At 53.1% G+C, this 67,873-nt stretch overlaps 5 protein-coding genes and 1 long non-coding RNA gene across 7 annotated transcripts in view; 1 reads left to right on the top strand and 5 right to left on the bottom strand.

Annotated features, from left to right (window-relative positions):
• Nucleotides 1-8,238: 8,238 nt before the first annotated feature.
• On the bottom strand, nt 8,239-14,086 carry KRT9 (keratin 9). Its single transcript, XM_045491007.1, has 8 exons — nt 13,496-14,086; nt 12,315-12,397; nt 12,040-12,196; nt 11,604-11,765; nt 10,756-10,881; nt 10,407-10,630; nt 9,463-10,028; nt 8,239-8,369 (listed from the first exon to the last, which is right to left on the bottom strand). Exons 1-8 carry the CDS (start codon nt 14,084-14,086, stop codon nt 8,350-8,352), a joined length of 1,929 nt encoding a protein of 642 aa, XP_045346963.1. The 3' UTR covers nt 8,239-8,349.
• Nucleotides 14,087-24,733: 10,647 nt separating this feature from the next.
• On the bottom strand, nt 24,734-29,446 carry KRT14 (keratin 14). Its single transcript, XM_045488854.1, has 8 exons — nt 28,829-29,446; nt 27,540-27,622; nt 26,823-26,979; nt 26,495-26,656; nt 26,267-26,392; nt 25,955-26,175; nt 25,815-25,861; nt 24,734-25,016 (listed from the first exon to the last, which is right to left on the bottom strand). The coding sequence occupies exons 1-8, from the start codon at nt 29,357-29,359 to the stop codon at nt 24,919-24,921; spliced, it is 1,425 nt and encodes a 474-aa protein (XP_045344810.1). The 5' UTR covers nt 29,360-29,446; the 3' UTR covers nt 24,734-24,918.
• Nucleotides 27,538-48,894, top strand: LOC123603705. The gene is made up of 3 exons (XR_006714975.1): nt 27,538-27,646; nt 32,142-32,150; nt 48,883-48,894. It is a non-coding gene; the product is annotated as an uncharacterized LOC123603705 (long non-coding RNA).
• Nucleotides 48,895-49,579: 685 nt separating this feature from the next.
• KRT16 (keratin 16) lies at nt 49,580-52,786 on the bottom strand. Its single transcript, XM_045488853.1, has 8 exons — nt 51,947-52,786; nt 51,384-51,466; nt 51,088-51,244; nt 50,833-50,994; nt 50,615-50,740; nt 50,088-50,308; nt 49,945-49,991; nt 49,580-49,833 (listed from the first exon to the last, which is right to left on the bottom strand). The coding sequence occupies exons 1-8, from the start codon at nt 52,490-52,492 to the stop codon at nt 49,733-49,735; spliced, it is 1,443 nt and encodes a 480-aa protein (XP_045344809.1). The 5' UTR covers nt 52,493-52,786; the 3' UTR covers nt 49,580-49,732.
• A 7,251-nt stretch (nt 52,787-60,037) lies between these two features.
• KRT17 (keratin 17) lies at nt 60,038-65,047 on the bottom strand. The gene is made up of 8 exons (XM_045488857.1): nt 64,548-65,047; nt 63,380-63,462; nt 62,849-63,005; nt 62,093-62,254; nt 61,547-61,672; nt 61,234-61,454; nt 61,099-61,124; nt 60,038-60,265 (listed from the first exon to the last, which is right to left on the bottom strand). Exons 1-8 carry the CDS (start codon nt 64,977-64,979, stop codon nt 60,171-60,173), a joined length of 1,302 nt encoding a protein of 433 aa, XP_045344813.1. The 5' UTR covers nt 64,980-65,047; the 3' UTR covers nt 60,038-60,170.
• Nucleotides 65,048-66,861: 1,814 nt separating this feature from the next.
• LOC123603703 (keratin, type I cytoskeletal 42) overlaps nt 66,862-67,873 on the bottom strand; it is a 6,872-nt gene continuing 5,860 nt past the window's right edge. For both annotated transcript variants that reach the window (XM_045488855.1, XM_045488856.1), the window contains 2 exons: nt 67,293-67,342; nt 66,862-67,170 (listed from right to left, as the gene is read on the bottom strand). In XM_045488855.1, the coding sequence (XP_045344811.1) occupies nt 67,073-67,170; nt 67,293-67,342 (148 nt within the window). In that variant the 3' untranslated portion in view covers nt 66,862-67,072. The remainder of the gene's footprint in view (nt 67,171-67,292; nt 67,343-67,873) is intronic.

Raw genomic sequence — 67,873 nt, forward strand, 5'->3', positions numbered from 1 at the left:
AAACACCACAGACTGGGCGGCTTACACAACAGAAATTTATTTTCTCACGGTTCTGGAGGTTGGATCTCCAAAATGAAGGTGTCGCGGGTTTGGTGTCTTCCGAGGCCTCTCTCCTTGACTTGCAGGTGGAGACGTTGACTTTCAGATTCTGTGTCTCCCTCTCTCTCTCTCTGCCCCTTCCCTGCTTGCATTCTGTCTCTCTCGCTCTCAAAAATAAATAAACATGAAAGATGTGGCTCAGACGGTGCTGCACCCCTGCCAGAAACCCGAGTGTTAGTCATGTTCATCAACACTAGCTGCTGTAACGACCTCAAAAATCTCGCCGACCTGACGGAGTGAATGTTTGTCACTTGCTCACAAAAGGAACAACCTGGTTGGACAGTTCTCCTGAAAGCTCCCCTCCAGACGATGAGCTCAGGCACCAGCCTCCTTCTATCCTTTGCCATCTGCCATCTTGGAGTCCTTTCCTTTCAACTGTGCCTCCAGTGGCTCCCCATTTCACTGAGCCTAAAAGCCAAGTTCTTTGGAGTGCCCCCCAAAGCCCTACGTGATGTAGCCACGCCTTACCTCTCCGACCGAATCTTCCACGACTTATTTCCTCACGTGCTCTGCTCCGACGACATTGGCCTCCTTTCTCGTCTTTTCTTTTTTTTTTTAGAGGGAGAGCACGTGAGTAGGGAGAAGGACAGAGAGAGAAAGAGAGAGAGAGAGAGAGAGAGAGAGAGAGAGAGGGAGGGAGAATCTCAAGCAGGCTCCACACCCAGCACACAGCCCAACACGGGGTTTGATCCCATGACCACGAGATCATGACCTGAGGCGAAAGTAAGAATCAGATGCTCAACCGACTGAGCCATCCAGGTGCCCCCTCCTTACTCATCTTTAAACATACCATAGGGGCGCCTGGGTGGCGCAGTCGGTTAAGCGTCCGACTTCAGCCAGGTCACGATCTCGCGGTCCGTGAGTTCGAGCCCCGCGTCGGGCTCTGGGCTGATGGCTCAGAGCCTGGAGCCTGTTTCCGACTCTGTGTCTCCCTCTCTCCCTGCCCCTCCCCCGTTCATGCTCTGTCTCTCTCTGTCCCAAAAATAAATAAACGTTGAAAAAAAAATAAAAAAAAAATAAACATACCATAATCAGGGGCACCTGGGTGGTTCAGTCAGTTAAGGGTCCAGCTTTGGCTCAGGTCATGATCTTGTGGTTTGTGGGTTCAAGCCCTGCATTGGGCTCTGCGCTGACAGCTCAGAGCCTGGAGCCTGCTTCGGATTCTGTGTCTCTCTCTCTCTCTCTCTCTCCCCGCTCTTCCCCTGCTTATGCTCCCTCTCTTTCTCTCAAAAATAAGTAAATAAACTTATAAATAAACTTATAAATAAATAAATAAAACCTAATCATATGCCAAATATGTTCCCTTCCCACCCTAGGGCCTTCGCACCCTCATGCACTGTGCCCAGATTGATCTCCTGCCACACACCTGCCTGTCTATCTCCCTTGCTCTGTCAGGTCATTGCTTATATTTCACCCTGTTGACTAACCTGACCTTGGCTACCCTGTTTACCCTTGCCATCCTTCCCTCCCTACCACGCATTCCAACACCCCCCTCACCATTCCCTGCTTCTCTTTGCACTTTCCACCTCAAAATATATCATAATAATTTATTGATGTGTTACATTTATTGTGTTCCCCTCCCCCTACCTATAATGTAAGCTCCAGGTAGGCAAGAATGTTTGCCTCATTGGTTCATTGAACAGTGCCTGGCAGAGAAGGAACTTAATTACATTTTAACCCATAAAGATTGTTGAAGGAGTAACATGAGATTCAAAATAGTTATCTGACCTGGATGGGTCTGAAGGCAGTGAAAATCCAACTATTATTAAAATATGGGGCTTTGGAAGCCCAAGGCATGTAGTGATGAGATAGGGGTTGTCTAGTTTTCTTCTAACTGTACCGGAGAGCTTAGAAAAGTACCTTAGGGTAGTTTTCTCAAATTCCCAGGTCCTGGACTTTATGGGCAATCAGAACACCAGGGACTTTCCACGGTTATGCTAGAAAGGTCTCTTATTTCCTGTACTTTCCAGGCGGAAGGAGTGAAGATTTCATCTCAAAGTTGAATTCCCCAAATTGCCACGTTACAGCATCGGTTGAAATCACAGCCTTGCTAAGTCTCTTATGTAAAAGTTAGGCCATTGATCTGGAAACAGGAGCACTCACGGAATTGGAATGGAAATATAAGAAGATTTTGTTGGCTTAAAGTACCCCAAACTCTAAATTATCTTTACACTCCACCCTACCACCCTTTACAGCCTTTATAGCCTCCAAAGTTATAAGTAAGTCAGATCTCCGGAAGAGAAGGTCAGTTATCAAGTCAAAGCTTAGAGAAAAAGGCTCACCCAAAGGCTTACCCACTGTATCAAGCAGAAATGTAAACACTGGGTTTGAGAATTAATTCTAATTTTTGATCAGGCTGAATTAATCAATATGGAGGCATTCACCGGAGAGTCACTATTCAGCTATTAGCTTGAATATCTGGGAGTGGGTCTAAATACTTGCTCAGTTGAGTGGCAGACACTGAACTCAGTGGTGGCCCATACGAAATAAAGCTGAGCTTCCAGAAAACCCCTGTTGTAATAAGGAAGAAGGAATACAACCAGTTAGGGAAACAGAAATGTTGGAGTGGAGTTATCTCATGGAACGTATTCAACAACTCTCCAGCTATGAGAGCCCAGAAGACACTGTATAGACTCTGGAAATTAAGAAATACCTAGACAAGGGGTACCTGGGTGGCTCACTCAGTGGACTGTCCACCTTTTGATTTCAGCTCCGGTCATGATCCCAGGGTTGTGGGTTTGAGTCCCGCATTGGGCTCTGCGATAAGCATGGAACCTGCTTAAGATTCTCTCTCTCTCCCTCTGCCCCTCTCCCTTGCTTGCTCTCTCTCTCTCCAAAATAATAATAATAATAATAATAATAATAATAATAATACCTAGACAAGAGGGAACCCAGCATCTTTGAAAAGTGCAGCAGCAGTATTCTCTGAGGACGCAAGTAAGAGATGATACAGCTGAATGAGGATTTCTACTTCAATAACAATGGGATTCTATGTGGCAGAGGACAAGTAGGGGCATTTCAATGGTAGCAGGCTAGAACAGAAGGTAGAATGATAAAATCCCTAGGGATCCAGAGATTTGGATCCCTAATTATGGTCAGTTGTTCATGGGTTTCTAGGACCAAAATATATGCACCGCCCACCAAGGCCTTGATTCAGTCAGGATTCAGTATTAAGTAACAGAAACAAATCTCACTTTTCTCTTAACCAAAAGGAATTTAATACAGAGCATTAGGTGCTTACAAAATCATAAGAAGCTTGGAGGAACAGACTCTGGATTGGGCCCCTGGGAATAGCTCCCAGATTAACACCACAGAACCAGACTGAAAGGGAGCTCCTGGTTGCCACAATCAGAAACCTTGCGAATCTGTAAGCCAGAAATAGTCCTGTTGACTCCGGGACCATGTCATACCTGGTAGATCTATACCAGCAAAAACACTCTCCACTCCAGACCTCTCCCCACTCGACTCATGTCCCACAGAAGTGTATGTGTTGGGAAAAACCTAAATTTCTCCTACAGCCATAGCTGTAAGGGAGTCTGGGAAAGATAGTTCTAAGATTATCGGCCTTTAGAGTACAGGAATGCTTACTAGAAGGATGTGGGACTGATATCAGCAAGTGGGTCTTCCATACCTGCCCCACTTCCCTACCCCACACTCCAAAAAGAAACCTTTAGGTCAAGAATAGGCCTGTCTTAAGCCCCATAATGGAGAATGACAGACTCATTGAATTCCTAAATCAGAACTATCTCATAGATGCAGAGAACTCTGAATAAAAGGAAGTCTGGGTACCCTTGAGGAAGGACTCTGCCATACATTATAAGCACATACTATATGTCTACCTCCTAATCTTCCCCATAGGAACCTGTGGGCATTTACAAGAGTAGCTATGTACTGGGGGAAGAAAAGTACCCAGACTTTCATGGATTATTGGACACTGGCTCCACACTAACTCTAATCCCTGAAAATTGGAGGTTAGCAGCACAACACTGTGGTTCAAGACTGGAAGCTTATGCGTATTTATGTTATATCTGTCATTTTGATCACTATTCTTTCCCAGGTACATCCAAAAACTACATTTCCCAGCCTCCTTTGCCATTGAAATGAGGTTCTGCACCATGTGATCCTTAATTTAGAAGGGAGGTATATGAAGAAATGGGCTCCACTTGGGACATCCAGTTTGCTGGCTCGATGGCAGAGACAGCCTGGTTCTGAAGCTCTAGCTGTGGATGCTGTTTCTTAATTCAGCAGGCCACATCCTGACTTGGAAACTCCCTACTCGTGCCAGAGGCAGCAATGCCCTTGGCAGACCCATTCTGCTGTGTCATTTTGGGAGGCATTAGAAACTCAGCCCCAATTTTGTTTCCTAATTGTCTCCTGATGATTCTCAAAGTATCAGGAGCTCTTTTAAATCCCTTACTTGTTAAAATAGGCAAAGTTGCTTTTGTTGGTTGCACCTGAGAACCTGACCAATACAGAGGATCAGATAGCAAGTTAAGGGGTTTTTTTGGTTTATTTATTTATTTTGAGAGAAAAGGAGAGAGGGGGTGGTGCACGAGCAGGGGAGGGGCAGAGAGAGAGGGAGAGAGAGAATCCCAAGCAGGCTCTGCACTGTCAGCATGGAGCCTGACGCGGGGCTCAAACCCACAAACTGTGAGATCACTATCTGAGCCAAAATCAAGATCAGATGCTTAACCAGCTGAGCCACATAGGTGCCCCACAAATGGAGTTTTGATTTAAGTCTGCTTCTCGTGAGCTCAGTAGTACCCTAGACCCATCTTGTGGTTATTTCCTAGTGTCTGCAATGGAATCTATATAGTCAATAAATGGCTCCCTGATCCATGGAGTATAGATTAGTGTGGAAAGAAGAGCCAATAACACGACATTTCTAAGAGAATGACAGAGATTAGCACCTCAGAAAAGATTTGATAAATTCAGAGTTGATGCCTCTGATCACTTCCCAATTAACTTGCCATTTTCCCTGTGTAGAAGACAAACAGATGTGAGGGAATGGTTATTTTACAACTTATCACATGGCTATTCCAATAGCAATCATTGACCCACATTTGGTCTATGTACTAGAACAGACCACCATAGTCTCTGGCCCCTGATGTGGAAAACTCTTCTTTCCTTATCCCAATGAGCAAAGAATAACAGAATGTGTTTGCTTTCATCTACAGAGAAAGAAGTACATCTTTCCCAGGATATGCAGAGAATCAGACTTGGAGTATATGCAACCAGAAACAATGCTCAAATCGTTCTAAAGGATTTTTTCAGGAAGACACCACGGCTCTTGCTGCTGGACAGACATTGCAGCTTAAACTGTTCATGTTGGGCACTGCATATCCCTGCAGGGCCACCACTACTGTGGCCTCAGTAAACATCCCCTGTGTGTCTCTGCACCAGCTCTGTTCCTGCCATATTAGATTCCTTCACGTTCAAATCAAAGTCTTGTGTGGGAGCACCTGATTGGCAGAGCTGGGTCACATGCACGTGCCCTAGCTGCAAGGGAGGTTGGGAAAGCAAGGTTCTGGCTTCTCCCTTGGGAAGCCTCAGACTCAAGATGGACAATCTTGAGGTAGAAAGGTAGAGAGAAGATTAAAGTGGTAGGAGAGGAAAACAGCTGGAAGCAGGAAGAGAACCAGAGAAGAGAGTAACCAGTGGCACAGTAAGGGTGGAGCACTAGCGAAATGATCACAAATTCTCACTGCTCCAGCAACTTGCTAGAGCCATCGTGGACCCAGAGACACTATCCAGCTTCCATCTTCATAAACCCCAGGGTCTTGGGTTTTCCTGAGCTTCCGTGGTCACTTGTTGTCCTAAGTTTACCTTTATGCAACCTCTCCCCCAATAATTTGGCCAATCTGTGGCATATTTTGCTTTCCCAGGGCGCCTGGGTGGCTCAGTCGGTTAGGCATCCAACTCTTGATTTCGGCTCAAGTCATGATCTCATGATTCGTGAAATCAAGCCCCACATCGGGCTCTGGGCAGACAGCATGGAGCCTGCTTGGGATTTTCTCTCTCCTTCTCTCTCTCTCTGCCCCTCTCCCCACCTCCAAACAAATAAATAAAGTGTGTTTTTTTTAAAGTGTGTTTTTTAAAAGTGTATTTTCCAAAGATCACTATATCCCATTCCACGTGCTGATCTTCAATGTGACATTGACACTCCTCCATCTTGATATGGGATCTGTACTTGTTTTCTATTCCTGCTTTAAAAATTGCTGCAAATGTAGAAGCTTAAAACAGCACCCATTTATTAGCTCACAGCTCTGCAGGTGTTTTCTGTGAAGGGTGTTACAAGGCTGAAATCAAGATGTTGGCCAGTCTGAGTCCTCATCTGGAGACTCTGGTGGAAAATCTGCTTCCAAACTCTTTCTTGTTTTTGGAAAAAAATCCGTTCTTTGCAGCTGGAGGACCAAGGTCCCCTTTTTCCGGGTGGCTCTCAGCTTCTAGAGGCCACCCACATTTCTTGCCATATGCTCCTTTTCATCTTCAAGCCAGCAATGGCAAATCAAAATCTTGCACTTCACATCTCTGACTTCCTCTTCTATGATCATCCAGAGAAAACTCTCTCCTTTTAAAGAGCTTATATGATTATGTCAGGCCCACTGGATAATCTCCCTATCTTAAGGTCAACACGGTAGAGACCTTAATTATTTCTCCAAAATCCCTTCGCAGCAATACCTAGGTTCATGTTTGATTGAATAACTGGGGTCATCTTAGAATCCTGCCCCCTCCAAGGTCTATGCTTCCTCCCTTGGATCTAAGCAGGCCCAAGCACTACAACAGAGGAGAACCCTGCATGACTTCCAAGTCTAGATAATAAAGCAAAACAACTTCTTCCAGCATGTAAGAATTCTGGCTACCCTGAAGCTACCCTGCTGGAAGGGTCACACTGAGAATCTCCATACAAAGCTACTGAGGAGCCCCTGCAGGGCCAGCCCCCACATTTTAGTCTTTCCAGCCCAGGTGCCAGACAGGTGAGTAAGACTTCAAATGACTCCAGCCTGTGAGGCACAATGACACCAAGTGGAACAGAGGTGAGCTGTCCCCACCAAGCCCCCAAATCAATGTTATTGTTTGAAGCTTCCAAGCTTTGGGGGGTTTAACATCAGCTGTGATAATATCCGGAACACAGGCTGAGGGGCTGTCCATCCCTTGTCAGGAAAAGTAATTCTATATCAGGCCCATCAGAATCTTTGGAGAACATTGTTGGCTGCTGTCAACATTGTTGACAGGGATATATGTCAAGGGATATACAATATCCCTTACTTTGCCTTGGTGCTCTTTTATTTGGGCTATATTTTTTGCCATCTGTGAAATCTTCCAAAGCAAAAACCACATGGTGTTTGCCTTCTTTCTCTCTGTACCAGACATAGGACCTGCTAATAGGCTATGGCAGATTGTTTGCAAAAACTGGCCTCAGTCATTGCCCTCCCTATATCCATGTCCTTGCCCTGTGACTTTGTAGCTCCTCCCATCGAGAAGAGTCTATTTCCCCTGCTTTTGAATCTGGCCAAGGCTGGGAGTTGTTTTGGGCAGTAAGATAGAGCCAAAGTGACTACTCTGAGCCCAAGCCCCAAGAGGCCTTGCACACTACCACTCACTCTCCTGAGACACTTGCTTGAGCTAGCCAACTGGAGGATGAGAAGTATGTGTGTCATTCACCTCCAGCACCCCCAGGCAGCATGTAGCCAAGCCCCAGAGGCAGACCAGCTAGCCAAATTGCAGTTGGCCACAGATGCTTGAAGGAAAATAGAACTGCCCAGTCTAAACTACCAACTGCAAAATCATGAGCTAAATAAATGATTATTATTTTAAGCCACTAAATCGTGGGTTGCTTTGTCACAAGCAAAAGTCAACTGATAGAAAACCTGACCAACACTTTGCAAAGTGGATTCAGTTGATTCTCCCTTCACCTCCTTTCTGTTCCTTCTTAATCCCAAAGAACAAATGAGTCAAAGTCCAAGTTTGATTTGCAGTAGGAAAGCTTTATTGGGAAATTGGGATCAGGCAGGAAGTGGGATCACCCCCAGACCAGACAGTTGGAAGAGAGGTCTCCCCAACCCTCCTAGGGGAGGGAGCCAGTGAGCAGCCAGAGGCACACATGCCCATTCAGCCCAGTCCCAAATGAGCCCTGGGACTCGTTGCCAGCCATCCTTGATGTCAGAAGGCAATAAGCAGGCTTTGTCGGGGGGCTGCCCGTCTGGGGGACACTCAGCTGAGGCGGAGCCAAAAACATTTACAGGAGCTCTAGTATCGAATCTGATAGCCTGTAGAGAGATGGAAGAGAGGTAAGGGTGAGAAGGGAGGACTTAGAACACGAGACAGAGAAACCAGGACTTAGAGAAAGATAGGCAAACTGAGAGCGAGGAGACTGGAGCTCAAAGAGCTGGAAGGACCTTGGGGTCCTAGTGGCCCCCATCCAATTCCTAAAGCTCTCCTGCAGCAGCCCTGACTGATACTCTCCCATTTCTGAAGATGAAGTTTCATGAGCCTGGTCCCTCTTCCATTCAATAGACTTATTAGTACATTTCTTGGATATTGAGGTAAGGATGGCCCAGCCTCTGCCCATACATGCACATCCATGGCCCTGTGGTTCCTCTTGTTGCACAAAACCACACCAGACACTCTAGACAAGGACAGCTTCCATGCACCTCAAGGTTTCTCTGAGCTAAACATCCCCAGTCATGTTACCCAGACTTTTTACTACAATTTCATATAATTCATAAAATTCAACATGCACAAGGGGAAACTTTCTCTGACCTAGGGACCACTCCACGGTGTGACTCTTACATTAGACTTTTCTGTTCAGTGTATGCCCCTTTAGATAGTTGCACCATATAACTGACTTGTATGAGCCAACCACTGACTACAGTACCTGAACCTCTTTTCTACCGGAAATGTTGCCAATCCAGGTCTTCCCATCCTCATGATGATGGAAAGTATTGGCTGTGGAGACCCACAGAGCTGAGTTCCTCATTTATTGATTGTATGACCTTGAATAAGCTACTTCTCTTCTCTGAACCTCATTTCCCTTATCTCTAAAATGGGAATAATAATACCACCTCATAGGGTGTTATGGGAAATATATAAGATAATGCACAATTTCCAACCAAACTCCTAAGCTATGGAGACTCAGGCCATGTAGATTTGGTCCTAGCCTCACCCAAAGGTTTGTCAAAATTAATGATAATTAAGAAATAAGGGCAAGTCTATAACACCTTACTAGAGACCTCCCTAAAATTTAGCTCTGTTCAGAGTATGTATCCCCTAGAGAAGCTCAAAGATACTCAAAAAGGGGTGGTACCATGACAGCTTAACACTCGTGCCTCCCTGACCCCATGAGCTAGAGTTGTCCCTTACCTTGTGTATCATCACATTCACCAGATTTTGAGGAAGAGGACTGGGACTGAGATGATCTTCCACTTCCTCCTCCATAGCTGCCACCACTTCCGCCTTTGGATCCACTTCCTCCTCCGTAGCTGCCACCACTTCCTCCTCCAGATCCACTTCCTCCTCCGTAGCTGCCACCACTTCCTCCTCCAGATCCACTTCCTCCTCCGTAGCTACCACCACTTCCTCCTCCAGATCCACTTCCTCCTCCGTAGCTGCCACCACTTCCTCCTCCAGATCCACTTCCTCCTCCGTAGCTGCCACCACTTCCTCCTCCAGATCCACTTCCTCCTCCGTAGCTGCCACCACTTCCTCCTCCAGATCCGCTTTCTCCTCCGTAGCTGCCACCACTTCCTCCCCTACCTCCACTTCCTCCTCCAGAACTACTTCCTCCACCATAGCTGCCTCCACTTCCTCTTCCATGGCTACCTCCACTTCCTCCCCAGGATCCTCTTCCATGACTGCCTCCACTTCCACCATGATATCCACTTCCTCTGCCTCCTCCAGAGCGCCTTTGTCCAGATTCATGAGATTCACTGAGAATGAAAGATAACACAGAGAGAAAATGAGAGACCCCACTACATATACAAGGATGGACCTGGACAGAGTCAAGACCCAAATGTGAATCTTCCTGAGTTTTCCTTCTGCAAGCTAGAGGACAGACTAGGCTGGCACCACAGCTGGAAAGGAGAGCCTCCCTCTCCCTGGAACAAGGAGTAGTCCCTTTTCTCATTGTTACCAGCCTCCTTTCCCAAAGCCCAGATGCCCTGAGGCTCCCCCACCGAATGAAGAAGTCCTCAACCCATCAGACCCTGTGTACAGGAACTTTCCCAACTGCCTGTGTCCAGAGAGACAGATGCAATGTCAGGGACTTGTAAATTCCTAGGGATTCCACAGAATCCTGGGGCACCTACAAGTCCTCCTGGCCACCCTCAAGGAGGCTGCGGTAAGTCGCAATTTCCTGCTCCAGCCGTGTCTTGATGTTGAGCAGAACGCTGTATTCCTGATTCTGGCACTCAATCTCTCCCCGGATCTCAGTGAGCTGAGCCTCCAGGTTACTGATCTGCTCCTGCAACTGCTGCAGCTGGCCACAGTAGCGGTTCTTGGTGTCTTCCAAGGACTTCTCCAGGGCTGATTTCTAGGGGGCATGAGGAGGCTATAAGAGGGATGTTACATCATAGCTCCTCCCCTTCCCACTCCTGGGGATTATGTCAAGCCTCCTGTGCCTCACATTGGCAGAGGGTCTAGAGCAGAACAGCCAACCTTGCTGAGCTGAGACTGAAGCTCAATCTCCATCTCCTGGATGCTGTGCCGGAGCTGGGTCACCTCCTTGTTGCTGGACTCCATCTCCCGGCCACTATTCGTCACTTCCTGCTCCATCTGGCTCATCTGAAAACCCAAGAACTCAGTGAGAACCAGCCTGGACCAGAAGCTGCAATGGAGAAGGTTCTGCCCCACTCACCCGGACCTTTGCCTCCAGGACCAAGAGTGAGCCAAAACCAAAGACAAGTTATCCTGAGTCCTGGGTCTGCTAGCCAGCCAGAGTAATCCAATTCTCTCAACTTAACATTCCTTCTCAGCAAGGCTCTAAGATTCTTCACACTTGTCCCCAAACCACCTTTCTAACCTCATTTCAAACCGACCCCCAAACACACACACACAAGCACACACACACACACACACACACACACTAGAGACCATGCCCTCATGTGCCAGGGTCGTGTGGTAGGCTCTGGAGGCTCAAGGAGAAAGGAAGACATCAGAGAGCTCAGTGTGGTATAAGAGGCACACCACGCACCTCTACTGGGGGGTCTGATAGCATGTAGTTTTACATGAGTTGTTCATGCTCTGCCTTTGTTCACACATGTAATAAATTGTGAGCTTCTTGAGAGCAGCAATCTTATTGGCTCATGTCTGAGACATTAGGACTTCACATAAAGCTGTCACTGACAAGCCACTCAGTGATCATGTTTGTGGGCAATGACTGAAGCTGGATGGAGGACAGCTGAACCGAGAGATGGAGGGGTGGGAGGAGAGAGGGATGGGGTGGAGGAATGGAGGGATGCATGGAAGAAGGAGAGAAGGTTGAATGGGCAGCCCGCTCTGCTCACCTGAGTCTCATATTGCTCTTCGATGTCCCTACGGTTCTTAGCACTGATCCTCTCATACTGCTCGCGCATGTCATTGAGGATCTTGGTGAGATCTTTGCCAGGAGCAGCATTCATCTCCACGTTGACATCTCCAGAGTTCTGCCCAGTCAGCTGATTCATCTCCTGCCAGGGATGATGGGTCTATGAGGTCAAGGGGTAGGATCCTCTCCACCACATTTTAGCCCTCCCTGCTTTCCCAGAGGTACAAAAAAGGGGCACAGTTGGGAAGGCAAAGCCCAACCACCACCATAGGCACTGCTAAGGAGGCACTGGGAGAGTGTCCTCAAAAGTCACGGAGAGGGTGTCTCCCAGGCAATGCCCCATAGCTGTCCCCCCATTGTCTTTGCACTTCCATTCCTCCCACTCCTCAATAAGCCATAAGTAGCCAGTATCATACATCCTCATGATTCTTCTTGAGGAAAATCTGTTCCTCCTGCAGAGACTCATACTTCATTTCCAGGTCAGACTTTTGCATGGTCAGATCATCCAGCACCTTCCGCAAGCCATTGATGTCAGCCTCCACTGCTTGTCGCAGGGTGTTTTCCATCTCATGCCTGCAGACCAGCCATGGGTAGGAATGAGCAAGAGGGCACAAGTCCCCACTGGGACATTTAGAGCACTAGGGGGTGGAGAAAGATTGTTGACAGCACAGGGAGTGGCAGCCGGACTCACTTCATCCTGAAGTCATCCAATGTCATGCGAATGTTGTCAAGATCCAGGAGAGTCTTATGGTTGCCCACTGTGGTGTCCAGAATCTAAAAACAGAGGAGACGGCATGGAGCCCATGCTCCTCTGCTATGACCCACTGCTGGGAAGGCAAGAGGCCAGGCAAAGCCATAAGAGATGATGGCCCCATCCGGGAAGATGCTTAAAACGTAGGAGAAGCTTCCAACAGCTGGTACCTGGCACATACCCCTCACAGACTTCAGCAAGGATGTTCAGTGTGACATTCATTCATTCATTCATTCAGCAAATTAGCTAAACTGAGAGCTCCTCAAGGACAGAGACCAAGTCTGGTACATCACTTTACCGGAGGCAACACTGAGGGTGGTCATTCACTAGATTGAGTGGATGAATAAGTGGATAGATAGAAACATGGCTGGATGGATGAGTGGGTATGTAGATGAGTGGGTGGTAGGAGGATGAGTAGATAAGGGCAGGTAGGGGGTATGGAAAAGTAGATTACTTCCATCCCCGGAGTTCTAGATCCTCTTCATCCCCTTAAACAACCAGCATGTGTGTCTGCGTCCAACTGGAAAGACCAAGACAGGCCCCTCTAGGAGCCCAAGAGAAGTAGGAAGGAAGAGATACAACTTCTAAGTTTCCCAAACTAGAAAGTTTGAAATTCTTAAAGAGTGAGAGGAGAGACACGCACAGATTACCTCCTCTCTTGAGCCACACGATCTGCTCCAAACAGGATTTTTTTTTTTCATATCATTACAGAAGTTTCGAACCAACAGGGACAAGAGCTGGTCTGCCCATCCCATGCATTAAATGTGTAGGAGAACAGATCCAGAGAGGGCATCAGGTTTCCCAGAGAGGGCATAGTGAATTGATGGCAGACCCAGGACTGCATCACTGGCTCCCAGGGCAGTGCCTCCATCACTGTGCTCCCTCCACACTGCCTCTCCATTCCCAACTTAGGGTCAGGCCAAGAGGAGACCCCCCACGACCAGTCCCAGGCTCCCCCATGCTAATCTAAGCCTGTCCTCTCTTCTTCCCAGACTCTGAAAGTTGATGAAGCATGTGAGTGTGTGTGTGTGTGTGTGTGTGTGTGTGTGTGTATGAGAGAGAAAGAGAGAGAGACAGAGACAGAGACACCAGGAGAGAAAGATCAGAGTTTCCCCACCTACCTGGTTCTTGAGGTCTTCGATGGTGTCATAGTAGGGGGAGTAATCCTTTTGGAAGGCCATGGGTCCCTGCTTGTTATACCACTCCCGGATCTTACCCTCCAGTTTATTGTTGTCTTCCTCTAGTGCCTGCACCTTATCCAAGTAGGAGGCCAGCCGGAAATTGAGGTTCTGCATGGTGGTCTTCTCATCGGCGCCCAGAATACCACCAGCACCACCATCAAAGTCACCGCCAAAGCCCCCAGATCCCCCAAAGCCTCCTGCAGAAACGCCACCAAAACCAAAGCCTCCTCCAGATCCACCCCCAAAGCCCCCTCCAGACACACCACCGAAGCGCCTGGAACTTCCACCGAAGCTACCAGAACTAAAACCACCCCCAGATCCTCCACCGTAGCTGGAGCCAAAACTGCCACCACCTCCCCTCCCGCAGGCCCCGGAGCGCCCCCCTCCGTAGCTACTGGAAGAGCTGAATCGGCTCCCTCCTCCAGCGGCCCCTGAGGAGCTGACGCGACCGAACGAGGACATCATGCTGCCCCCGCCGCCCCTGGAGCTGCCTCGACTCCGGTAAGAGGAGGAGAATTGTCTGCAACTCATGGCTGGCCCTGCTGCAGCTCGTGGGATAGGAGGCAGTCGTCAGAGCGCTGCTAGTTCCCGAGTGCAGGGTACAGGGCTGTCCCCAAGGCTTCTTATACCCCCAGCTGAAGGTGGCATGCCTGGGTGTGCCCTCTGTCGGCACCAGCCTCCCCCCACAGACCTGAAGGAGGTCTGCGATGGCAGACGGCAGTGCCGCCCAGGCTCAGCGTCCTTCTCTGACTCCCCGGAGGCAGCCCAGCCTCTCTCCATTGTGTGGGGTAATTTGGTGATATTAGGCTGTCAGGGGGACCATAAATCAGCTCTGCCGCCAAGGGGGTGACCTAGATCCTGGAGTTTGGTCTCCAGCCGGCCCGGCAGCAGGTCTGAGACTTAGCCCCTCTGGGATAGGAACTCCTAGGAGTAGAGTCTTCTCCCCCACTGATGGTTATCACCTTGTGCACCCCTCCCTGCTCCCACCTTGTGCCCACTGTGGGTGGGCTAGGACTGGGGGACCACGGGGTCATCCCCAAGGATGGAGGAGGCACAGCCCCAGCCCACAGAGAGCTGCCAGTGATGGTGGGAAGCCCAGCCCCTGCCCTCACGGAGCCCCAGACTGATGGGGAACCCGGTCCTTGCTCTCAGAAACCCCAGTGTGACGAAGGAAGCAAATGACATGGCAGGAAGACCACAACACAGCCACATACCCACCAGCGCTCGGAAATAGCAAGCGGTGGTCACACAAAGGACGTGGGGAGAAAGACTGAATAAAGACAGTTGTACTGAGGCTGACTGACCTTGGAGCAGGAAGGCAAGGGGCTCCACTGTCCTGATCCTTCAGCAGGGCCCAGCAGCGGGTATGGAATTGACCTTGGTTGACTGCCTAGTCCGTACTGAGCCCTGAGGGATACAGATGTGTGATTTCCCAGCCCTCCTGGAATGCGCAAGCCCCCTGCTCCTGGCAGAAGGTCCGAAGCATGTTCTGGTGAGCAGGGCCAGGAGACAGCGGTAAGAAAGGCAGTGGACTCTGGTGCCAGACTACCCGAGGCAACCCCCGCTGCCCGCTCACGAGCTGTGTGACATGTGACTCTGCCACGTTATATAATTACTCGGTGCCACTGTTCTCTCCTCTGTGAAAGGATGATGATAATGGTGTGCCCATCTCCTAGGAAGAGACGCTTGAGAAGGGCTCCAGAAACGGTTTCACCACCTCTGATCCTTCAGCCCCAGAGGCCCTCTGGACTCTGCCCCCTCCTGGATCTTTACCATCAGCTCGCAGCGGCTCTCCCTGCCTCGCTCAGTCCGGACTCCTCCCCTGGGGAAAGTGGTCTTTCCCGACCTGGGTGTGACCACAGTTCTCCACTGACTTCCCTTCACCCCCAAGAGAAGGTCCACACTCTTGACACTCAAGGCCCAGGCCAGTCTTTCCATTCCAGCCTGACCTGCTGCCGTTCCCCAGACCCCCTAACCAAATCACGCAACGCTCCCAAACACCCTTCAAACCTCAGATGATGCTCGGGGCTTCCAGTTTGCTCCAGTCCAAATATCCCTCCGTCTTTTCTACCCAGAGACTCCTACTCATCTCTAGCGAACCATCTGTGTGCCCCCTCCTCCGGGAAGCCCTCCTGCGTTCTCTCCCTCTGGCTTTGCACTTTGCTCCATTGCAGTTTCCCGTGCTTATGCATCTTGTACTTGTCCTGGTGCCCAGCACCATGTCTCGTCCAAGTAGGATCCCAACACATATGGAATAAAGGAATGACGACCGGTCATTCCAGTTAGGAGGTGCTAAGAGCTGAAAGAGAAATAAAGGTGAAAAGAGAGAGGCCAGGGTGGTCAGCAACAGCTTCTGGAAAAGGCAATGACCTCTGTGCTGTAGCTAAAGGATGCTTAGGCTTCACAAAGGACCAGTGTTTCTTGAGATGCTTTTAGGCAATGCACAGAGACTCTGCTAAATAATAGAGTCACATGGTAAGAAAACATTCCCTTTTTCCATTTTTCAATTTTCTGATCAGTCAAGGAGAAAATCTCAACTGGACTCTACAGCCCCTTCAACACCTGTCTGTAACTGCCGATCGTTGTTTCACAGACCAAAGCTGGCCTTGGGCTCAGAACCTTCAGGAAGCAACAGTGTCTAGTTAAGTATTTATTTCCTTCCATTTCTGGCAAGTGATTCTGGTTTTCATTTTTTGCTAGTAATAGAGTAATAAAGGATTTCCTTCATAAACATCCATTTGTTGAAATGGGTTGGTTGAGTGCCCAACTCTTGATTTCAGCTCAGGTCATGATCCCAGGGTTGTGGATTCAAGCCCCAAGTCAGGCTCCACACTGAGCATGGAGCCTGCTTGGGATTCTCTCTCTCTCTCTCTCTCTCTCTCTCTCTCTCCCCTCTCTCCCTTGCTCGCTCTCTCTCTCTTTCTCTCTCTAAAATTAAAAAATAAGGGACGCCTGGGTGACTCAGTCGCTTCAGCCTCCAACTTTGGCTCAGGTCATGATTTCACAGTTCATGGGTTTGAGCCCCACATTGGGCTCTGTGCTGACAGCTCGCAACCTGGAGCCTGCTTCAGATTCTGTGTCTCCCTCTCTCTCTGCCTCTCCCCCGCTAGAGCTCTGTCTCTCTCTCTCTCTCTTTCAAAAATAAATAAATGTTAAAAAAAATTTAAATAAATAAAATTTAGGGGTGCCTAAGTAGCTCAGTCAGTTAAACGTCCGACTTCAGCTCAGGTCATGATCTCGCAGTCTGTGAGTTCGAGCCCCGCATCGGGCTCTGCGCTGACATCTCAGAGCCTGGAGCCTGCTTCAGTTTCTGCGTCTCCCTCTCTCTCTGCCCCTCCCCCACTCGTGCTCTGTCTCTCTCTCTCTCCCCATCAAAAATAAATAAACATTAAAAAAATTTTTTTTTTAAATAAAATTTTTAAAAAGACATGAAAGGTGAACAGATGTACCAAAATGCATTAACTATTTAAATGGGCAGTACAAAATATCAATATTAAATATTAAATAAAACATTAAACAGGTGATACATAAAATATTGAAGGCATTTCGTGAATGCCTAACACACAGGAAACTCTTAGACTGAAGTCGGTGGCAAGAGTGTTGTTTGTAAACCTTTCCCAGGTTCCCGCCAAGCTCTGCTGGTGACCCCAGCACCTGCCATGTGATTGGAACCCTGGGAAGGCCCCTTCCTTTTTACCTCCTCCCCTGATCCCCATGAGCTGCTGCCACTCTGGGATGCAGAGCCCAGGTCTCGGTGCCCGAGCTGGATGGAGGAGGGGTCGGGGCAGCCAGGGTGAACAGGGGAGGCAAAAGCTAGCTGAGCAGCACCCCTGGGGCCCTGCGCATGCGTCCTCTGCAAATGCATTAGTGCTGGGGGCTCCTGAACATCCATGCCTGACTGTGTCGAGGCAGTTGAGACCTGCCTGCCTGACCAGAAGGTCCCAGCGGGGGCACCTCTGCCCAGATGGCTCTAGTGACAGACGACCCTTACCCAGCCCTGTTCCCGAGCCCTCCAAACCCTGCCCCCAGCCACCTCCTCAACTCCCCCAGCTCCGGGCTGGCCCTAACCCTCCCTCAGCTCAGAGCTGCAGGCTGTAATCCTCAGACTTCCATTGTGGCTACACAGGAAGGCCAGGTCGCCCGTGGGGACACCCAACTCCCAGGGGACCAGCAAGGCAAGGACTTAACAGGCCATGTGCTCCAGGTTGACTGTCACCTCCGGCTGTCCCCTGAATTTTGGACTTATCTGGCCAATTTTCTGCCTGCATTGAAGGAACCCTGGTCACTGCCAGCTCCCCTCCCTTCCCTGGGTGCTAAGAGGTCCAGGCCTTTCTCCCACATCTGGGCCGCCCCTGCACATCTCCAGTGCCTGCCACCCTCTCCTGAGCCCTTGCTCTCTCTCTGCGCTCTCCATCTGGCACTCCTCATCGGGGCTCAGGGAAGCAGTGGTGTGGAGAGAGAAGGGGCTGCCTCCCGGCCGCACTCTCCCTACCCTGGGGCCTTGGCCTGTTTCTTCATGAGAAGCCCTTCCATACACAGTTGTTGGGGCCATAAAGACAGTGCATGCGTCAGGCCCGTCTGGAGGGGTCCCTGGATGAATGTCCAGCTACTCCCCATGTGCGGCCCTGCCCCCCCCCCCCACCCCTACCTGTCCTCTCCGCATCCGGTTCTACTTCCAATGCCAAGAGCAGCTTGCTGTACTGGACCACCCTACGGCCCCGAAAAGAGGCCCTCCTCCAGAAGCCCCTGGGTGCCGTCCCTTCCCTCCCCCAAGTTCTCTGTCTGGCACAAGGACCCAGGCTGCACGAGATCGGTTCAGGGACGGGGGAGGCTGACAGATCCCTGGCCTTAGTGAGCGATTTCTTCTGGGCCATGTGACATGGCTCACTCTCCCACCCTCTCAGGGCCCAGGGGCTGCCCTCTGAGTCCCACCTCGACCACCTCCTGCAGGAAACCTCCAGAAGGTGAGCGAGAAATGGCGCACACACAGCCCAGGGACCCGAGGAGGAGCGGCCCTGCCTCTGCCGCCCCACACGCAAGACTGCCACCTGCACCCACGGTTCCAGCCCGCGCGGAGCAAGCCCTGCCTGCAGAGGGGGAGTGGGGGGGAAGGGGCTGCTGGGACTCAGGCAGGCAGAGGGACAGACAGGGAACCAGATCCCACCTGCGAGGTGTCCCCATAGGGCAGGTGTTAAGGGGACTGGGGGGATGAGGGGACAAGGACAGGCTTCCACTGGCCACAAGAGCCCTGCTGCTTGCCTGCCACCAGCCGCTCACACCCCAGACTTGCTGTGTCATTGAGCCCCAGGTGGGGCCCAGGGAAGGCCCTTAGTCATCCTGCGTGGCTGCTTGGGCGTGGCGCGTGGGCCCGCCCCTCCATTACCTATCTAGGCAGGGACTGCCCACTGGCTCAGCGCCAGGTGCCTGCACCTGTTCTAATTCTTTCCTCACACGTTAAGTGCCTGCCATCACCCCCACTTAACCAGACCCCGTGACACCAGGGGTCATGGGCAAGGGTGCGAGGGCATACCTGGCAAAGAGGTTCAGGGCACTAGCTTTTGGAGCCGGACAGGTCTGAGTCTGAAGCCAAGTTCTCCCACTCAATTTGGGAAGAGTCGCTTCCCCTCGCTGAATCTCAACTTCCTCACTGTAAGTTTGGATTCATCGTTTCTTGAATATTTACTGTGTTCCAGGCATTGTCTTGAGTGCTGGGGATAAAGTGGTGAGCAAGCCAGACAGAAGCCCTACCTACCTTCTTGGACAGTTATGGGATAAAACAGACCCTCAAGAATAAAGGTATATATGGGGCGCCTGGTGGCTCAGTTGGTTAAGCACCTGACTTTGGTTCAGGTCATGATCTCATGGTTCGTGGATTCGAGCCCCTATGTTGGGCTCTGTGCTGACAGCTCAGAGCCTGGAGCCTGCTTTGGATTCTGTGTCTCCCTCTTTCTTTGCCCCTCCCTTGCTCTCACTCTGTCTGTCTGTCTCTCTCTCTCAAAAATAAATATTCAGGGGCGCCTGGGTGGCGCAGTCGGTTAAGCGTCCGACTTCAGCCAGGTCACGATCTCGCGGTCCGTGAGTTCGAGCCCCGCGTCGGGCTCTGGGCTGATGGCTCAGAGCCTGGAGCCTGTTTCCGATTCTGTGTCTCCCTCTCTCTCTGCCCCTCCCCCGTTCATGCTCTGTCTCTCTCTGTCTCAAAAATAAATAAAAAACGTTAATAAAGGGGCGCCTGGGTGGCGCAGTCGGTTAAGCGTCAGACCTCAGCCAGGTCACGATCTCGCGGTCCGTGAGTTCGAGCCCCACGTCAGGCTCTGGGCTGATGGCTCAGAGCCTGGAGCCTGTTTCCGATTCTGTGTCTCCCTCTCTCTCTGCCCCTCCCCTGTTCATGCTCTGTCTCTCTCTGTCCCAAAAATAAATAAACGTTGGAAAAAAAAATTTTAAAAAAAAAAAACGTTAATAAAAAAAAAATAATAAATAAATAAATAAATAAATATTCAAAGAAAATTTTTTAAAAAAGAATAAAGGTATATAATTCAAAACTGGGGTGAGTACTATTGGTAGGAAAATGGGGAGCACATGACAAAGGTGTGACCCCATCTGGGAGATCGGGGAGGGTCTCTCTGAGAAAAAGACACTTCAGTGAAGGTGAGTAGAAGTGCCCTCGGGAAGATACAGATAGCATGTGCAAATGTCCTGAGGTGGGAAGAAGCAACGTGACTGCAAAGGCAGAAGGCCAGTGCGGCCAAAGTGCAAGGTTTAAAAGAGCTAATGTAAAGCTGCTGGTGTAGGACCAGCACCTAATGGGACATTTTCCTGTCAGTGGCATTGTGCCTGCCCCCTACCTTCCCCCGGAACCTGGTGGACAGCTCGGGTTCTCAGTCCTCTCTCTTCTTATCAGTCTACCCCTCTGGTCTGCTGAGCCCCTAGTAAGACCGAGGACCTATGCTCAGTGGGACCGGGAAGGAGAGGACACAAAGGTTGGAGGATCATGATTTCTTCCATCAGGAACTTCCACGGCTCCAGGCAAGACCCCCATTGCTTTGCCTGCCCTATGGTAATCTTCACAATTAATCCTCACAATGGTTGAATGAGGTAGATACTAACTTTTTTTTTTTTTTTTAATTTTTTTTTCAACGTTTATTTATTTTGGGGACAGAGAGAGACAGAGCATGAACGGGGGAGGGGCAGAGAGAGAGGGAGACACAGAATCGGAAACAGGCTCCAGGCTCCGAGCCATCAGCCCAGAGCCCGACGCGGGGCTCGAACTCACGGACCACGAGATCGTGACCTGGCTGAAGTCGGACGCTTAACCGACTGCGCCACCCAGGCGCCCCAGATACTAACTTTTAAATCATTTTACAAGTGTCTAAATTGAGGCTCAGAGAGGCTGAGTGTCTTGGCCACAGTCACAGAGCTAAACAAACAGAAGGCGGAACACGGTTTGTCCTGCTGTGAGTGGGAGCTAAGATGGACACGGGCTCAGGGCTCCCTCTCCCAAACTCACACGCCTTCTGGGTCTCTCTCTGCTTTCCCCCACTTTGTCTCTCTCCTTGTTTCCGGCTGTCTCAATTCACCAAGTTCCTCCACATGTAAATTTCAACAACTATGTATGAGGGAGGGAAGGAAGGAGGGAAGGAAGGGGGGAGGGAGGGAGGGGGGGAGGGAGGATCCTCACTGCTTAATCCCAGCCCAAGGCCTTCATTATCTTGTCTCTCTCTCTCTCTCTGACTCTGTCTGTATGCATTTGTTTCTATCTCTCTGTGTCTTTTGCCCCTTTCTCCCATGCCAAAATGCCCCCAAAGTTCGTCAGAGTACCTCAAAGGAAAAGGCTTCCTTTCCCCAGTCTGGCCCTACAGCTAACAGTGTCTCACAGGAAGGCCCCGGCAGGAAAGTGCCGGCCCAGCAAAGGACAAAGGAGGAGCTGCTCGTGTCTGTCCTATCTGCCTGAAGCCAGGCCATTGCCCTGGAGTCCCTAGCGTCCTCTTGTCCCCTCTGTGGCAACATCTAAGCTCAGTGAGGTGGGCCAGGCCGGGACATCAGGACGTCCAGCCTCCGGGGCCTCAGGCTTCCTTGGGGCTGCCCCCTCTGACGCTAGCCTATAGGACTAGTTGGCTACGTTGCCCAAACCAGGTCATCTGTGGCCTCGGGGAGGGGCCTTTCACCAGATCCGATAACCATAGGGAGATGTGCCACTTGGGCCTGTAGAGTTCCCAGGGCACAGTTTAAGTTCCTCTCACAATAAAAAGTCAAGTTTCTCCCACAAACTAACGAGGACCCAGAGTTTCAAGGTGGGCTTATCCCATAAGACGGAAACCTCGGAGTGAGTTGGGAAAAAAATTCATGCTCGTCCCCTGGGGCTCTCCGTTCCATCCCCTGCCTGAGAGAAAACACACAGGAATGGAGCGCAAACCTGGTCAGGGACCAGAGGCCTGAGCACCGGGTCCACTTTCAATCTGAATGACCTAGAGTAGGCCACTGTGGCTCTAAGTTGAGGAGGTTGGAAGAGCCGTCTCCCTGACCCTCCCAGCACTGCCCTTCTGCGCCCTGCGCTGTGCGAGGGCGGTGAGAGAGGATGGCTCTTCCCAAATTGCGGAAGTGGAGCCAGAGGGTCACGTGACCTGCCCCGGGCCTCTAAGAGGCCATTCCTCCTACCTCCACTAGACTGTGCTGTGGAGTCACTTTCTCGGTTTCCTGTCATTCCGATCTGGGGTGGTGGGAGGGGAGGCAGTCTCGCCATTGTCAGAGTGGCTGACCCAGGTCTTCGGGTGTGTTCTTGTGGTGCCAGGCCTTGTGGGCAAGAGCGCTGGTCAGCAGCAGGGCCCAAAGTGTTGACTCTGCTCTTCCCAGTGGGGTATGATGGCAGGGGACCCCAAGGAGGGGTGTGGCCTCCATGAGGGACTCTGGTAGGCAGCTCCACCTGCTCTTTTTTTCTGGGGCCCAGATAAGGTGGAAGTCTCTCGAGGCCCATGTTTGAGCTCCTCGCTTCCCACTTCTGACCCTGCTGTCAGCCAGGTGGCCTCCAGCCGCCATCATTACTACCCCCTATATTCCCTCCAAACGTCAATGGCAACCAGTCAAGAGAGGAGGAAGCTCACCCCACCACCTTCAAGTCTAAGAAATCTCACATTCTATATTCCTCTAAGGCAAATCTCTTTCGGGGGTGGAGAAGCTTTAATCTGCCACCACCTCCAAGACAGAGTGATGTCTGGGGATTCTTACGCAATCTGGAACATTCTAGGCTTCAGTCTTCGTTGGCAACCGCTGAAAGGTTTTGCTCTTCGTCCAGGTCCGTGTGGCCTCCCAAATGTGAACTTTTCCCCGGGTTTCTGCCACATGTGAGCTCATCGTCCAGCTGGGAACACTAGACCCTAGAGTCCACCATCCTCGGGGGGTAACATGTGACCCTCTGCACCAGGGCACTATCATTCTTAGGACCACCAAACTACCCCTTCCCAGGATCCAAGGAAACTTTTCCAAACACCCTCCTCCCTGAGTGGCCTATCCTCACATACCTCCAAAACTAAGCATCCGTCCCCAAAATGACACACCCTCCCCCAGAGATCACCCCAGATAAACTCTTCCTAATGACAAAACTCAGGTAAAAAGACACCCCAGAGTTTCAGGAGCACAAAGCAGGCCTCTCTTCCCTGGGGTGAAGATGAGGCGAGGAGAAATCAACATCACTTCATTCCAGTTCCTAACAACTCACCCTTTTACTGTACCATTTATAGAGCACTGACTATGTGCCAACCCCAAAGCTAAACTCATTGCCTGCATGAGATCATTCTATCTACCATTGGCCTTATGTGGCAAGCATTTTCATTCCCCATTTTGTAAAAGAGGATCTTGTCCAAACTCTTCCATGCTAGTCAGTGTGGGAGCTGGGACTCCAACTCAGGGTGTCTAAGTCCAAAACCTAGGCTTTTAGGTCCCTTGCTCTCAAGGACTAAGTCTTTCTTTAACCCACGTCCCATCCTTGGCTCCCCCGAGGAGTTTCATTCACACAGCCAAATGAATGAGCTCTTGAAACTGACACAGTGACTAGTCAACTCTTTCCTAGCTCCGGGCAATGAGCCCTACCCACCTCTGGAATTTTCACTAGCACTCAGATGATCTTCCCCTTCCTCCTCCTTTTCCAGCTCCCTACAGAAAAGAAAAAAAGACACTTCCACCAGGGAAGTCTCCTGCGACCTACAGCCCAGGTTCTTACTGTGCATTTACTTGCTGGATTCTCATATTAACTTCAAGAAGCAGAGTTCCCCACGCTTGGTAAGTGGGGAAACAGACTCTCCGAGATCACAGAGATAATACAGAACAGAGTCAGGGTTAGAATCCAATCTGTCTGTTCCCGAAGCCTCTAAAAATGCCCTCATCATGGATGGCAAATCACCACACACGAGAGAGGTAGCTCCCCCAATATTACTCACAGCTGTGCCTGAGCCTGCACTGTGCCAGGTTCTGTGCTGGTGGCCTTACGTGCATTCTTCCAGAAAATCCTCACAAAAAGCCCATGAGGTAGGTACCGTCATTGTGCCCACTTTATGGATGTGAAAACTGAGGCATGGAGATGGTAACCAACCTGCCCTACGTCAACTGAAAGTAGGCAGTTTCTATCCCAGCTCTAGAGACAAGAAAGAGCAGGTGGGATGGAAGGTGACAACGTCTCAGTAAAGCGTGAGTTCTTACTGGGTTTGTGGACCTCCACTGATGAGCCTTAGGGGACCCAGGAACCTCATGAATTATGTGCAAGTGTGTGTGTGCTTATCGGGCTGGGGGAGGAAAGAATATCTATAGCTTTCAGTATATTCTCAAAGAAATCCCTGATGACAAAACTGTTAAAAAAAATCTTTAACCTGCTGCAGTGCCTGGCACACAAAAGGCACTCAATGATATTGGTGAATAAACAAATAAATAAATGAGTAAACAAAGAAGTGAGTGAGTGAATGAATGAATGTGCCTCCATGACCTTGGAGACACCACAAACGACCTAGTACACACATCCATCTCTATCTTTTGAGATGGTGAAAGCCATTCCAGGACCTGAGCCCAGTCCGCCCCCAAGCCCTTTTTCCCAGTCCCAGAGGCCACAGCCAGGTGTTAATGACAGGCTTCAAAGAGAGGCTTCCCCCGCTTTCTCCCCACCTCCACTCCTGACAATGACCAGGTAGAGGCGGGAGCTGTGCAACTCAGATAATGAAGCTTTATTGAATGCCAGGAGAGGGCAAGGGTGAGGCAGGACTCAAGTGTGAAGTTCTTGGGGGGCAAGAAAGGGGATTCCCTAGTGTGGTCTGTATCCACACGGCGGGGGAGCAGCGGCGGGGGGGGGGGGGGTTGCTCCTAGGCCTGAGCAATGCTGAGCAGCCTTAGTTCTTGGTGCGAAGAACCTGCTCGTGGGTGGACACCACCTTGCCATCGTGCACATCCATGACCTTGGTGCGGATCTGGCGACTGGAGGAGGTCACTGGGGAAGAGGGGAGAGAAGGTGTTACCAGCAGAGGACAGGCAATGGAGAAATCAGGAGTGGGGAGACCAGGGAGTTGGGAAGACTTAAGCAGACTATCTCCCTGTTGCCCTCTCCCCTGATTATCTCTTCACTCACTGCTCTTATCCCAGCACTGATCCCATCTGCACAGTTTTTTCAGCCTAGAGCTCCCGAAGGTAGGACAGAGTCTGTGTCCTCAAAGTGGAGGCTCCTAAGAACTCAGATCAGCTTGGTTCAGTCCAGATCAACCCAAGTGGACTGGTCTTGAAGGGAAGACCCATGTGGTGTCCTGTCCGTGGTGCTGACCATCAGAACATTGGAGTCTGCCACAGACACCAGGTGACAGAAGTAAAAAGTGGAGGCCACTAACTCCTAGCCCTAAGGAAGGTTTATAAAATGGCTTCTTGGGGCGCCTGAGTGGCGCAGTCGGTTAAGCGTCCGACTTCAGCCAGGTCACGATCTCGCGGTCCGTGAGTTCGAGCCCCGCGTCGGGCTCTGGGCTGATGGCTCAGAGCCTGGAGTCTGCTTCCGATTCTGTGTCTCCCTCTCTCTCTGCCCCTCCCCCATTCATGCTCTGTCTCTCTCTGTCTCAAAAATAAATAAAACGTTAAAAAATAAAATAAAATAAAATAAAATGGCTTCTTCTACCCAAGTAGGTTTATAAGGGATCTTGGGTGAGAAAACTCTAACTCAACCCCTCAAAAAGCCAATTCTCTAGACCTGCTGGGAGACAGGAAGTGGTCACGAGTCCAGTCTTGATGAGAAGGAAAGTCTTACCGTCTCTGGACGACTGAGAGCCAGAGGAGAACTGGGAAGAAGAGAGGCTATGAAGACAGAAAAGGGCAAGATCATTAGACACATGGGATACAGCAGGTGAATAGTGGGGGCAGGACCGGGAAGGAGGGCAGTGCACTCACTGGGCATCCTCGCCCTCCAGCAGGCGGCGGTAGGTGGCGATCTCCTGCTCCAGCCGCGTCTTCACGTCCAGCAGGATCTTGTACTCCTGGTTCTGCTGCTCCATCTCGCAGCGCAGCTGGGCCAGCTGCTCCTCCACGTTGCCGATCAGGTCCTGGATCTGGGCCAGCTGCATGCAGTAGCGGCCTTTGGTCTCCTCCAGGCTGTTCTCCAGGGATGCTTTCTGTGACGGAGGGAAAGATCAAGGATCAGTGAGGGTAGTCACTCTTTCCCTCCCAGTCCTGGATCAGATCCAAGCCTGCCAGCTCCCCTACCATGCTGAGCTGGGACTGCAGCTCGATCTCCAGGTTCTGCACGGTGCGCCGGAGCTCGGAGATCTCGCTCTTGCCGCTCTGCACCAGCTCGCTGTTGGTGGCCACCTCGCGGTTCAGCTCCTCTGTCTGCAGAAAAGAAAAAAAAGTCATTCACACTAGAAGTTCCTGGAAGGCGGGTCTCCTGGGTCCCTTCCCCACCCTTCCCCCCGCCCCCGGGATGACACCCACCTTGCTGAAGAACCAGTCCTCGGCGTCCTTGCGGTTCTTCTCCGCCATCTTCTCGTACTGGTCGCGCATCTCGTTCAGGATGCGGCTCAGGTCCACGCCGGGGGCGGCGTCCATCTCCACGTTGACGTCTCCGCCCACCTGGCCTCTCAGGGCGTTCATTTCCTGCACAACCAAAGAACGGTCCACAGTCAGGAGCCATGGCGGCATGGCAACCAGTTGGGGTTCCCTCCTCTCCGGTGATCCTGGCCTGAGCATTGCCCACACCAGCGCCACCCCATCTCAATCCCATCCTTTCCCTCCCAGCTTCATCTTCTAAGCTGGTTCTCACCTCCTCGTGGTTCTTCTTCAGGTAGGCCAGCTCCTCCTTCAGGCTCTCGATCTGCATCTCCAGGTCGGCCCTGGCCAGGGTCAACTCGTCCAGCACCCTGCGCAGGCCGTTGGTGTCAGCCTCCACGGTCATCCGCAGGTTCAGCTCAGTCTCGTACCTGGAATGATCCGAGACAAGAAGAATGGGACATCCATCCTGGCCACACTGAAGGCTTTGTTCTCTGCCCCCTGCAGCTTCTTCCCATAGCTGGCACCCTGTGGGTGGTTTAGGGAGTCAATTTTGAAAATGGCGTGGTTGGACACAGCACCCATTGAGGACTCAGATCTGAACACTCCTGGGGGCAGGGAATAAGGCAGTTCATTAGGCTGCAGAATTCAGGGAGGGGAGACGCTTCTGGCCTCACAACCAATAGCACACGGGCCTCCAAATGTGACTGCCTCCTACACTTCAGGGGCAGGTGGAGGAGTGGGGAACCCTCCTCCCTTAAAGCAATGACACCCAAACCTGGCCATGAATCAGAATCACTCAGGTAGCCTGTTAAGAATAACTGAATCAGAACTCCAGGTTGGGGCCCAGGAGTTTTGTATTTTTACAAGCACCCCAAGGGGTTTTCATCTGGCCATCCTGGCAACTGGTCAGCCCTGTTTAGGGGACGCTGCCCCAAAAATACCCCACCCTGGGGAGATTGGACATCCTGAGTCACTGCTGCGAACTCACTTGGTGCGGAAGTCATCAGCAGCAAGGCGGGCATTGTCAATCTGCAGGACGACATTGGCATTGTCCACGGTGGCCGTGAGGATCTGCAGGTAGAGAGGGCAGAGGTCGTCAGCCAAATGGACGTCACTAGCCAGACCTCACTGCAGCCTGCATACATCAGGCCTTTGCTTTCCTGCTCTCACCTGAGTCTCCCCTCCTCCCAAAAACCTTTGCCACAGCAACCTAAAGGGTAACCCCTGATGGCCCAGCTTCGACCCACGACTTTGCTGACTCCGGGTCAGAAAAAAATGGATAGAAAGAGCCCTGGCCTTTGAACTAAAAGCCCTTGAGTTATAGTCCTGGTTCTACCACTGATGAGTCTCAGGGTCTCGGTTCCCCTACCCACAGAGTGGAGGAGTGACCTAAGGTCCCAAAGTCTCCCTTCCTGGTCTGAATGCTCCTCTTTCTGTACAGGCCAATCTGCCCATCTTCACACCTTCCTTTTAAGCTCGCAGAGCATGGGACCTCAGGTGTGGCTTTCCCAAAAGAGGAGACCCCACTAGCGCAAGGGATGAGAAAAGAAGAAGCAGAGGAAATACTGAACCCCGGATTGGCTGCAGTCCTCTCCCTCACCATCTAATTTACCTAGTCCACGTGGGGCATCAGAGCCAGGCACGAAAGGAAGCAGGATCAGCGGGGAGGGCTCCCAGGGTGAGGTTGGAGCAGGGGGTTGGGGCTGGAGTCAGGTGATACAAGTCCCCCAGGCTCCCTCCTGTGCAGGACACGTAAGGCGGGGCTCCGCTGATTGCCTCTGTGGGGTTTTTGTGCCCGCCTGCCGGTGGGGAGGGGCGCCGGTGCCAGAGCTCACGGGCGGCAGCCGCCACAGCCCAGACTAATGAGCTAATGAGTGGTTTGGGTGTCTAGCCTGGTCCCGTTACAGCCTCGCTCCTCCCCTGTGCTGGGGAACAGGTAGCTGCCTCATGTATTAGCAAGTGGGCACACAGGTTCTGGCCTCAGCTCTGCCGTTGATTCGCAGGCCACAGCACCTCTCAAAGCTCTGACTCCTTCCCCTGTAAAATGTAAGGGTAGGAATCCCCAGGCTCTCACGGTCTACGGTCTGGAGCCCTGAAGGGCATGAGCAAAGCGGGGAGACACTGACCGGCTCCGCGGGGGGCGCCCAGAGCCAGAAGAAGGGATGCGGGGTTGGCGTCTGCCCGGTCTAGTAATCTAAAGATGCCAGTGGCCTGAGGCATCTATCGCTCCAGAGCGAGAGAGCTAGAATGGCAAGTCCTGCCGCCCGGTCCACACACCTTGTTCCTCAGGTCCTCGATGGTCTTGAAGTAGGGGCTGTAGTCCTTGGTCTCAGCGGGCCTCTGCCTCTGGTACCAGTCGCGGATCTTCACCTCCAGGTCGGCGTTGGCCTCCTCCAGGGCGCGCACCTTGTCCAGGTAGGAGGCCAGCCGGTCGTTGAGGTTCTGCATGGTCACCTTCTCGCTGCCCACCAGGAGCCCGTCACTACCACCAAAGCCACCACCGAAGCCAGCACCAAGGCCACCTCCAAAGCCAGCACCAAGGCCACCACCATATCCTCCACCGAAGCCGCTACCCAGGGCCCCACCAAAGCTGCTGCTGCTGCTGAAGCCGCCGCCGTAGCCGCCCCCCAGGCCGTAGGCCCCCCCGGAGGAGTAGCGGGAGGAGGAGACCGACAGGCCCCCGTAGGCGCTGGGGGCCCGGCAGGACCCTCCGGCCAGCACGGAGGACATGCGGCTGGAGCCGCCCCCGATGCCGCAGGAGCCCTTCATGGAGCTGGAGGAGGTGAACTGGCGGCTGCAGGTGGTCATGATGCCAGGAGGGAGGTGAGTGAGCGAGTGAGCGAGCGAGCGAGGCGGCAGAGAGGAGAGAGAGGTGCTCAGGTAAGTTGGAATAGGAGGTGGGTGCTTTATACTCCTGAGGAGGGGGCGGGCCTGGCACTTTCCATTCCCCTTGGCTTTCACCACCCACAGGCCAGTGCCAACTCCCAGTCAGATCCCTCCTCTCCCCCGCCTCATCACGTCTGTCATATTTTACTGGAAACTCATTGTTTAGGGTGTTTTTGGTTCCTTGTCCCGCCAGGTGTGATTCACACAAGGAGGTGTGGGCCTGCAGGCTATACTTTCCCATCTGGCCCTGGGAGCCGCGGCCCTCAGGAGCCCGCGTGTTGGGCTCGGCCAGGCGGCGGGGAGCAGGACGTCTGCCCCAGAAACCTGGTGACCTGTTCTCCCGTTAATGAGGTGGGCCTTTGACATCCATCCAGACATCACTCCAGGTGGCTCCTGGCTGGAGAAATGCCAGCATGGCAAGGCTACGTTAGCCGCAGTGATGCCCCCTCGGCATTACCGTCTGTAAAAAGAGAGAAGTTCTTGGGGGGGGTCCTCCCAGATGCGACCCGCTAGGCTGTGCCGAGAAGCCTGTCACATCCCCCGGAACACGCCCAGCCAATCAGCTGGCTCGGGCTTCCACCCGGACACCCCCATTAAAGGGAAATCTAAACAGCTTTTCCCCAACCCTGAGCACAGACTCTAAGATCCTCCACACACCTGTGGATGGGCCCATGGTGTTGGCTGGCCAAGAGCAGGTGGCCAAGGGGTGGGGGGGGGCCTCACAGACACAGCCAGAGACGTGCTAAATAAGAGCATGGAGTCAGACTGAGTCTGGGCTCTGCTGTGTGCCCCTGTGTGACCTGACATTTCTCCGAGCCTCAGTTTCCCCGTAAAGTGGGAGTAAACATCATCCACCCTGCCTACTGCAGAGTCAGCTCCGAGAATCCAAGTGGCAGTGTATATGTGAGGGTTTTATAAGCCAAGTATGGCACGAAGTCTGGTTAGCATTGTTGTAGCCTCGTCTGGCCACAAAGAGGGTGTGTAACAGCCATGGGCCAGGACAGGAGAGCCTTTTTGCTTCTAGCCCCAGGTGTCTCCAGGCCCCCAGGGCAGCGGCAGTGGGAGAGGCTGGCTCGGGCACCCTGGTCTGAGCCCCTTGCATCGCTGGCCCAAGAGATTTGGGGGTGAAGAGACAGTGCAGGCACTTGGGAGTGTACTCGAGGGTCCCTGACTCCTGAGACCCTGAGGCTCAGGGGGGCATTTCCAGGGGTCCCTTTGGTTCTGCCTCGGAGGCTTGCATATTGGGACCTCAGCTGCCCCCACGTCTCCCAAGCAGCCTCCAGAGGCACCCCTTCCAGCCACACCCGCCTTCCCGCCAGCCCCTCAGCCCCACGGACCCCAGCAGGCATGTTGGGAGGAATGCAGTCGTGTCTGGGGCTGCCTGACACGTCCCATCTCCCCAGACAGGCCCCAACAGCCCCCGCTGCAGGCTCCAACGCTCTTCCTGGGATCAACAGCTCCCAGGAGGGAAGCAAAGCCTCCCTCTCCCCGCCACTCTGGCTGCCACCAAAGCACATGCCAAGGGAGCACCCCCTCTCCGGGGCTTAGGAGCTCAGAAGACAATGCTGAGACAGACACTTGAGGCTGTGGGCTCCCCAAATCTGCCGCCCAAGGACTTGCAAGGATGAGTAAGCAAGGGCCCCGCCTTGCCCCACCCACCCCTGATGGACACTCTAATCTCTTTCCAGGGAATGGTCCCCCACCCGGCCCAGCCCTACAACTACCCCAGTGAGAGGCAGCAGGGATTTTGGCTGAGGGACAGATGCATTTGTTAGGAGGCATACTGCCCTTGGGTGGGGCAGGGGGGTACCTACCAGAGAAAAATGCAGCCTCCACAGAGACCTGCGGGACAGGAGTGGGTGCAAAGCCCAACACCAGCTTTCTCTGTGCTGCCCACCACCCTGTCTCCCTCCACGGCAGGAAGCCACAGATAAAATCCCTAGAGCGCAGGACGTGGGCAAAGCTCTCCTCCCCCAACCTTCCACCTGATTCGGTAGAACCCAAAAGAGGCTCCTTCCTTGTCCACTTCAAAGGGAAATCCAAAAGTAAAGAGCACAGGGAACCAGCGACATGTACACTCACGCACACAATCTAGGAAGAGACTTTTGCCAGCCCTCCTTGCCCCTCCGGACCCCGGAGCCCCAGCCTGGAACACAAGCCTGAGGTCCCCCACCTCTTTCCGGCCAGCGCCCAGGATTAGACCCCTGGCCTCGATCCTGGGACTGATCTCTGCAGACGTGGAACTAGGCACAAATGGTCCAGTCTGGTGCTCATGACATTGGAGGAGAGACAGCTTTCTGGACAACAGGGATTAAAGGGATGAGGGCTTGTCCGCTGGGCCCCAGACTCCTAAACAAGCTTTAAGTGGGCACCATGACCTGGCCTTCACTCCACCTACCCCAAAGAGGAGGGGGCCAAAATGAGCCTAGGGCGGTGTCTCTTGTGGTTGGTGAGTCTTCCTGCCAGCCTATGGAGGGGGGGGGGATCAATGCCAACCCAAACAGGTGAGGCGGCAGGGCCAAGCAGCCCCCCACAGAGCCTGCATTGTGTGCTGAGGATGGGCTGGGCACCAGGGGATGGGTTCCTAAGGAAGGAGGGGACCTAGTGACAGCCCAGTCTGAGGAGAGAGGCACAGCCCCTGTCTTCAGAGCCCCGTCTAATGGAAGAGACTGCCCCTGCCCTTAAGAAGCCCCCAGCCTGAAAGGGAAGAGAAGTACGCATCAAAAGTACTTAAGACATGGACAAGCATAAGAAAAGCACAATTGATATGTATTCATTTCCTGGGACCACCGTGATAAATTACCCCAAGCTTTGTGGGTTAAAACAACAGAAGTGTATTCTCTCACTGTTCTGGAAGTCCAAAATCAAGTTGTCAGCAGGGTCACACTCCGTCTGAAGGCTCCAGGGGAGAACCCTTTCTTACCTCTTCCAGCTCCCAGTGGCTCCTTGCAGTCCTTGGTTTGTGGTGACACAACTCCCATCTCCGCCTCCGGCTTCACGTGGCTCTTTGTGTCTGTGTCTCTCTCTGTGTCCTTTTCTGTCTCTTCTAAGGACACGCATTGGGTTTGGTGCTCACCCTAACCCAGTGTGATCTCATCTCAATTCTTACCATAATGGCATCTGCAAAGACCCTGTTTCCAAATCAGGTCACATTCTGAGGTTCCAGTGGATGTGAATTGGCGGGGGAGCGGGGGGCACTGTCCAACCCACTACATGTGTAACGGACCAGGAACTGTCCACATCACAGCAGGAGTGGTGAAAACGTGGTGGATGAATGACTGTGATAAGATGCCGGCAGGGCCCATCTGGGGGCAGCTTCTGGGGGCAGCTGTTAGCTCAACATAGAAGGGTGCTGGGGAGTGGGCAGCAGAGAGACAGAATTCTCAGGTGTCCGGGTCACGGTTCCCACCACCTAGTTTCTCTGGGTCCTTTACGTATAGACAGCTGCTCTGGAGGAGAGCTTTTTTTTTATTTTTGTTTTAAAATTTTTATTTTGAGATAATAAAAAGTTGCTAAAGTAATACAGAGAGTTCATATGCGCCCTTCACCCAACTTCCCCAATACAATCATGTTACATAAATATTGTACCATGATTCAAACAAGTAAATTAACATTGACCCAATGCTATTAATTAACTACAGAGTTTACTTGAATTTCACCGGTTTTTCTACTAATGTCCCTTCTCTGTTGCAAGATCCCACCCAGGACCCCACATTCCATTGGTTGTCACGTCTCCTTGGTCTCTCCCAATCTATGACAGCTCCTCAGTCCATCCTTATCTTTCATGACCTTGACAGTTTGGAAGGCGACTAGTAGAATATCCCCCAGGTTGGGTTCTCCTGATATTTCCTCATGATCAGATTGAGGTTATGCATTTTGGCAAGACAACCAAAGAAATAGTGTGTCCTTCTCAGTGCCTCAGCTCAGGTATGGAAGACATTAATTGAATGGGTCTTACTGCTGTCCATTGGCTAAGGTAGTGTTTGCTGGATTTCTCCATTGTAGCGTTACTGTTTTTCCCATTGAAATTAATAAATACCTTCAAGAAGATACTTTGAGACTATTCAACCATACTGTTTCTCCTTCAACTCCTTTTTTTTTTTTTTTTTTTTTTTTTGGACTAATTCTGCATCCATTTGTGATGGGAAAGAGCTCTTGATACCCAAGAGCTCTTCATCTTAAACTTAAGTGAGCTTAAGACCCTCATTCGCCCTGAACTCCTTGAAGGAATGTGGCTTTTAAGAAACACATTGGAGGAGGAAATCCAGGCCCAAGAAAGAACTCTTTCTTCCTTTCTAATCCAGCCCCCAAAGCCAGACTCTGTACCCTAAGACGCTCCCAGGCTACTTCCTTGGAAGACCTACCAACTATTTCTGTAGTCGTTAATGTCTAGAGTCATTCCTTAAGCCCCCACCAGCCTGGAGGAAAAAATAGGACAGTCAGTGTCCTCCCCGTGTCACAGGTAGGAAGTCTGAGGTCCATAGTCAAGTGAGCGTCAAGGTTCTAATTAGAACCCCCCCTCCTTGGTATTCTCAGACCTCTGCCAGAGGCTGGGCTCCTCCTCTCCTCCCAGCAGAGTCTTATATCCCCTGCCCTTCCTTCCCTGTCCCTCCACACCATTCCCTGCCCACCCTTCTCACTTTTGCCCATCCTTTTCTCCACCAAGCTGCTTGCCTGTAGCACGGGTAAAAGTCTCCTAGAGCTGAGGGCTGTCACTTCTAGAAGTGACAGACTGAGGCCTGAGCTGACCTAGAGCTCGATTTCTGCCTCCAGGAATACTGGGCTAGCATGAGGGCAAGGAGCAGGCTGGCAGGCAGGATTGCAAACACAGGAGGCAATCGGGAGCCTAGAGTACCTCCTCGAGGCCCTGAGTCCTCTTTCCTCTAGAAAGGTCTGCCACCCACTGGTTTCCCAGGCCAGCCTGCCCATCTGGGCCTTGTCCTTGTGAGAGCCTTCACTGACACAACAGATGGGCTCAGCCAAGTGTTTCAGTGTCCATGGCCTTGTCTGTACCTGCCAGCTGCTAAGGATGACAGGACAGAAATCGACTGTCCCACATTATAGATGCAAAAGGCTCAGAGGTTGAGGAAATTTGCAAGGTCCATAGTGAGGAAGCCGCTCAGCCAGGATTCATTTCCAGCTCTTCCTGGCTGTGAGCCTCACTTTTCAAACACAGAGAACGGTCCTTGAAAGTCAGAGCCAAAAAGGGGATCAGGGGTCATCTAAACCAACCTCTTAACTTTACAGATGAGAAAACTAAGGCCCTGAGATGGAAAAGGTCATGTCCAAAGCCACTCATCAGAGCTTGCTTTGCAGAAATGGCAGAGGTCTGAGAATCCCAAGGGGGGACTCTAACTAGTCACCTGACTATGAAATGTGTGACAAGTGCCTCCCAGAAATCTGAGCTAGGCAGGCTGAGAATGTGTGGGCTGAAATGTGTGCCTGCACCCCAGAATCACATTTAGGTTGTTAAGAACATGAAGAGTTAAGTAGCCAAAGCCCAGCAACACATGGGTTCACTAACCATCTATGAGCTACCTACTCAGGGAAAGTAAGGCTTATGTTCTCTAGCCAATTACCCATAATGCTCACTGAAAACTGAACTCCACCCCCAACAGCCCAGTCCCCTCACTGACCCTTACATCACCTTCCATCTTCCAGCCTCTGCCTGAATTTCCGCTTCTGTCCTCTCTTCCTGCCCAGATTTTTCATGTTCCTTAAGGCCAAGCTTCAGTTCAACACACAGATTTAATATACGATCTTCTGCAGGCTGTGTGGCATAAAGTAGATGGAAAATGAACAAAAGGGAAGGAGGGGTGGGAGGAAGGAAGAGAGGAATGGGAAGATGATAAGGGAATGTGAAAGGATACTTGGGATGGATGAATGGATGGATGGATCGATGGATGGGCAGGTGGATGGACGGATGAACGAAAGGAAGGATAATGGATGGAAATAGAAGAATGGAAGGTGGATAGATGGTGGGCGGGAAGCTGGGAAAGGACGGATGGAAGACAGAGAAAGGGCGGTCATCACACCTGTCCCAGGGTGGACAAGCATCCACCTTGACTGGGGAAGGACCAGGGCCACAGGAGTTCTCAACTTAGCTGAACCTTGACAGTGAATAGATGCTGAGCAACAAAGGAAGTGAAGAGGGACATCCCATTTGCTCACCTGAGCAAAGACTCAGTGGTATGCAACCCTGGTCTGAGGACAATGCAGCACCTAAGCGTCGTTAGAACACAGAGCTGAACTGCCTGGCAGAACTGAGAACAGAGGCCGGGTCATACACGTGGAGCTAAGCAGCCCAGACTTTATCCTAACAACACCGGGAGGACCGAAGGTTCTACACACGGGAGTTACGCCGTCAGCTGTGTTTCACAAAGGCCACTCTGGCATCCACGTGGAACGTACTTCGGGAGAAGGGACAAGAAAGGCAGAGCCAAGAAGATGTTGCCTTGCCACTACCCAGGCAAGAGATGGGGTTGGCTCAGACCTCTCCTCTGCCGGGAAGTCCCCACCCCAACACCTTGGATCACCTGACCTTCCCCTTCTCAGCCTTCCTACTGCCTCTGTGATACGTGCCACCCCCCAGGAGAGCTTACCACAGTGCCTGAGAGGGCCACAAAGTGTCTCTCACATAGTAGGTGGTCAGCACATTAAGTTGGTATAATTACCCCAGCCTGTTTGGGGAGACACAGTCCCTGTCCTTGGGGATGCCCAGTCTGATGGGGGAGGGCAAAAATGAGGGTAGAGCCTACTCTGCTCTCTGAGGGGAGCCTGGAGCCAAGAAGCCACCAGGTGGGGTGGGTAGTACACAGAAGGCTTCTTGGAAAGGGTGCGTTTGACTCAGGTTTTGAAAGAAGGAAGAGCCCTCCATGGGTGGAGTGGGGAGAGGGCATTCCCAGGCAGGGGCGTGGCTGTGGGAACCGCAGCACCAGCGGTGAGTCGAGAGGAAAGTCAGCGCCTGAGTTGGAATGGCTGTGTCAGGAGTCCCGAGCTCTGGGCCCGCAGGACAAAGGGCAGGGGCGAGAAGGGAAAGAGGTCCCCAGGCGTCTCCAGCCTCACGGGCGGAAAGGAAAGGACCCCCACCAGCCAGAGGTTGGGGAGTGGTCTCAGTGCTGTGCTGCCCCAGACTGAGCCATCACGTTGGACTGGGGAAGGACCAGGGCCTCCCAAGTCAGTCAGGCCAGGGCTCCAGGTCAGGCACCCCTCAGTGACGAGCCACGTGACCTTGGACAAGTCACTGCGGCCCTCCCAGCCCCGTTTCCTATCAAATGGGTATCATAACAGTTCCTACCTTGCAGGATTATCGAAAGGACTAGATAATTCATGGCAAGCGGCCAGCAGGGTGCTCGGCACAGAGTCGACGTGTGGCAAAAAGTTCTCTTAAAGTAAGCCCCAGAGTTTGACCAACGGGGGACAGTGGGTGAGCTCAAATGGAGACCAAGTGTCGCAATTCAGGCAAAGACAGAGACAAAGAACAAAGAGGGTCCAGGATAGTGGTGGGCAGTGGTGGAAGGAATGGGGAGGCCTTGGGAGGGCTGCTGAGGCCAGCAGGCCGAGGTGATGAACTGCTGAGTCTGAGGGCCCGGCCAGGGTGGAGTCTATGGGAATGGGCAGGCCCGGAAGCCCCGCTGGGGAAGAGTCAGCAGGACGGTTTGGGTGTGAGGAGAGAGGGCCCGGGAGCTGGCGTGTGGCCCACATTCTGCGGATGGAGGCCCAGCACTGCCTCCCCTGACTGGGAGTGAAGGGGACGAAGAAGCAGCCAGTGCAGGTGTCCCCATGAGGCCCTGAGACCCAGGGAAGCCCCACCAGCCACTCGACATCCAGGGCCTGGTTCTTCTCCCCGCCCTGGCTATCGGTACAGGGGGGGCGACATCTGCACACACACACACACACACACACACCGATTCTAGGTCACTCACCTGCAAAAGAGGGGGAGCTGGGTCAGCTTATGATAAAAGACATGTGTATAATAAAACTGAAAATATCCAAAAAGGGTTGAAGACAAATCAAAAATTAGGTACTAGGGTATATTGATAAACATGTTTTTTTGATTGCAGGGAGCCTGGGTGGCTCAATCAGTTAAGCGTCCAGCTCTTGATTTCAGCTCAGGTCATGATCTCATGGTTCGTGAGTTCGAGCCCCACGTTGGGTGCTGTGCTGACAGCTCCTGCTTGGGATTCTCTGTCTCCCTCTCTCTCTGCCCCTCCCCTGCTCTGCTCATTCTCTCTCTCTCTTCCTCTCTCTCCTTCTCTCTCCTCTCTCTCTCTCTCTCTGTCTCTGTCTCTGCCCCTCCTGTGCACTATCTGTCTCAAAATAAATAAATAAACTTCAAAAAAAATACATGTTTTGGTTGCAAGCAATGGAATGGCAACACTTCACAAAGAGGCAATTCATTGACTCATTGTTCTCTCCCTCTCTCCCCCTCCTGCCCCAACACAGGCATGCAAACACCCACATGCACACACACACCCCTCAGCCTTGATCTGCCTCCTGGCTTCACCTGCACAGGCCAGACACCCTCACGAGTCTGGAACCATAACTGAGGGAGCCCTGAACTCACCCTTCAGCCTCACGGCCAGAGAAGATCAGCTCAAATTTGACAAACCCCAGGGAAGGCTGATATGGCCAGTGGCCAAAATCTCATATGACCAACCCAGCAGGCACACACGCCCCCTGTCCGTGACCAAGGAAGAGGGATCTGGGTATCGGAAGAAGGAGAGCACAGATTTGGTCCCAATCTTTATGAGCTAAGCCCCAGTGTGTGTCTATCACAAAACTGTACAGAAGAGGTTTCTATACCTGATCTACCTCTGGGTAGATCTACCTCTGGGTTTCCTGGCAGCCAAGGCAAAAAGGAAAACATGTTGGAATATGAAACGTCACTAAGAAGGAGGCATATCTGACTGTCCAGAGACACAAACATCTTCTAAGTTCTGAGGTCTGAGAAGAATCTCTTCTTCAGAGATTCCGAAGGTCACCAAGAGGTTCTACTCACTGAGCCCTGCCTCTATCAGACACCATGCTAGACATTTCCACCGATACTCTCATTTAATCTTACAAACCTCCTTGGGGAGGGCATTACTGGGTCCACGTTATAGACACAGAGAGGTAAAAGCAAGGAAGTTCCACTGGACCTCAGTCTCCAAGGGCCAAGCACCTCCCAGCTGCCACTGAACATGGAGGTGTCCCAACAGTGCCAAGGTGCTCCATAAAGCCAGATCCCCTAACCCTGGCAGCATCATGGCCTGCCTCCTATGAGCACCAAGCTCTAACCACTTCTCCTGGGCACGTACTGGCCAGACTTCAACTGTCATGACCAGAGACCTCTGCCTGAGGGTCTTCTCTGGCCATCAGAGCCCATTCTGCCTGTGCACAGGACAGGCTGTGGTGCTGGAGAATTAACACCTCTCCCCTGACTAAAAGCATCCTCAGCCTATCAGGTTAGGAGGATAAATACCCCAGCTCCCTTGTCCCTTGGGAGGAACTCCGAGGTGCTTGTTCTTCACTGTCCCTAAGGATTACGCTACAGCTGTCCACAGCATTCACTTGCTTGGTCACGCACCCCTTGTTAGCTTCCTCCCCTTCCCCGTCCCAACTACCCACCCCCTAATGGGGTTTCGTGAACTCCACCCAAAAATACTTCTCGCACTCAAGTTTTTGTTGAAGGCTCTGCTTCTGGAACCCAAACCGAAGCACCTGAGAGGGGAAATAGATATATATAATAAATAAGGTATTTTACTAATGTATAAAATATTATATACAGATTATAATAATATAATAATAATATATAATATAATAATAAGATAAGTATTATAAATGTTACTACTATAAGGGCTATGCAGCACTTAACTCACAAATAATAAGAAGTACTCTTTGTAATAAATGCCACAGAGTCCATCGACCTTCATAGGATGCTTTTGTTGGTTTTTGCCAAGCTCTTGCAACCTGCTTCTGGTGGCAACTGACAAGCAAGTATGGTTCTGACACGAAGGCCAGTTGAAATTTTTGTTTGTGTTGAGGAGGAAGATCAATGGGAAACAGCACAGACATATGCCCTAACTCGAGCCATTCATCAATGACACAAGTGACTTCTTTGCCGAACCAGATTGTAGATTTCAAATCCAGAAAGCGTATTTTCTTGCAGGTTTTGCTATTAACAATGCAATGGCTAGAGACATGACACATGTTTTTTGAAAAAAATTTTTAATGTTTTATTTATTTTTGAGAGACGGAGACAGAGACAGAGTATGAGTGGGGGAGGGGCAGAGAAAGAGGGAGGCAGAGAATCCAAAGCAGCTCCAGGCTCTGAGCGGTCAGCACAGAGCTTGATGTGGAGTTCAAACCCACGAACTGTGAGATTGTGACCTGAGCTGAAGTCAGACGCTTAACCGACTGAGCCACCCAGGCACCCCTAGTTTGCATTATTTTTAACATGTTTCCTTAAGATATTTAAGTCTGGGTTTTCTTAAGTCTAGACAATCAATAAAACACAACAAATCTAGCCCTGATTCGTAGCATTTACAATTTCCATGGTGTAAATGCCCTACCAAATTACCACCTGGGGGAGAAAGGTGGGGGGGGGGGCGGCATCGGCCAAGACAGGGCTGAGGAAGAAGAGCTTGGCCACCATAGCACCACCCACCCTGAGCCCAGCACAACTCCTGGCCCAGAGCAGCCCCTTAGTGGATCCAGAGCTGCGTTCACTCCTCTCCTGCGAGAACTCGCCCTTTCTGCAAACTTGACCAAGTCCAGCAAAGCCAGGATTCTGCTCATCTGGAAGATCGACACACAGGTAGCATGAGAGGGCCCTGTTCTGATAGCTTACCTACCAGTCATGCATCCTTAAGTAGGTCGCTCAGCCTCCCTGAGCTTCGGTTTCTGCACCTGTAAGATGGACTGAGTACGGTGCAGGGACATAGCGAGGAGTCTTGGCAGAGAGCAGGCTGGGAGGAGACATTTGCTCAAGCTCAACTTTAGGAAGCAGAATGCAACTGCCTTTCCCCAGCTTTGGTGTGAGAATCAAATGTAATAACGGGTCCTCTTCAGGTAAGTACTAATACCCTAAATTCGCAGAAGAAGGAACCAAAATTCAGAGATGAAGGGATCAGCCAAGGTTATGCTCCAAGTTTAACCACAGGTTGGCCTCTTGCCTCCTTCCACTATTCCACATTACCTTCTACAAGGGACTACAGTCTTGCTTTATGGTTTTTCCCTCCTTTTGGTTATCACTTTTGATTTCTGTAGTCATATTATTATCTAAATACAAAGTTAAGTTAAAATCTATTATATGGTATCACAGGCTACAACGCAGATGAACCCTAAGGACATTATGCTACATGAAATAAGCCCATCACAAAAAGGACTAATACAAAGTATCTAAAGTAGCCAAAGTCATAGAAACAGAAAGTAGAAAGTCTGTTACCAGGAGAAAATGGAATTTGGGGTTTAGTGAGTATAGAGCTTCCATGTTGCAAGATGAAAAAAATTCTAGAGATCTGTTGAACAACATTGTGAATATATTTAACACTACTGAACTCTACACTTAAAAATTCTTAAAATGGTAAAAAAAAAAATCTATTACAAGGTAATATAAAATTGACCGACCAAGATATTGGTGTGTGCAATCTGTTTTTAACTAGGAAGTTGATGTAGTATTCAAAATGAACTGCTTTTATGTTTTTTAAATTTTCTATTTGAAAAAGTTCTTTGTTCTGGGGCGCCTAGGTGGCTCAGTCAGTTGAGCATCCAACTTCAGCTCAGGTCATGATCTCGCAATTGATGAGTTCCAGCCCCGCGTCGGGCTCTGTGCTGACAGCTCAGAGCCTGGAGCCTGCTTCTGCTTCTGTGTCTCCCTCTCTCTCTGCCCCTCCCCTGCTCATGCTCTGTCTTTCTCTGTCTCAAAAATAAAGATAAACATTAAAAAATATTTTTTAAATAAAAAATGTCTTTGTTCATACACACACATACACAATTTTGTGTATAAAAGCAGGTGCACTCTTTTTTTTCTTTCCTGTTTTCTTGGATCTCTTCTTTCCCTCTACTATCCCCTACACCCACCTCAGGCTCCCACCCTACCCCCAAGGTAACCCATGTTAATAACATACGTCCCTTTCATATTTCAGGTGTGCGCGTAATTATATACACACATATGCCGTTATTTAGACAAGGGGCTGGGTTTGTTTATACACACAAGTGATATCAGTACACCGCCTGTGTTTTTCTGCAGTGTGCATTTATTTCCCTTTCCCCGATGCCTCCAAAGTCCTCTTGCCATCTGACATAGTTCCAATTTGTTGATTGTAGTGGCTGCTTAATATCGCCTAGTATGAGTGGACCACCATTTACCCAGCTCTATAAGGCTGACCAAGGGGTAGTCACTTTGTTTTCCTTTTTCAGTCACTATAAATAATGCACCCTCCTATGTGCAAGGTCTCTTATTTCTATTAATTTATTCTATTCTATTAATAATGAAACCCCTTAGTCATTTGAAAATCATCACTGATGTGTACTCACACATAATGAAGCCAGAAAGGAGCCCAAGAGACTAAAGACTCTGGGGACAGAACGATGGATGAATGTTTTTGGGTTTTATGTTCCTTTTCTTTTTTAATGTTTATTTTTTAATGTTTTTTTTTAATTTTTTTTCCAACGTTTTTTATTTATTTTTGGGACAAAGAGAGACAGAGCATGAACGGGGGAGGGGCAGAGAGAGAGGGAGACACAGAATCGGAAACAGGCTCCAGGCTCTGAGCCATCAGCCCAGAGCCTGACGCGGGGCTCGAACTCACGGACCGCGAGATCGTGACCTGGCTGAAGTCGGACGCTTAACCGACTGCGCCACCCAGGCGCCCCAATGTTTATTTATTTTTGAGAGAGAGAGAGTGAGAGCCAGGAGGAGCGGGGTGGGTGGGGGGCGGGGAGACACAGAATCCGAACCAGGCTCCAGGCTCTGAGCTGTCAGCACAAGGCCCAACACGGGCCTTGAACTCACGAACCTTGAGATCATGACCTGAGCCTAAGTCGGACACTCAACCGACTGAGCTACCCAGGCGCCCCTGTTTTGTATATTTCTGTTTATGTTGTCACACTATTCATATGGCAGATAAAAGCTGGAAGGAACAAAACCTACCTGTTTTGTGTGTAACAACCCTATAATCGTAGGAGAGAAAGCGACCCCAGGCCCCAGCAATGTGTTCACAGGGAGTCAAGTCAGAAGAGGACTCTCTTTCTAAATAGCCGACATCTTTGCTGTAACACCCCTTGACCTGCTCAGAGCCCTTCAGGGGTCCTGGACTGTCGGGAAAAGGGGGACGCAGAGCCATATCCTCCCGTGGCAATGACCAAGCAGTACATCAGAGGAAAGGCCACATAAAGCTCTCTACTTTCTCGGTGCCTCAGCTCTTGCCGACCAGGCTCCCGTCCTTCCACGGCTCAGGCGGACACTCGCTTTCTCTTCCATGCAGCTCTACTCAACCAACACCTACCATGGCGGCTGCCTTGTACCAACATGGCAAGGGGCGCGTGGGATCAGAGAAGCCCTGTCCTCAAGACACTTGCTTCTGAGGGGCGCCTGCGTGGCTCAGTCGGTGAAGCGTCTCACTTCGACTCAGGTCATGCTCGCTCGGTTCATGAGTTCGAGCCCCACATCGGGCTTTGTGCTGACAGTGCAGAGCCTGCTTGGGATTCTCCCTCCTTCTCAATCTCTGTACCTGTCCCCCACTTGCGCTCTCTCTCTCTCTCTCAGTGAATGGATAAACTTTAAAAACAAGAAACAAACCCTCTTCTGAGAAGATTCCGTGGAGACCTGAAAGAACGAGGTCTATACCCCAAACCCATGGCTTGACTCCACAAATCCTTACTGAGTGTCCCACACGTGCAGGGTGCTAAGGGTTGTGGGAAACAGCAAAACAAAGAGCTTCCTCTGTGTTTATGTTTCGGGGAGCTGTTGGAAGGTCTCAAACAACAAGCCTGGGAGGTGGGAAGGCAAACATAAGAAATTGCTTATCTCAGACACAAGGAGGGACGCTGTGCTTTTTATAGCTCTAGGAAACAATGGGCCCAAAGAAGGCAAAACCTGACAGGCTTACCACTCATTCATTTACATCAGCAGATACACTTTATGGGCTATCATTAATTCTCACCCCAGCCATTGTTTTAGCTCTTTATGCAATTATCGAAAACAATATTTCACAAACTTTGACACTAACTCAAGCAAAAAGAATCTGAGGGTGTGTTCAAAATAAAGTTACAAGAACGTTCTGGAGCACTCCACTGCCTCCTCTCAGGTGCCAGGATCTCACGGAGTGGGAAAGGCCGTCTGATTTGGGACTGGAATCTTAGCTTGGGAAATCCAGGCAGCAAGACATTTCCGAATAGAGAAGCCAGTTTGCTCATACTTCTGCCTTGATATCATCCTTTAAGGGGGTTCATGTTTTATTTCCACAGGATATAATAATGAAAGGGAGAAACATGGTTCCTGCTCTCAGGAATTTTTACTAACTAGCTAGGAGGCCCTAACAAAAGTTTTTTGGGGGTTTTTGTGTTTGGCAGCCCAGGCCAGGACGCTCTCTCTACGTGAGGGTCTTTCCATAACGTCAGGTTTAAAAGTGACAGATGAACCAATTAACCAAAAAGATTTTGGGGACACCTGGGTGGCTCAGTCCATTGAGCATCCAACATCAGCTCAGGTCATGATCTCGAGGTTCATAAGTTCATGGCCTGCATCGGGCTCTGTGCTGTCAGTGCAGAGCCTGCTTCGGATCCTCTGCCCCTCCCCTGCTCATTCTCTCTCTCTCTCTCTCTCAAATAAACATTTTATTTTTTTAATTTTTTTTTCATTTATTTTTGAGAGAGTGAGACAAAGTGAGAGTGGGGGAGGAGCAGAGAGAGAGGGAGACACAGAATCCAAAGCAGGCACCAGCAGGCTCAACACGGGGCTCGAACCCACAAACCGTGAGATCATGACCTGAGCTGAAGTCAGACACTTAACTGACTGAGCCACCCGGGCGCCCCTAAAAAAAATAAACATTTTAAAGAAAAGAGATTTTTAAAAGATAACACCCAAAGTTGGTGAGCAGGTTTTGAAATAGGCACCCTCATTCCCTGCTGGAAAGTACGTAAATTGGTACCACTTCTCTTTAAATCAATTTGACGGCACAAATCAAGATCCTTAAAACATTTGTTATCCTCTCACCTAATCATTACACTTATGAGAATTAAGCCTGAGGAAATAATGCAAAATATTTGTAAAAGCTTTATGCAGAAAGATATCATTGCTGTATTATTTTAATTTGCCACAGCAACAACAAAAAACAGTGGAAACAGCATTACACGTATAACACTTCTCTTAAAATATTAATAAAAATCAGGGGCTCCTGGGTGGCTCAGTCAGTTAAGCACCCAACTCTTGATTTCCGGTCAGGTCATGATCTCACAGTTAGTGACTTCAGGCCCATGTCGGGGGCTCCCTGTCATCCGTCAGCACAGGGCCTGTTTGGGATTCTCTCTCCCTCTCTCTCTGCCTCTCCCCTGCTTGTGCACATGCACACATGCTCTCTTTTTCAAAATAAATAAATAAACTTCCAAAAAAATATTAATAAAAATCAAATGCAAAACAGTATAGTGTGGTTGTAGATAGATAGATAGATAGATCTGTAATATATATGTGAAAGAAATTCACCAAAATGTTATTAGTGATTGCCTTTGGGTACTGGGATTTGGGGTTCAGCTGAATCATAAACTCACCTATGGCCTGGAAGACAGGATCGTTGACCATAAAAAAGGAGACATGTCTACTGAACAACCAACAATGATTATGGATTGCAGAGTGATGAATCAGACTCGGCAGCCTTGAAAGATGAAAAATATTTTGCCATGTATAAAGCAGGGACTCCAGATGACACTGGAGGTTAAATGTATCATTTATCACCACCCCTCTAGACATCCCTAAAATTAGCATAAATGGATAAAGCGTGTATTAGACAAAGAGACCAGGAGAAGGGATTATAGTATGAAAGTTTTGGAATCTGGAAAACAAACAAACAAAAAATAATCTTGGCGCTTTCCCAGGGAGAAGCCAAGAAGCAAGCAGATTCACACAGCAGGACCCTGGGAAGCTTCTGGAATAGGAGGCACCAGGCATATCTGAAAGGGGAGTGCACATGGGCTGAAAGGAGGAAGACAAATGGGTCAAAAGTTCATACAAAAATCAGTGAGACCTCCATAGCTTCTTTCTACCCCAACCTCTGATGCCAATAACTCCTCCTTATCCCAGGAGAAGCTGGGGGTGCACTCTGGAGAATTTACCCAAAAGGATTAAACCCTGAGAGACCAAGTGCACTCTGGAGAATTTACCCAGAAGGACTAAACCTTGAGAGACCAAGCACAGCTAACAGTGGGGGCAATAAACTGATATAAGTCAGATTAACTGAGACTGAGACTCTTTCAGTCCCCTTCCTCCACATAGCTTCCTGAAAGCTGGTAGCTCTTCCTTCCTGAGGAAGACCCTACCCAAGAGAAAAAGCCTACAGATACTGACATTTCGGGTCCCCCCCCCCATAAAACAGCATATTCTGCACTAGATTATTCTATAGTGAGACTCACTGGGGGAAAGCCCCCCACTGTACACACACACACTTACATTCCTTACCCATTCCTTACACACTTCTTACCTTACCCATAAATATTAGTAGACAACCAAGAACCCCAGACATTTGAGGGAAACCTCTGACATAAAGGACGGAGATGAGACAAACCAGGAAAAAGGCAGCTGAGAGGAAATTGAAATGATGACGGAAATGGAAGAAATGTTAAAGCCCTGATCAATAGGGTTAATGAGGTAAGAGGAAATCTTGGATCTTCAAACAAGAACAAGAGACTATTTTTAAAAAGTATCCAGAGTTATAGGGTACTAAAAATATATCTGATATTTTAAAAACTAAATCATAAGATTAGATGGTAAAGTTTAGGAAAACCTCAGAAAGTCAAAAAAAAAGAGAAGGTAGAAGAAAAATAGAATGAAATACATAGGAAAAGGAGGAGTTCCAGAAGGAGAGAAAATGGCTGGGGGTGGGGGGATCATTAAATAAACATTCAAGAAAATTTCCCAGAAGTAAAGAACATGAATTTATATGCTGAAAGATTCTGCCAAGTGCCCAATCCAACAGATCCACACAGCCACATCGAGGGAGAACATGTGCTACTGCAGCCTGCTAGAGAGAAAGAGAAGAGCCTAAAAGCTCTGGGGTTAGGGATAGGAATAGGATAGCATAAAAGATCTAGAATCAAAACAATATTAGACTTCTCAGTAGCAACACTGGAAGCCAGGATGTAGTGATACAATACCTTCAAAATGCTGAGGGAAATTTATTCGCAACCAAGAATTCCATACCCAGCCAAACTATCAGTCAAGAATGAGAGTAGACTCATGATGTTTTCAGACATGAAACGTCTATGAACCCTTTCCCAGGAAACTGCCAGAGGATGTGTTTCACTAAAATGAAGGGGGAAGAAAAGAAAAGGGAAGACATGGGATCCAGGAAACAGGGAAGCAATGCAGGAAGAAGGGATGTCCACAAGGACAGTGAAGGAAGATTTCGGGATGACAGGAGGCATAGAGAGCGCCCAGAACATGCTGGGACAGGATGCAGGACAGCAGGTTCCAAAGAGTAATATCTTCAAGAAGATAAAACTTATGAAATACTCAGTGTTTTAACATGTTAGGGGGAGATCTATATTTCTGGCAGTGAATTAGGGAATAAATTTAGGATAAGTACATAGAAAACCTCAGCAAATTGAAAAAGAGATGTTTATCCCAAAGAAATCTAACATAGCATAAAATGTTTTTGGACTGTAAATAATAGTTAAATAGTCATGATAATGTAAAATTAAACATTTACCTAATGAAAATAGCATATATTGAAAGTGTAGGAAGAAGTAGGGAGCGTCCATGCTGTACAAGAGAGATGAATCCCTCTCCTTCAGAGTGGGAAGTCAAGCAATTAGAAAAAAAATTGAAAAAAAAAAAAGCAAGAAATGGTAGTATAAGCCTGTGGTTTAGAAATAAGGCAGTGGGGGGGGGGGGGCGCCTGGGTGGTTCAGTCGGTTGGGCGGCCGACTTCGGCTCGGGTCATGATCTCGCGGTCCCTGAGTTCGAGCCCCGCGTCGGGCTCTGTGCTGACCCGCTCAGAGCCTGGAGCCTGTTTCGGATTCTGTGTCTCCCTCTCTCTCTGACCCTCCCCCATTCATGCTCTGTCTCTGTCTCAAAAATAAATAAACGTTAAAAAAAATTTTTTAAAAAAAAAAGAAATAAGGCAGTGGCTCAGTCGGTTGAGCATCTGACTTTCGGCTCAGGTCATGATCTCATGGTTCATGAGTTTGAGCCCCACGTCGGGCTCTGTGCCGACAGTTCAGAGCCTGGAGCTACCTTTGAATTCTGTGTCTCCTCTCTCTGCTTCTCCCCAGCTTGTGCTCTCTCTCAATAATAAGTAAATACACTTTAAAAAATTATAGAAATAAGGCAAACGGGGCACCTGGGTGGCTCAGTTGGTTGAGCATCCAACTTCAGTTCAGGTCATGATCTCAAGGTTTGTGCGTTCAAGCCCCACACCGGGCTCTGTGCTGACAGCTCAGAGCCTGGAGCCTGCTTCGGATTCTGTGTCTCCCTCTTTCTCTCTGCCCCTCTCCTGCTCATGCTCTGTCTCTCTCTCTCCTTCAAAAATAAAATAAACATTAAAAAATTTTTTTAAGAAATAAGGCAAATGCTGGGGCACTTGGGTGGCTCAGTTGGTTAAGCATCTGACTTCGGCTCAGGTCATGATCTCACAGTTCATGGGTTTGAGCCCCGTGTCGGGCTCTGTGCTGACAGCTGGGAGCCTGGAGCCTGCTTCGGATTCTGTGTCTCCCTCTCTCTGCCCCTTCCCCAGCTCCCACTCTTGCCCCTTCTCCAGTTCACTCTCTCTCTCTCTCTCTCTCAAAAATAAATAAAAATTTAAAAAATTATTTTAAAGAAATTAGGCAAATGCCAAAAGTAATAGCTAAGAGTTGAAAGTGAGAAGTGGGAATGCAGGCATGGGACACAGCCTCAGGATGGCTCTTTTTTATAGAAAGACTTATTATGTGATACATACATAACTTTGATTTTGTAAATTAAATTTTTTTAATATGGGAAGCACTCATGGTGTGGGACAGGATGGTTGACTCAAGGATACAGAGCAGGGCCAGGCAGAAAAGCACCCAAGTGGGTTGAGACAGAGGGTCAAGCATTGGAGGGGAAAGAGAACATCACAGGTGATTAAACAGTAGAGTCCTGATCATGTCTGCGTACTTGAACTTGGCCATATTCTTTCTAGAGAGTCCAGCAGGTAGAAATGGGGCTGGGAGAGATGGACAGCAAGGGGCCCAGTCAGTTATCCCGTGCCCAGCTCTAGGGAGAGAGGCAGCAGGTCTGAACATGGGGGGGGGGGGGGGGTGGAGGGTGGTGATGAAGCAGGGCGAGGGTGACAGATGTTTCCCAGGGGACCCCTTTCACTCAGTCTCCTGCCTGATGAGAAGCAGGGGCTGATAAGGGGTGAAGAAGAGGACAGGTTGGGAGAAAAAAGTTCAGTCCTAACCACGGACACCATCCCCAAGGCAAAGGCTCTCTTTTCAACCGCCCAACACAAAACTTGTGCAATGTGAGGAGCCAAAGGGTAGAGTTAAGAGCTCAAGCTTTGGAGTCTTTGGGTTAAAATACCTAAAACGAGAGAGCGGCATTTAAAAAAAAAAAAAAAAAAAGCGTGACCTCCGTAACCAGACAGCAGGGCTTGAACCACAATCATGCCTCTTAGGATCCACATGACTTTTCGAAAGTTACTTAACCCCTCTGAATGGCAGAGCTGTCTCCATTCCAAACCCAGCCTCACCACACCCACCTCACAGGGTGACTGTCAACACATGGGAGCTCCTTCCCCTCCTGCGTCCCACCTCCCACGCCCACGATATGGGGGGGCAAGGCGGCGGGGGAGTCTTCGAGAAAGACCCCACCAGTATTACTGAGCTTTGCTGTTTCCTGGACCCGTCAGGCTGTGGGGTCCGAGAAGGCCTCGGGGAGACACCTTCAACCCCCTCCCATTTGTTCAAGAACAGAGACCACACAGGTTTGCGTCAACCGGAAAGTCAGCTTTATTAGCCCACCACCAGCAGAGGGGGAGGGGAGACAGCTTGGGGACCGCGCTGGGAGGACAGGGCCCTGACGCAGGCCTTCAGGAGGTTGGGGCCGACGGGCGGGCAGGAGGCTCCGGAAGAGGCAGCTCAGTGCTTGGAGTTCTGGCCCTGGCTGAAGCTGGACGAGCCCTGCTCCTTGAGGATGGGCCGGGTCTGGTGGCCAGAGGAGGACGAGGAGGAGGAGAAGACTGTGGGGGAGAGGCGAGGGGGTGAGAAGGGTTCTGGGAGCTTAGAGGCCCCTCATAGGGAGAAGGGAGGGCTGGGGGCTCAGAGGCACCCGGGAGCCTCAAGGGCCTTACCGTTGTGGGAAGAAAAGGACTGGCTGGACGCTTGCTGGGAGGAGAGGCTGCAGGGGAGAAAAGGCGGAGCAGTTAGACGCGCTGGGAGCGGCGGGGCTGCAGGGGCTGCGGGGCAGGACCCGGAAGGAGGGCAGTGCACTCACTGAGCATCCTCGCCCTCCAGCAGGCGGCGGTAGGTGGCGATCTCCTGCTCCAGCCGCGTCTTCACATCCAGCAGGATCTTGTACTCCTGGTTCTGCTGCTCCATCTCGCAGCGCAGCTGGGCCAGCTGCTCCTCCACGTTGCCGATCAGGTCCTGGATCTGGGCGAGCTGCATGCAGTAGCGGCCTTTGGTCTCCTCCAGGCTGCTCTCCAGGGATGCTTTCTGTGAGTGGGGGAAAGGGAAAGAGTCAACAGAGGTGATCATTACTCCCCCCCACCCCAGGCCTCTGGGCATGTTCCTGAGAGGTACATGGATTTTGGTCCCAGCTGGGCTACCGATGGGCCAGACGATGTGGAGAAAAGTCACTCCGTTGTTCTGGGCCTTAATGTCTGTGTCTATATAATGGGTACAATGACCCCTCCATCCCACTCCTGGGAAAAGAGGGGCAGAACTGTATTGTGGCAACATTGAGGGGCCGGCGGTATCACTGGTGACTTGGGGACTGCGGCGAGCCGGGGTCCTTCATACCATGCTGAGCTGGGACTGCAGTTCAATCTCCAGGCCCTGGAGCACCCTCCGGAGCTCAGTCACCTCCGTGCGGCCACTCTGCACCAGTTCGCTGTTTGAGGCCACTTCCTTGTTCAGCTCCTCGGTCTGAGGCAGGAAAAGAGGAGCAGGTGTGAGGCACCCTAGTGGTGGCCCCTGGCTGGGAAGTCCTGCAGGAGAGCTGAGCGCCTGAGCCCCACCTTGCTCAGGAACCAGGCCTCCGCGTCTCTGCGGTTCTTCTCCGCCATCTGCTCGTACTGGTCGCGCATCTCGTTCAGGACGCGGCTCAGGTCCACACCGGGGGCGGCGTCCATCTCCACACTGACGTCCCCGCCAGTCTGACCCCGCAGGGCAAGCATCTCCTAGGAAGGGATGGCGGGAGACGACCAGCTCAGCTGAGCCCTTTCCTGGCCCCTGAACCGGCCTCCCGCTGCCAACACCAGCAGCGACCTCACCTCCTCGTGGTTCTTCTTCAGGAAGGCCAGCTCCTCCTTCAGCCCTTCGATCTGCATCTCCAGGTCAGTCCTGGCCAGGGTCAGCTCATCCAGCACCCTGCGCAGGCCGTTGATGTCGGCCTCCACGCTCTGGCGCAGGGCCAGCTCGTGCTCATACCTGGCAGGACAGAGGTCGAGGCATCAGGCTCCATCTGCGAGGCCTCTGAGGTTCAAAACCAACAGCCCCACCGCTTGCCCACCACCCCCCCAACCCCCACCCTCTGCACCACGCTCCGCCCACCACAGCGGTGGCTCACTTGGTCCTAAAGTCATCGGCTGCCAGCCTGGCATTGTCAATCTGCAGAATGGGCTGAGCGTTCTCGATGGTGGCCGTGATGATCTACAGAGAAGGTGAAAGGACAGGCCTCGTTAGCCAAGACCCCAAAGCTCGGGGGTGAAGAGCAGAGAGGGGAGGATACGGTGTCCCCAAACTTGAGGGTCGCCTGGCTGGCGAGTCAGGCCCTACACTCTTCCATCCAGCCAGCCTGGGTGTTTTTGCAGCCGGCTCAGGGTGCGCGGAGGGAGGCCCCCCCCCCCCCGGCTCCTACCACCCCATCCTCGGCCCCAGGCTGAGAGAAGCTGAGGGAGCAACGCAAAAATCACTTGCAGGGAATAAGAGAGTCAGGGCTCCAGCCAAGCTCGGACAGCTGGATGCTGAAAAGGGACCCTCTGCCAGTAATGCAGAGTGGCCTCTGTCTACTCCCCCAAGGTGGCCTCACTCTCCCAGTTTGTGAAACAAAGATGCTAGAAAGTGATTTCTAAGGGCCGCTGAAGCCATGGCCTGTCGCAACCACCAGGGTCGCCCGCCTGGCCCACACACCTTGTTCCTCAGGTCCTCGATGGTCTTGAAGTAGGGGCTGTAGTCCTTGACCTCACTGGGCCGCTGCCTCTGGTACCAGTCGCGGATCTTCACCTCCAGGTCGGCGTTGGCCTCCTCCAGGGCGCGCACCTTGTCCAAGTAGGAGGCCAGCCGGTCGTTGAGGTTCTGCATGGTGAGCTTCTCGTTGCCGGAGAGGAGGCCACCATCACCCCCTCCAAAGCCAGCGCCGAAGCCACCACCGAAGCCAGCACCAAGGCCACCTCCAAAGCCAGCACCAAGGCCACCACCATATCCTCCACCGAAGCCGCTACCCAGGGCCCCACCAAAGCTGCTGCTGCTGCTGAAGCCGCCGCCGTAGCCGCCCCCCAGGCCGCAGGCCCCCCCGGAGGAGTAGCGGGAGGAGGAGACCGACAGGCCCCCGTAGGCGCTGGGGGCCCGGCAGGACCCTCCGGCCAGCACGGAGGACATGCGGCTGGAGCCGCCCCCGATGCCGCAGGAGCCCTTCATGGAGCTGGAGGAGGTGAACTGGCGGCTGCAGGTGGTCATGATGCCAGGAGGGAGGCGAGCGAGCGAGCGAGGCGGCAGAGAGGAGAGAGAGGTGCTCAGGGAGGCTGGGAGGATGCTGGGGCAGCTCAAACCCCCGGAACCTTTATAGGCGCCGGGGAGGGCGGGGCCTCCCGACTGCTGACGGAGGCTTCCCCTGGCCGTTTCATCACACCAGGTCCCGTCCAACTCCCCACTCCGGATCAGGATTATTCAGCCCGGGGTCGACTCACTTCGCTGGGTGCTGCTCGGAGTTCCCACCCAGCTCCGGGGGTGTGGGGCCGAGAGAAAAACTCACAAACACCAGTCGGCCGTGACTCAGGCTGGGCTGCGGGAACCGGCTCTCGTTCCCGGAGCCTAAGGGGCCAGCGGGGCCTTGGCACAGGCAGTTTTGTGGCGGCTGCGTCCCCAGGCGGTGAGTCAGCCCATGAAGGACTCCCTGCCCCACGGTGACAGCCTTGGCTGAGAAAGGCCTCCCCGATGCCGGTCTGGGGCCGCCTCAGGATGTGTTGTGGGGATCCTGCCTGCCTGGCTCTGGACAAGGAGAGCTGGGTTCATGGTCTAACTTTGCTTTCCTCTCTGTGTGACCTGAGGCCCCCTTGCCTCCCCTCTCTGGGCCTCTGTGTCCCCTCAGTAAAGTGACAAGGCTGGACTGCCTGATCGTGGAGTCCTTTCTGGTTCTAAAAATTCTCGGGGCGCCTGGGTGGCTCAGTCGGTTAAGTGTCCGACTTCGGCTCAGGTCATGATCTCACGGTCCGTGGGTTCGAGGCGCACGTCAGGCACTGTGCTAACATCTCAGAGCCTAGAGACTCCTTCAGACTCCGTGTCTCCCTCTCTCTCTCTGCCCTCCCCTGTGTGCTCTTTCTCTCTCTCAAAAATAAATAAACATTTTTTAAAAAGTAGTTGTTGGGTTTTTTTTTTTAATTCTCTGACTCTCTTTCCCTTATTGGATCAGATCCAGTGTCAGAGGCTGCCTTTGAGCCCCCAGAGTCGTCAGAAGCATTGGGTACCATGGGACCAGTATGCACCATTGAGTCAGGCGGGTGTCGGCTCGAATCCCCGCTCTGCCCCTTACAAGCTATGCAGCGTAAGCCATCCTTTAGCCCCTCTGGGTCTGTTTTCTCATCTGTAGAAGTGGAGGACACAACACAGAAGGACCTTGGGGCGCCTGGGTGGCGCAGTCGGTTAAGCGTCCGACTTCAGCCAGGTCACGATCTCGCGGTCCGTGAGTTCGAGCCCCGCGTCGGGCTCTGGGCTGATGGCTCAGAGCCTGGAGCCTGTTTCTGATTCTGTGTCTCCCTCTTTCTCTGCCCCTCCCCCGTTCATGCTCTGTCTCTCTCTGTCCCAAAAATAAATAAACGTTGAAAAAAAAAATTTTTAAAAAGAAGGACCTACACACAGAACCCCACTGGCCACTCCCCAGTGGTGGCCCAGCCCCTCCGTTCCCTATGCCTCCTTTGCAGCTAGGTGCCCCCTCACCTGCCTCCTCACACCCACCTCTGCCCTCTGGCACCTCCCTCCCACAACCTCACCCTCTCCTCTTTACCCCAACACTCCCACCCTTTGAGCAGCCCACCCCCAATGCATTGCTCTACCTAGTCATGGATGCCCCTCATGAACTGTGGTGGGAGGGAGTCCCCGTCCTGCCATTAGTGCCGTGTGTGACCCCTGACCCCACCAGGAGCCTCTGAGTCCCCACAGTTCATCCAAGGCTCTGTGCCCAACGCTTTCCTTTCGAATGTCCATAGATCCCAGGCTGGGCTAGACAGCTTCCTTCGTTCAGTTGAGAAGAGGGGGAAGGTGACCTCTCTGGTCACATCTGCCGTGCTCCAGTATTGTATGGAGTGCCCTACACGTGCCACACAGTTTGTGAGAGGCAATGTTCCCGCCACAGGTTCGCAGACGAGGGAGCTGGTAGGTTAAGTGGGCTTCCCAAGGCACCAGTCAACGGCGAGCTGAGGTTTGAACCCCTGCCCGTCTGCTGGCCCAGTCCGAGCCCTTCCCGCCATCCTCAACCACCCTCTCTGTGCATCTCCAACATGCATCATTGTCTTGAATTCGCCTTGTGAAGTCGGGAGGAGAGAGGGAGACCCAGAGGGAGGGAGTGATTCCCCCAACGTCACTCGGCTTTAAGTTGTAGAGCCAGGATTAGAACCCAGGCTCAGGGCATCTCCACTCGCCCACGATGCCTTGCAGGCTGGGACCAGGTACATCCATTCTCATTTACCTCCCACAGTACCTGGAATGAGCTCTTCCCACAGTGGACATGACCTTGGCCTCAGGGCTGGAGGCAGGATTGGGGAGCTCTGAACCCAAAAGCTGAGGATTCTTCAGGGTGCTCTGAGGGGTGACACACAGAACTGGCCACTGTCCTTGTTCTAAAGTGCCTCCGTGGCCCCCAGAGGAGCCAGAAGAAGGCTTGCCTCGGCCTGAGCACTGCTGGGTGATATTACTGGAACCTAGGAACAGGAGATTCTGTCTCAGCATAACCAGGACTTTGCTGCTGCCATATCGCGCCCCATCAGTCACTCGGCTTGTAGGAACAGGGCCCAGAGGTCTGAGCAGAGCTGGCACCCAACACACGCCTTCAGGGCCAGGCCTGGGAGACAGAACCCGATGCTCCTGCTCCCCTCTCCCAACACCAAACATGGGCCAAGTGGGTCCTGGAATCTTGGACAAAAACCTTGCCATCCCAGGTGTCAGGATGGGCCTAGAGTTCAGGTCCAACCACAGACTCATTACCCTCGGAACTAAAAATGACTCTGAGGGGTGCCTGGGTGGCTCAGTTGGTTGAGTGTCCAGCTCAGGTCATGATCCCGGGTCATGGGATCGAACCTCATGTCGGGCTCTGAGCGGATTGTGGAGCCTGCTTAAGATTCTCTCTCAAAAAAGAAAGAAAGAAAGAAAGAAAGAAAAGAAAAAAGATATTCTCTCTCTCTCTCTCTGTCTCGCAGCAACATAGATGGACCTAGAGAACATTATGCTGCTAAGTCAGACTGAGAAAGGAAAAAAAAAGATTTTTTTTTTTCCTCTCTCTCCCTCTGCCCGCTCCCCTGGTCACATCTTCTCTCTCTTTAAAAAAAAATAAAAATAAAAATCACCTTTGAGGCCACCAAGCCCCATGCAGAGAGAGAGACTTGTCCCAGGTTAAATAGAAGCAGAAACTCGAACCCGGCACCAGCACTGTTCCTGAGCTTTACACGGACTCTCCCTGTGGTCTCTGGGATGTCCTCCTTCTCTGCCTCAGCCCACCCTCCACCACCCTCCCTTCTTTTTTTTTTTTTTTTTAATGCTTATATATTTCTGAGAGAGAGAGAGAGAGAGAGAGAGAGAGAGAGAGAGCTTGTGCAAGCGGGGATAGGGGCAGACAGAGACAGAGACACAGAATCCAAAGCAGGCTCCAGGCTCTGAGCTATCATCACAGAGCCCGACGGGGGCTTGAACTCACAAACCATGAGATCATGACGTGAGCTGAAGGTGGACGCTTAACCGACTGAGCCACCCAGGCGCCCCCACCTCCCTCCCTTCTAATTGGATCCCTGCCCCTCCACCATTCCTAGAGTCAGTGTGGGGCTGCACATGAGCCCAGCACTGATGCTTGGGGATCTGCATGGGCTGAGAAGCTACAGGAAGTTACCAACCAACCCATCAACCCACTCAGTCAACACTGCAGACCAAGCACCCACCGTGTGCCTGGCACCCAGGGCATGGGCGTTGGGGAAGATGATGACATAGTTTCTGACCTTGGAACCTATCATTTGGTCCCGGACAGAAAACTAAGGCCGGGAATACAGCACCGCATGGCAGGAAGCCCTGGGGTGTTTGGCCCACAGGATGCCACTGGGTAAGTGTTACCCAACGCTAAGCCTCAGCAGTAAAGGAGGGAATATCAACAGAGGCTCCATCTGGGCCTCAGAAGATCTGAATTGGCAGAGAAAGACCAAGGGGCACATTTCCGGCGTGCCAGCGAGGCAAACCTACCCAAGGTTGCTGAGAGCCAGGAGCACTAGGTCTGTGGGCACAGAGCACAGACTCCAACCAAACTGGCATGTCTCTAGGCAGCGGGTTCCTTCCCCCACCCAGGCCTCTTCCCTCTCTCCTTCACCCACCCCGTCTCAGGTATGATGAGGTCATCTCATACCTGAGTTGGCCAGGAAATATCATTGGCCAATGCACGCCTCAACATGCAATGACTCCCCAACCCGACTGATCACCAGGATCCCCGCACAGATTCCCGACCCTGCTCTGACCCACTGTATCAGCATCGCCCAGGACAAGCCTGATCGTGGGGACGTTTTACGAGCTCATAGGGAATTCTGGAGACCAGCCAGGCTGGGAAGCAGGAGACGGCCTGGGGGAAGAAGGGAAGGAGGGGAGGCCCTCAGGGGACTGAGGGGAGAGAGGGGGCTGCTGCAGGGCCCCCAGCCCATCCATGGTGGCAGCCAGAACCACAGGCTTCAGGGCAGGGTGAAGAAAGAGAAGGTCCCCAGTGAGCTCGGACAGAGCAGCGTGCAGTCAAGCAGGCGCCAGATCTGTGCTGGGCACTCAGATAAAAAGAACAAGGCAGAAAAGCCCTCAGGGCATACTTAGAGACAACCCCGCTACCGCTACCGTGTGGTCAGGCCGTGATGGGGGTGCAGGGGGCCTGCAGGGAGGGGGCAGGCTCCCTGGGAGTGAACACGTGTTTCCAGTCCAGGCTCTGGCCCCGCCACTGCTCCCAGCATCTGGATGAATCTGTGAGAGCCAGATGGTAGGTGGTCCTCCCACTCCCCCGTGTTTCACGCCCCCCTTCCGAGGGTGGGCCCTGTCACAGCCTGTCACACTGGTCTGCACAACCAAGGGGCCCTCAGGGGACCATGTGGCTGGATCAAGCTCTGTTAACAGCCTTGGCTCTGAACCGCCCTCTGTTCTCCTCAACCTCGCCCCTACCCACACCGCATGAGGACTGAAGGAGTATTGTCAGCCCCAACACTGTGCCCTGCCGGCCACCCCTAAACCGGAGCCCTTCAGGGTCCCTCCAGGCCAGGGTCTGTGTCTCCTCCTTCCCCCAGGCCCGGTGCAGAAGAGGCACAGACAGACGCCGCGCCACAGACAGAGTGTTCCTGCCACATTGTCTCCTTGCAGAAATCACTGCCAGTCATACTTTCGGGGCGTGGGTGTGGCAGAGGAAGAGCCACAAGGGCTGGCGACTGCTGTCCTTGGCCTGGGCCTGGACATCAGGCCCATCATGCGTGTCCATCACATGAGAGTGTGTAAGGCGGCACCGAGGGTGGTTACAGACCGGTTCGCGGACGGGGGGGGGGGGGGGGGGTGGGTAGGTGAAGTGTTTGGTGCCAGGGTTGGGAGGGGGAGGGTGCGTGGATGAACTGTGGAGTCCCACAGCTGGGCCGCCCAATCCAGGCACAGGCACGCGTCCTCAGCACCCCGGGTTGGCTTGGGGGTGCGACAAGAGAGTCCAGCCACCAAAATTCCCCAAGGGGACCACAGGTCTCAGCCCCCCATCGCTCCCTCCTGTGGTCCTACCTTCCCAGGCATGGGCTGAACACTCCAGGAAAGGGTAGGGCTTTCCCTGTCTGGGCCCAGGACCATCCCCTAAGGACCCCCACCCCCAGCAGGCACCACTGCCTCTGGCCCAGCTCTCCACACTTGGCTTCTCTCCACTCCAGCCTCCTGAGCCACCCACCCACTCACTTTGTGGGCAGAAGCTTCTTCCCCAGCAGAGGGGCGCAGTCCAGGGCTATCTGTGGCCACCCCACCCTATGACCCCTCCTCAGTCACCCCAACAGTAGGGGTGGGCCCCCAGGATCTGCAGGGAGAGAATCTGCAGAATCTGCCTAAGAACCTGGGGCGGGGCAGGGGGTGGGGCCCCTCTTCCTAGCATAACCCCGACAAGAGCTGAGTCACTGCTCCTTGAAGCCTCAGTGTCCCTATCCACACAATGGGGCGCCTCTTCCCAGACCCTCCCTGCTTCCTGGGGCTGCCATTTGGATAAATGAGATCACCATCCAAATGAGCCACCCTCAACCCAGGGCTGGTTCTTCTGGTTGTGGCTGGAAGTGTGGCGGGGCCTGGTGGGCACAGGGCCTCCCCTGCCTCCATCCGTCATTGCTGGTCAGGCAGCTGGGAGACACCAGCCTCTGATGGAGCGGAGGCTGCGCTCCCAGCCTGCTCTGGTTCCGGCTCTGCCCTCCAGCCAGTGGTCCCTGCCTCGACTAGGAACTCACTGTCCTCAGCGGCCCCTGGATCAGGGCTGGAAGGACCATCAGTTGAGGCTCATCCCTCTCCTCAGCGACCACAGCCTCTGAGATCCAGAGAAGGCCTGGGAACTGTCCAAAGACGCACAGCCACCTGCTCACCTCGTAGACCATGCTCTTACCACCACCCTTCGCGCTCCTCCCTGGTTTTCACTAGTCCCAAGCCTTGCACCCCGCCAGGCCTCGGGGGCTCTGGCTGCTCAGGCACAGGCCCCACCTTCAGTGTCCGGGCACTAGGAGAGTGTCTGATGGGCCCTGGTCTGATTTTACAGCAGCAAACAGTCCCAGGCCTGTCAGCAAATTGAGGTGGGGGCGCCCTTCCTCTCATTAACCTCTTCAATCCCTTCTCATTTCCTGAAGAAAACCAGGAAGGCCTGCCCCGCCCAGTGGTTTCCAGATTTACTCAAAGGAAGACTTCCTTCCAGGTGTCGGGGCTCCTCCCCACCTGGCTCATCGCCTGCCACCAGAATGAAAGGGGCTGCAGCCCGGAGGGTCCTGGGAGTGGCTAGGGAGGGACTGCCCCCCTTCCCCAGGATGCACTTCTCCACCTTCCCCACCTCCAGGCTCCCGGGGAGGGTGGTGCTTCTCCAGCCCCTCCCCAATCCTGGCACTCTCCCCGGGCCCCATCCTGAGCAGCAGCTGACCATTTGAGGAAACGTCCCTGAGAGAGGACCCACCCTCTCTCCCACACCTGCCTGGGGCCCTCAGCCTTCTCTAGAAGCCTAGACTACAGTTCACATTCCTGAGGTGAGGCAGTAGGAGTACCCCAGGGGTGCCCACAACCCCTTTTGGGGATTTCCTGAGACTCACAAAGGAACGTGGGCCCTAACCACCCCGCCTGCCTCCCCCACCTTCCTTATGCTCCTGCCTCTTCCAGGAGGATCCTGATTCCTGTCCCACCCACCCCCTGCCCCCTCTTGGAGAAGGGCATGTCCCTCTTGGAGCAATTGACTGAATGCGTCATCCTTTAGGACTCTGGCTCCCACCTGACATCTCCTCAGCCATTTATGGATGAGAAAACCTACTTACAGGGCAAGAAGAGGTCACCTAAGACCTCCCCGGGTATGCTGGCCTGACCCTGGGTCTGGCACTGCCTGGACCACCCTCCCAAGGATCACTGACCCTTCGGAGATGCAAAGTGCCCCCCTAAGCCCTGCCCAGACCTACTCTTTATCCCGATCCTAGACCACCCTTGACCTCCAAGTCAACAACAGTTGGTGTCCACGGACTTTTCTCCCAGTTCACCGATTGCTCGCTAGGGCCACCTCAGTGGCTACAATCAGGATGAATTCCATATGAGTCAACAAGCTTTATTGGTCAGGCAAGGGGTTATGGAAAAGGGACTAAGCCAGGAGTTGAGGCTGGGGAATCCAGAGGCTACAGGGTCAGTAGGGGAGCCTGGGGGGCTGGCCAGGAGGAGCAGAGTCTCAGCGGGTGGTCTGGTGGACCTGCTCGCGGGAGGAGATGACCTTGCCATCCTGGACCTCTTCCACAATGGTGCGCACCTGGCGTGTGGTCACGGCTGCAGGAGACAGACACTCCGAGGTGGGGTGGGGGCCGAGAAACCCTGGCTCAGCCCCCAGTTCCCTGAGTAGAGCTAGCTCTCCCGCCACAGCCATTTGCGGTCCCTGCCTCTTCTCACCTCTCAATATCACATCCAGACACTCGTCCCTCCTGCTCTTGCCACTCCCTGTCACATCCCCTCCCTGTGGCAGTGCCCCTGTAGGAGTCCAGCTTCCCAGATGGGAGGTTTGATCCTGACCCACTGTGTCCTTCTGCAAGACTGGGTGCTACCCAATGGGGTCTATCTCTATTTCTCTGCAGTCTCCAGGGCATGGGCTGGGCTCCTGTCTCCTTCGTCTCCAGACTGGGATCTCCAAGACAAGAACCAGGTCCGCATCACCCCCATTAGACTAGATTCCCTGGGGCCAGGATCTTATCTTTCCCATCACACTGGGATCTAGAAGGCAAGGACCATGTCCCTTTCTCCCTTCAGACTACAGATCCCACGGTCAGGACTGCTCATCTGTAAGGTTCTCAAGAACAAAGACCACGAGAGACCATGTCCCTGATCTCCCCGTCAGAGGAGAGTCTCCAGGGCTAGGACCAGTTCTGCCCCAATCAAACTAGGATCTCTAGGGTAAGAACCATCTCTCTGCCCTGCCCACATCAGACTAGTGTCTCCCTCATCTGATTCCCTTGAGCATCAGTCCTGAGCCCTAACGGGTCCCTTTCTACACACACCCCTACTGAGGATCAGCCGTCACTCCCTGCAGGTCCTGGGACTCTCCCCAGCAATGAGCAGATGGGTTGCCTGCCCCGTGCACCCCCACCCTCAGCTACCAAGATCCTTACGTTCTTTGGGCTTGTAGTGAGTCAGGCTAGAGGAAAAAAAAAGAGAGAGAAAGAGGAGATTAGATTTGGGTCTGAGAGTTCCACCCCCACTCCAGACCCCCAGCCCCTGGCCCCTGGCCCCCCGCCCCCACTCACTGGGCATCCTCGCCCTCCAGCAGGCGGCGGTAGGTGGCGATCTCCTGCTCCAGCCGCGTCTTCACGTCCAGCAGGATCTTGTACTCCTGGTTCTGCTGCTCCATCTCGCAGCGCAGCTGGGCCAGCTGCTCCTCCACGCTGCCGATCAGCCCCTGGATCTGGGCCAGCTGCACGCAGTAGCGGTTCTCTGTCTCAGCCAGGCTACCTTCCAGGGATGCTTTCTGCAGGAGGGCAGGAAGCTCAGGGGTCAGCAAGGGGGGTCGGTGCCCCCTCCAGGGTCCCTGGTGCACCCCAGGCCTGGCAGCTCCCCTACCATGCTGAGCTGGGACTGCAGCTCGATCTCCAAGGCCTGCATGGTGCGCCGGAGCTCGGAGATCTCGCTCTTGCCGCTCTGCACCAGCTCGCTGTTGGTGGCCACCTCGCGGTTCAGCTCCTCTGTCTGCAGACAGGACACAGGAGAGTGCAGCGTGAGCTTGGGATCCCTTCTCCAAGTCAGATGACACCCACGGCCTCCGTATGATCAGCCCAGGGCCCATGCTGTGCCCACACGGGCACCTGGGGCTCTCCCCACCCCCCATAACTCCCCTTGGACACGGTCCCCTTCCTGATCTCCGCTGGGCCTCTCAGCCCCCTCCCAAACCTAACTGTGGGGGCAGTGTGCCTTCTCACCAGCATCCCACTTTCCAAAGCCCAGAAACCTCCTGGCCTGTTGATGCAATGGGTGACCCTGATCCCATGGGGTCGATGTGGCTCACTGAGGATAGGGCACCCCCAAGATGCCAGGTACTGGGCATCAGTCGGGATTCAGTCCTTGCCCCCCATCCGCTGGGAGAGGCCTCCGGGCCACAGCAGCCCCCACCTTGCTAAAGAACCAGTCCTCTGCGTCCTTGCGGTTCTTCTCCGCCATCTTCTCGTACTGGTCGCGCATCTCAGACAGGATTCGGCTCAGGTCCACGCCAGGGGCGGCGTCCATCTCCACGTTGATCTCACCACCCACCTGGCCTCGCAGGGCGTTCATCTCCTGTGAGGGAGGGGGGTGTGGGTGTGGGCATGCGGAGCTGTCCTGCTCTCTTACTCTCCAGACCCCTCCCAAGGAGCCCCCCTTCATTCTGCTTCTACCCCCTGCCCCTCCTGTTGACTCTTGTTCATCTGCTCTGCATGGGCTCTGCCTCTGCCATCAGACTGGAGGTTCCCTAAGGACAGGTTCTATGCCCCCCCCCCCAATTAGACTGAGGGCTCTCCAAAGATAAAATCTAATTCTTAGGCCAGTACACCTAAGACATCCCCTTGAATTCCCAAACTTCCACATAGGGTCCAGGTTCAAGGGTTTGGGCTAGAACAAGGAGACCTCTTCACTGACCCCTTGTCCTCCTGAGGGAGGCCAGGATGGGGAGAAGGGGCCTCTGCGGACCCTGGGAGGGTCCCCAGATTCAAGGAAACAAGGTGGTACATGGAAGGGACTAGGGGTCAGGGCTCCACAAACAGGGCTGCCCCATAAGGTGACCAGCCCTGGAGCACCTGCTCTGTGCTCTTCCCTCGGTCCCGGCTCTGGCACAGCCCCAGAGCCCTGCCACCCCCTCCACAGCCTTTTTGACCTGCTGCCCCACCACCTCACCTCCTCGTGGTTCTTCCGCAGGTAGGCCAGCTCCTCCTTGAGGTTCTCGATCTGCATCTCCAGGTCGGCTCTGGCCAGGGTCAGCTCGTCCAACACCCTGCGCAGGCCATTGGTGTCGGCCTCCACACTCACCCGCAGGGCCTGCTCCGTCTCAAACCTGCAAAAGGAAACAGAGACTTAGTCTCGATGCTTGGACCCGCAGGCCCAGGTCCCGGCCAGCATCCGGCCTCTGCTGGTGAGGCACCATGGAGGTGGGGGTGTGGAGGGGAAGCAGAATGCTGCCTCAGGGCCCTGGGACCCTGCGGGGCCAAGCCCCACCCCCACTGGGCTTCTAGCTTCTCTCTTCTCTGCCTCCTGCCTCGCCTCCCTCTCTCTGCCTAAGCCCAGCGGCCTTCAGAATTTGCTGCATTTGCCACATCCATGACTAAACGGTGGACTCCCCCACCCCAGCTGCTGGCCCTTGCCATAGCAACTGCGGTCCTGGGGTGGGGAGGGGCTCCGGTTCCTCCCAGCCCCCTGGCCAGGGCTCACTTGGTGCGGAAGTCATCAGCTGCCAGGCGGGCGTTGTCAATCTGCAGCAGGATGTTGGCATTGTCCACGGTGGCCGTGAGGATCTGGGGAGACGGGAAAGTGGTAAGGCTGTCGGTAGGGAGTAGCTCAGCCCAGACCAGGGTTCTGAGATGGATCTTCCTGCCTGGAGGCCAGGATGTGGCTGTCTTCAGGAAGGCTCTCTTCCTGCCCAGCCCCTCACCTTTACCAGGCAGTAATTGTTGGCAGAGGAGGGACCGGCAGGGGTCTGAGGCACTGAAGCTTGCCTCCTCTCCCCACCCCCAGACCTGCCTCCTCCCACAAGGACCCCCAGGCCAGACTCCCTTCAACCAGAGCAGGCAGCCAGCTGGGAGTGCCCAGCTGGGAAGAGAAGAATGGGAGAGATCCCCTGGGGCAGAAGTTGTCCCAGAATCCCAGACAGAGCAACAGATGTGAACAACCCCCTCATTTTACAATTGGGGAGATGGTGCCCCTGAGAGGCTCCCCCAAAAGGCCCCTACGAGAGCCCTCACCAACGAGTAGTTCCAAATCAGAAGTCATGACCCCTGTTGGGCCCAAACCCCAGACTCCAGCAGGCAGCTCTGCCCTTGGGAGGTCTGCTGAACCCCATTCTTGAGGGGACAGTGGGAGGGATGGGGAAGCCAGAAAAATTCCCAAATAAGACACACAGAGGCCTTCCTGAGGTCCCGCCCCCTGTCTCCACCTCCCCCTCCCAGCAGGTGCCGTCTTGAACTCACTAGATCCCTCACCCCATCATCACCCAAAATCCCCCTCTTGCTTCAAGAAGAGAGATGCCCACGTATCTGGCAGCCCATGGGCCCAGCCTCTACGCGCATCCACTCATCTTATCCTCCAATGACATGAGGTGGCGGCAACAAGCTCTGTGATGAGGGAACTGAGACTCAGAGGAGCTCCATGAGGCTCACTTGTCCCTGGCCCAGACTGCTGCCCCCCGTAAAGGGGAATGTGGGCCACACAGTGGCTCCAAGGTGGGTTCCCAGAGGCCAACCCAGAGCCAAGCTGTCCTCGGCTCCCTGAGAGCCCGTGGCAGCCCCCTAGGCTGACTCCAGGCCATGGTCAAGGATACCAGACGGGGGGGGGGAGGAGAAGCCATGCCCCCCAAAGGCTCTGTCCCACCAGCAGGCCCTACCTTGTTCTTCAGGTCCTCGATGGTCTGGTAGTAGTGGCTGTAGTCACGGGCGGGCCCCGGGGCCTGCTTCTGGTACCAGTCCCGGATCTTCACCTCCAGCTCAGTGTTGGCCTCCTCCAGGGCGCGCACCTTGTCCAGGTAGGAGGCCAGCCGGTCGTTGAGGTTCTGCATGGTGGCCTTCTCCCCACCCGCCAGCAGCCCGTCCACGGCCCCAAAGCTGCCACCGTAACCACTGCCAGAGCCAAAGCTGTAGCAGCTTGAATAGCTGCTGCCCCCGAGGGCACTGCCCAGGCCCCCCGCAGACCCCAGCCTGCAGGAGCCAGGGCCCAGGCTGCCAGACAGCCGGCAGGAGGTGCGGGACGAGCCGCCCCCCAGGCCAGAGGAGCCCTTGATGGAGCTGGAGGAGGTGAACTGGCGGATGGTGGTGGTCATGGTGGCAGCGGCGGGTGGCAGGCAGGCACAGAGCAAGAGGGCGAGAGAGGAGAGAGGTCCGAGGTGCGTGTGGCTGCCGGGACTCGCCCGCCGCCTTTATAGATCGACAAGTGGGCGTAGCGATTACAACAGGCTCGCTCCTCTGTTTCCATTCTCCTGAGCTTTCATCACTGCTGGCTGCCTGCCAGCTCCCAGGTGGCTGCCGGCCCCCTCCCCTCCCACCATTGGGGCTTTGCCTCATTTCCCCGAACCCCCGTGCTGGGTGTCTGCGCGAGTGCATGTCTCTGGTCTCAGGCCTGTCACCTGTGATTCAGGCAGGCCCTCCAGCTATGCTTTCCCATGACCTAATACGGAGAAGAGGAGAAGCAGGACGTCACCGTCACCGGGCCCTCCCAGGCAGCTGCCACCCCAGCCCAGCCCACCGGGCCCCCGTGTCTGGCAGGGAAACCGGTCGGGGAACCAGGCAGACCCCAGCCTGAGGCCGGTCTCCTTCACCACATGCCACACCACAGTCCTGGCCTGGGGCTGGGTGCTGGGGAGAGGGTGAGGACTGAGACCCTGTCCCACCTTGGACACTGGACTTAAGCCCACTAGGCTCACCACACAACACAGCGACTCTCAGATTACCACCCCATTTTACAGATAAGGAAACTTCGAGAGGGATAGTGTCCCGCTGGCCCATGTGACCGCAGAACCGGGCTGGCAGGGCTCCTGCTTCCTTCATCCCCAGTGTGCCACAGAGCCCAACACTTCCCACAGCCCCGACACACTGCCCCCGCCCTCTGCAGAGCCCTGGCACCAGCTCCAGGAGCTGTGATTCCATCTGGCCACACTGCCCCTATCCCTGGAAACCCCAGGGACCCAGCCTGCCCTTCTAACCTTTCCTCACCTCCCTCCTGGGCCAGGGTGGGCAAGGAAGAGCTTAGGTAGAGAGCTTAAGTGGCGAGCCGGGGTTGGGGGGGTGGGGGGAGACCCTCCCTGTGAAAGGGACGGCCGTGCCCCTGGCCACTCTCCTTATCCCTCCTGTACCCAAAGAGGCCTCAGGGTGAGGTGAGGGGCAGCCACCTCGGGTGCCGGCCAGATGGAAATATAAAGGACACTGCCTAAGGGTCTTCCTGAGAACCCCCAGCGAGTCCTTCCCACCCTGAAGCCTCCCCCAGAAACCCACCCCAGTCCCCTCATGGGGCCCCCACCCGCCCTGCCCACCACCCTCAGCCTGGCCCTGGGTCCCGGGGTCCCGGCAGGCTCGCTGAATGGAATGTGGCCGTGTCCCAGATTGCTGATGGCTTCCACTTCCCAGGCAGGCCCAGACATCCCCTCCTAGCAGCTGAGAGAGATTCCCCAACAGCCCAGCAGCTGCCAAGCCACCAGAGCAAACAGGATGCCCCCCACGCTCACACATACAGCAGCCACCCCGCCCCACAGACTCCCCGAGCTGGGCCAAGCTGGTTTCCTGGGCTGGCCGTGCCACCGCCACCCCCTCTCGCCCATCAACACCTTGGACCATGCCTTTAGAAAGCCCCCCTGCCCAGCCCTTCTCCCTCTGATCTTGAACCCAGACCTGCCCCAGCCTGAGGCAGGGAGTTCTCTAGAAGGGGTGTGGTTCCCCAGAAAGTCTATGGGGCCCTCCTGCAGACCAGCCCATGGGGACCCACGGGCTGATTCTTAGAAACTTTCCCAGCTCGATGGGCTCTCCCATCCCTTTGCCCTCAATCTCCTGCCTTCTTCCCTCTGGCCTCCCGGGAGCCCCCCAGGCCTGGATGAGGCGGACAGAACAGGTTTGCAGGTGACAAGTGTCACCCAAGCCCTCAAACTGTCCTCCTCCCCAGTCCCTCAGCCCACACCGCCCCAAGCCAATGACTGGACCAGATCACACGAGGCATTGAACTTCAGGCAAAGCTTTAATAGCAGACACTGGGGCAATTCTAGGAGGACCCTCGGTGAGGGGCTGCAGGAAACAGATACAGAAAGGCAACAGCTCTTGGCTGGTGGCCCAGATGGGCACTCAGGGTGCGGCACTAGCATGCTGGGAGCCCAAGGCGATGGCTCCCCCGTGACCCTCGAGGCTGGGCTGTCACAGGTGGAAAGGGGCCTCAGTGTGTGGAGCGGTGGACCTGCTCGCGGGAGGAGACCACCTTGCCATCCTGGACTTCCTCCATAATGGTGCGCACCTGGCGGGTGGTCACTGTGGCTGCAGGCGGTGGAGGAGGGGGCACAGGAAATCTCAGGCCCGAGCCCCTCCCCCAGTCTCCCGCACAGACGGGTCCCCGGCCTCTCCCCACTCCCTTCGGGCCAGACAGGGCAGGCTCTTACCTTCCCGGGTGGGCTGTGAGATCAGGGAAGAGGAGTACTGGGTGGCCAGGCTGCAGGGAGGGAGAGGGAGGCCTGTCAGTGCAGGGGTGCGGGCCAGGAGCCCGGCCCCGTGGAGAAGGAGCGGCTGGGGAGGACTAGGGCGAGGGGAGAGAGGTCCCAGCAAACCAGAGAGAAATCACAGCTGAGAGTACCACAAGGGTCAAAGGGCATCGGCCCCGTGGGCAGGACTAAGGAAAGGGGACGCCCCCACAGGAGGCCCAGAGGCACTTTGTGGCTAACCAGGGATTTACAAGGAGAAGCTGAGCAAGTGGTTTTTCCATATCCCAAAGGGCCCAACAAACAGACTCTCTTAAAGCGGGAGAGATTGTGGTTAGACTATAGGTGCGCTTTGCCATCGTCAGGGAGCAAAAAGCTGGAACGTGTGACTTAGCATGGAGATCCCAGGACATTCTCAGCCCCTTTACACTGGGGCCCGGATGTACCCTCCCAGCTCCAAGCCAGATCACCACCCACCTGGCTCCTTATCCCATCCCGGGTAATGGCATCACCAGCCAGTCATCAGAACCAGAAACCCAGGGTCA

The sequence above is a fragment of the Leopardus geoffroyi genome, chromosome E1, assembly GCF_018350155.1.
Source record: "Leopardus geoffroyi isolate Oge1 chromosome E1, O.geoffroyi_Oge1_pat1.0, whole genome shotgun sequence".
Lineage (NCBI taxonomy): Eukaryota > Metazoa > Chordata > Mammalia > Carnivora > Felidae > Leopardus > Leopardus geoffroyi.

Excerpts from the sequence above, each read along its gene's own strand:
- KRT9 (XM_045491007.1), bottom strand. The coding sequence starts at position 14,086 with ATGAGTTGCAGACAATTCTCCTCCTCTTACCGGAGTCGAGGCAGCTCC. Across the intron at positions 12,398-13,495 it reads TCGAAGACCTCAAGAACCAG|ATTCTGGACACCACAGTGGG; the intron begins GTAGGTGGGGAA and ends CTCTGTTTTTAG. Across the intron at positions 10,882-11,603 it reads AAGAGCAATATGAGACTCAG|ATGAGCCAGATGGAGCAGGA; the intron begins GTGAGCAGAGCG and ends TTGGGTTTTCAG.
- KRT14 (XM_045488854.1), bottom strand. The coding sequence starts at position 29,359 with ATGACCACCTGCAGCCGCCAGTTCACCTCCTCCAGCTCCATGAAGGGC. Across the intron at positions 27,623-28,828 it reads TCGAGGACCTGAGGAACAAG|ATCCTCACGGCCACCGTGGA; the intron begins GTGTGTGGACCG and ends CTCTACCTGCAG. Across the intron at positions 26,176-26,266 it reads TGCAGTCCCAGCTCAGCATG|AAAGCATCCCTGGAGAACAG; the intron begins GTAGGGGAGCTG and ends CCTCCGTCACAG.
- KRT16 (XM_045488853.1), bottom strand. The coding sequence starts at position 52,492 with ATGACCACCTGCAGCCGCCAGTTCACCTCCTCCAGCTCCATGAAGGGC. Across the intron at positions 51,467-51,946 it reads TCGAGGACCTGAGGAACAAG|ATCATCACGGCCACCATCGA; the intron begins GTGTGTGGGCCA and ends CCTTCTCTGTAG. Across the intron at positions 49,834-49,944 it reads GTCCTTTTCTTCCCACAACG|TCTTCTCCTCCTCCTCGTCC; the intron begins GTAAGGCCCTTG and ends TCTCCCCCACAG.
- KRT17 (XM_045488857.1), bottom strand. The coding sequence starts at position 64,979 with ATGACCACCACCATCCGCCAGTTCACCTCCTCCAGCTCCATCAAGGGC. Across the intron at positions 63,463-64,547 it reads TCGAGGACCTGAAGAACAAG|ATCCTCACGGCCACCGTGGA; the intron begins GTAGGGCCTGCT and ends CCGTCTCCCCAG. Across the intron at positions 61,455-61,546 it reads TGCAGTCCCAGCTCAGCATG|AAAGCATCCCTGGAAGGTAG; the intron begins GTAGGGGAGCTG and ends GCCCTCCTGCAG.